The sequence below is a fragment of the Carcharodon carcharias genome, chromosome 1 (genome assembly GCF_017639515.1).
Source record: "Carcharodon carcharias isolate sCarCar2 chromosome 1, sCarCar2.pri, whole genome shotgun sequence".
Taxonomy (NCBI): Eukaryota; Metazoa; Chordata; class Chondrichthyes; order Lamniformes; family Lamnidae; genus Carcharodon; species Carcharodon carcharias.
This window is the reverse complement of record NC_054467.1, coordinates 236,933,517-237,005,605: the sequence shown is the minus strand read 5'-3', so window position 1 is coordinate 237,005,605 and position 72,089 is coordinate 236,933,517. Positions and strand designations below refer to the sequence as shown.

The following is a 72,089-nucleotide window of genomic DNA, read 5'->3' as shown; positions in this document are numbered from 1 at the left end:
GATTTTCTGTAACTAGTCTCAGCCTAAAAGATTGGATCCTCCTCCTGTCACTATTATCATAGGCAGCTGGACTGTCTGTTGCCTGTAAGAAACAAAAAATAAAAAATACCTGGAAAAACTCAGCAGGTCTGGCAGCATCGACAGAGAAGAGCACAGTTGACGTTTCGAGTCCTCAATACCCTTCAACAGTTCTGTACTCTTCTCCGCCGATGCTGCCAGACCTGCTGAGTTTTTCTGGTATTTTTTATTTTTTGTTTTGGATTTCCAGCATCCGCAGGTTTTTGTTTTTATCTATGTTGTCCATAAGACACTGGTACTGTGGTGATGGCCTTTACTTGAATAGATTCTTTAACTTAGCAAAAACAGAATTACCTGGAAAAACTCAGCAGGTCTGGCAGCATCGGCGGAGAAGAAAAGAGTTGACGTTTCGGCTTAGCGGTTGTCCACTCCTTCATTAAGGTGTTTGAAAGTGTGCTCTCCCACCACTGTAACTGAGGCACCCGTATCCACCTCTATTGTTAGCAGCTTCTCATTAACTTGGATTGTGACAGTGATAGGACTGGTTTTTACAGCGGCTATGTCAGTGTTGGCAGCTTCACGTTCTGCTGCATTTTTTAATTGTTATGTTGGTTTGCTGCTTTATGGGCTGTTTCGACTTTGCCCTGCATTGCCTTACTATGTGACCTTTTTTATGGCAGTAAAGGCATTCTGCCTCCTTAAATTTACAGGAGTCCAGTCCATGGGCACCTCCACATCTATAACAAATTAACCTTGGAGTTGCTGCTGAAGTGTTCCTACTAGGCCTTCTCGTGTTTCTAACAGAGGGGGACATTGCATCTCCCTTCGATGCTGTGGCTCTGGTTTTCACACCACGCCTGGTGGTAGGTTCCCAACCCACATGAAGAACGGTGCCATGTTCTATGCATTGCAAAGCCTACGAGTCTCTCGCAGCACTTTCCATGGTGAGGGAGATGTCTAAGGTGCGCTTAAAGTCAATATCAACCTCGGTGAGTAAATGGTGCTGAATGGGGTCGTCCTGAACTCCATAAGCTAATCAGTCCCGCAGCAAATCATTTAATGGGTCCCCAAAGTCACAGTGTTCTGTCAACTGCTTAAAGTTCACTACAGAGGTTGCGATGGACTCTTCCAGGGCCCTAACTGTGGATTATATTTAAAACGCTGCATTATTACAGATGGCTTCAGCTGGGAGTACGTTTTCACGAGGTCCACTAATTCATTATGGGACTTAGAATTGGGCGTGCTCGGAGCTGTCAGGTTGTGAATGAGATTAGGGTCTTACTGTCACACAAACTCAAGAGGATTGCTTTCTGCATTCCCTCCACGGTAATTTAATTCACTACATAATAAAATCTGAGGCGCTCTACATACTGGTTCCAGTCTTCCTTAGTCGCATCAAAAAGATCGATTCTGCTGAAGAGTGGCATGACTGGTGAGTGGTCTTTCTTTTTTCAGAAGATTCGATGCACTCACGTTAACGAGGCAAGGTGCAGCGTGGGAGCTACTTTACCCTTGTCGCCAAGTGTGATGGCTTGACGGAGGGGGTAGGTTTCAGCAAGAAACAGATAAACTTTATTACAGAGAGCTTTTCAGGTGCTACATACTTGATCAGGACTCTCGTCAGGGAGCCTCATCCCCTCCCGGATTCCTTAGGGTTTAGGGCTCATTGGTCAGAGCCTCCTGTGAACTTCCCCATTATCCCTGATGGATAGCAGGAGAGGCTATACCTTCAGTCACTACGCTCCCCTTGTTCAGACCCCTCGTGATTTTGAATACCTCTATCAGATCTCCTCTCACCCTCCTTTTCTCTGAGGAAAACAGCTCCAAGTTCTCCAGTACACCTTCATAACTGAAGTTTCTCATCCCTGAAACCATTCTTGTGAATCTTTTCTGCACCCTCTCCAATGCCTTCACATCCATTTGAAAGTGTGATGCCCGGAACTGAACACAATACTCCAGCTGAGGGCAAACAGAACATAGTGCTCATGTGACCAACGCTAGGCACATGGAGCTCCATAGCAAGCATGGTTGGAATGAGGAACTGGGAAGCCCTTAACCCTTAAATGTTAGTGTTCTCTAATGCAGCTCAGGGTCAAACTGAGGCAAAAAGAGTGGGAGAGACTGGGGACCAGCCGGCCACCTCTGAGGAGGAGGAGGAGGGACTCTCAGAGGGCCCGACGTTACATCATTTCCCCCTGCACCCTCTGCCATTGCAGAAAATCTTGCATAGGTGGGTAAGTGCTCACGATTGGATTCAGGGTCACAACCCAGGAAGCATAGTACAGACCCACCTGAGGAGCTAATGGAGGCCGCTGACAGTCAGAGGCCTGTGGGAGGTCAGGCTCATGCTGAGCCCCAGGCTGATGACATGCCTCTGGAATGATCGGCAACACAGCAACATCTGCATCCGCAGCGTGAGGTAAGGGAACACCTGGAGGAGCTACCAGAGGCTCCCATGGGTGGATGATGGAGGTCCATCTCAGCCATGAGTGCCGCTAGGCCTCTGTTTGGTGTGTACTTGGCTTCCTCCATTGAGACATTAGTGACCCTCATAGAGAGCAAGGTCCAGAAGACCACTCAGTGGATTCGGGAAATGATCAGAGGCTTGCGGGCCATTGCTTTGTCCAGCAGTGACAAAGCAAGAGGGCACAAGGTGCCTGGAGCCTCCACCAAGTTCTTGTCCTTTTCAGGGCAGCAGGGAGGTATTAATGTGCCTTGAGAGGGTGGGGGAGTTGCTGTTTTCCATATCTGGGAACTTTTCTCAGGGCTCCTCAGCCCTTCTGTCAGCGATATTAGAGACCAAAGTTGCCTGATGACAGAGGAAGATCCCACAGTTGTTCAGGAGCCCTTCAGGATGCCAGTGCCCTTGAGGCCTTAAGCAGCTCCAAGGTTGTCCCAGACCCTAGGGCAGTAAGGTCAACATCCTGCCTCCATGTTAGTAGCAAGTGCAGAGATAGCACTCATAGGAGCACTCAGAAGGGAGTTAAGGAGACCATCTTGCTGCACTTGGGGTTCATGATTAATTACGATACGTACATGTTAAATTTCCTTTCAGGTGTATGCCTCATTCTTCCTGCTTCTCATTCTAATTCCTACTGCTGTGAGATGTCATCCATCTTGCTCAATGGGCTAGAAACAATGGTCTAAGCTATGTCAGTTCAGCTTCTCAGCCTTCCCAAGTTGAACCTGGGAACCGAGCACGGTGAACCTGGACTCTGGGCACGGTGAACCTGATCACTGGGCACAGTGAACCTGGACACTGAGCACGGTGAACCTGGGCACTGGACATGGTGAACCTGGGCACTGGGCATGGTGAATCTGAGCACTGAGCACGGTGAACCTGGACACCGAACATGGTGAACTTAGGCACCAGGCACGGTGAACCTGGGCACCGGGCACTGTGAACCTGGGCACTGAGCACGGTAAAGCTGGGCACTGAGCATGGTGAAGCTGGGCACTGGGCATGGTGAACCTGAGCACTGAGCACGGTGAACCTGGACACCGGGCACTGTGAACCTGGGCACTGAGCACGGTAAAGCTGGGCACTGAGCATGGTGAAGCTGGGCACTGGGCATGGTGAACCTGAGCACTGAGCACGGTGAACCTGGACACTGGGCACGGTGAACCTGGACACTGAGCACGGTGAACCTGGACACTGAGCACGGTGAACCTGGACACTGGGCATGGTGAAGCATAGAACCATAGAAAAGTTACAGCACAGAAGGGAGCCATTTGGCCCATCTTGTCCATGCCAGCCCGAGGACACGCCCTTTCTAATCCCACATTCCTGCACCCGGCCCATAGCCCTGCAGTTTACAGCACTTTAGGTGCAGATCCAGGTACTTTTTAAAAGAGTTTAGAGTTTCTGCCTCTACCACCAACTTGGGCAGCGAATTCCAGACACCCACTACCCTCTGCGTAAAAAAATTCTTCCTCATGTCCCCCCTACACCTTCTGCCACTTATCTCGAATCTATGGCAACTGGTTCTAGAATTGTCCATCAAAGGGAAACAATTTTATCCTGTCCACTCTATCTATTCCCCTCATAATTTTGTACACCTCGATCAAGTCACCTCTCAGCTTTCTTTGTTCTAAAGAAAATAACCCCAACCTTTCCAATCTCTCCTCGTAGCTACACTTTTCTAACCCTGGCAACATTCTTGTAAACCTCCTCTGCACTCTCTCCAGAGTTATTATGTCCTTCCTGTAATGTGGCGACCAGAACCGCACACAATACTCCAGTTGGGGCCTCACCAGTGTTTTATACAATTCCAACATTATATCCTTACTTTTATATTCTATACCTCTGCCAATGAAGGAAAGCATTCCATATGCCTTCTTTACAAACTTGTCTACTTGAACTGCTGCCTTCAGGGACCTGTGTACTTGTACGCCAAGATCTCTCACTTCATCGACCCCTCTTAGCATATTCCCATTTATTGTGTAATCCCTGTAACTGTTTGACCTCCCTAAATGTATGACCTCACACTTCTCTATGTTAAAATCCATCTGCCACTTTACCGCCCACTCCACCAACCCATCTATATTGTTTTGGAGATTATGGCTATCCTCTACACTATCCACTACTCGGTCAATCTTTGTGTCATCTGCAAATTTCCCAATCGTGCCCCCCACGTTCACATCCAAATCGTTAATATATAACACAAACAGCAAGGGTCCCAACACCGAGCCCTGTGGAACATTGCTTGAGACAACTTTCCATTCGCAAGGACATCCATCGACCTTTACCCTTTGTTTCCTGTTACAAAGCCAACCTTTTATCCAGTTTGCTACATTACCCTGAATCCCATGGGCTTTTACTTTCCTGACCAATCTTGTCAAATGCCTTGCTAAAGTCCATGTACACAACATCCACTGCACTACCTTCATCAACCCTTCTTGTCACTTCCTCAAAGAATTCAATCAAATTTGTGAGGCAAGACCTTCCTTTAACAAATCCACGCGGACCATCCCTGACTAGTCCATGCCTTTCCACATGACAGTTAATCCTATCTCTCAGGATTGGTTCTACTAATTTGCTCACCACTGATGTAAGACTAACTGGCTTAAAATTGTTTGGCATTTCCTTTGATCCCTTTTTAAACAATGGAACTACGTTTGCATTTCTCCAGTCCTCTAGTACCTCCCCTGTATCTAGTGAAGATTGGAAAATCATCCTCAGACCATCTGCTATCTCCTCCCTGACTACCTTCAGCAGCCGCGGAAACAATCCATCTGGCCCTGGCGACTTATCAACTTTCAGGGATTTCAACCCTTTTAGTACTTCCTCTCTCTTTATGACTATCCCATCCAATATCTCGCAGTATCTACATCCTCCCTTTCCTTTGTAAACACAGTTCTTTGAGCCTGTTGTATGCTTTCTTTTTCTGTTTGATCTTCCCCTATATTCCTCTAGACAACCAGTGAGGTCTAGATTTGGCAGTATCACTCTGACTTTTGTAGGGGACGTGTCTACTTTTTACAATTAGGATCTCGCTTTTTAGTGCTTCCCACTGGTTTTCCACTGTTTTATCCTCCAGCAGTGCTGTCCAGTCCACCTCAGCCAAGTCCCTTCTCATTTCTGCAAAATTTGCTTTCCCCCAGTTCAAGACTTTTACTTCTGCCTTATCTCTGTCCTTTTCCATGGTAATGCTAAATCTAACTGAATTGTGATCACTGTCCCCGATATGGTCACCAACTGTCACTTCACCCACTTGCCCTTCTTCGTTCCCCAAGACTAGGTCTAGAATTGCATCTCCTCTCGTTGGGTTTGTCACTGATTGGTTGAAAAGATTTTACTGGACACACTGCATGAATTTTTCTCCCTCAGTGTCCCTTATATTGTTTGAATCCCAGTTGATATTAGGATAGTTGAAGTCTCCTACTATTATTGCCCTCTTGTTCTTACAAGCAGAAATTTGCCTACATATTTGTTCTTCTATCCCCCTTCCACTATTTGGGGGTCTGTAGTATACTCCAAGTAGTGTGACTGCCCCTTTTTTATTTCTAAGCTCAATCCATAAAGCTTCGTTTGTTGACCCATTTAGTATATCATCCCTTCTCACAACTGGAATTGATTCTTAAACCATTAGTGCTACCCCCCTCCTTTTTTTATCTCCTACTCTATCGTGTCTGAAGACTCTATAACCAGGGATATAAAGCTGCCAGTTTTGTCCCTCCTTTAGCCAGGTCTCCGTTATAGCAATGACATCCTGCTGCCATGTGTCTGCCTGTGCCCTTAACTCATCTACCTTGTTTGTAATACTCCTTGCATTGAAGTATTTGTACAGGTCCCACCTTCCCCAGAACCGGTCCCAGTGCCTCAAGAATCTGAACCCCTTCCAGCTACAACATCTCTCCAGCCACGTGTTCATTTAGTCTATCTTCTTATTCCTGCTCTCGCTAACACGTGGAACTGGGAGTAATCCTGAGCTTACTACATTTGTGGTCCTGCATTTTAACTTATCACCTAACTCCCTGTACTGAGCTTGCAGATCCTCATCCCTTAGTTTACCTGTGCCGTTGGTACCAATGTATACCATGACCACTGACTGTTTACCTTCCCTCCCCAAAATGTCCTGCAGCCGGTCCATGACATCCCAGACCCTGGCACCAGGGAGGCAACATATCATCCTTGATTCACGTTTGCGGCCACAGAAGCGTCTGTTTCTGCCCCTAACTATTGAATCCCCTATCACTATAGCCCTGCCACTTGTTTTCCTCCTGCCCCTCTGAGCAGCAGAGCCACCCACGGTGCCGTGAACTTGGCTGTTGCTGCTTTCCCCTGAGAGGCCATCCCCCACGAACAGTATCCAAAGCGGTATATCTGTTAGAGAGGGGGATGACCACAGGGGACTCCTGCACTACCTTCCTGAGTCATTTACTGTTCCTAATGGTCACCCATTCCCTTTTTGCCTGTGTAATCTTCACCTGCAGTGTGACCACCTCGCTAAATGTGCTAACCATGACTTGCTCAGCATCGTGGATGCTCCACAATGAGTCCACCCACAGCTCCAGCTCCGAAATCCGGTTAGCTAGAAGCTGCATTTGGACACACCTTCCACACACATGGTCACCAGGGATGCTGGAAGGGTCCCTCATTTCCCACATCCTGCAGGAGGAGCATATCATGGGTCTGAGTTCTCCTGCCATGACATCCCTCTCAATTAAACAATTTACTCCCTTAAAAAATAGTCTAGCTCGGGGTCTTATTTATGCTCTTGACTAATTATACTTGTACAGTACTACTCTATACTTTTAGCTCCTAACTCAATAAAAAACTCACCAATCAGCTTCTTTTTTTAAAAGTCCACTTTCAGAAGACTGTGCCTCGCAGGTCTGGTGCAGTCCTTAAGGTACGGCCTCTCTCCCTCTCTTTTTTTTGGTTTGAGAAGGAGGGAAGGATGGATACGCTACAGCAATGTAATGTTTGGGGCTATTCCATTCTTTGACAGTGGGTCCTCCTTGATCCCCTTATGAGTCGCAGTGACTGTGCTGACTTCTCCCAGAATGCTTCAGTCACTTCTCACTACCGCCCTCTGTTGGATGCTCTTCCTCCTGTTGAGTGCAAGGGTCTGTCTCCTCAATCCCCTTCTGAGTCTTGGTGCCTGCGGTGACTTCTCCCAGAATACTTCAATCACTTCTCAGTACAGCCCTCAGCTAGATCTGTTGGACCATGGTGACCCTGGACACTGAGCACGGTGAACCTGGGCACTGAGCACGGTGAACCTGGGCACTGAGCACGGTGAACCTGGACACTGAGCACGGTGAAGCTGGGCACAGGGGTGGTGAATCTGAGCACTGAGCATGGTGAAGCTGGGCACTGAGCACGGTGAACCTGGACACTGAACAGGGTGAACCGGCATTGAGCACAGTGAACCTGGGCACTGAGCATGGTGAACCTGGACACTGAACAGGGTGAACCGGCATTGAGCACAGTGAACCTGAGCACTGAGCATGGTGAACCTAGGCACTAAGCACGGCGAATCTGGGCACAGGGCACGGTGAATCTGAGCACTGAGCACGGTGAACCTGAGCACTGAGCGTGCTGTAGCTGGGCACTGAGCATGGTGAAGCTGGGCACTGAGCATGGTGAATTTGGACACTGAGCATGATGAACGTGGGAACTCACCACGGTGAACCTGAGCACTGAACATAGTGAACCTGAGCACTGAACATGGTGAACCTGAGCACTGAACATGGTGAACCTGAGCACTGAACATGGTGAACCTGAGCACTGAGCATGGTGAACCTGAGCACTGAACATGGTGAACCTGAGCACTGAGCATGGTGAACCTGAGCACTGAACACTGTGAACGTGGGCACTGAGCATGGTGAACCTGAGCACTGAGCATGGTGAACCTGGGCACTGAACATGGTGAACCTGGGCACTGGGTACGGCGAACCTGGGCACTGGGTACGGTGAACTTGAGCAGGGATAGGCTCAGACGGAAGACCACCATGCACCTGTGCCACCTCGAGACCCAGAAAGTTGTCGGGCCTGAGCACGACTGTCCTACGGTCTTGGATGGCATTGGCCGCGAGCTGGACGTCCACGGATGCATGATGCGCCAACTCCTGTGGTAGCACCCAGTCCACTCATCCACCACCCAGCACCTCCCCGATCCTGGTCTCCCCGGCAGCCACAGCCCTCCTCTCCGCCAGTCACTGAAAAGGGCAGAGGTCCTTGACGATAGACGCTACCTCTGATGGCAGAGAGCTGCATCGCGAGGCGACCACATTTCAGGCTTTGATCAGACCCTGGTAAAAGACGGGCAACACCTGCAAGGAGCCGTGAACAGGAGCTGCACGTCATAATTCAGGCCGTGCACCTGGCAGAAGAAATACGTCACCAGGGTACACCATCTCGGAGGGGGCCCAACGTATAGCTATCGCTGCAGGGCCTGAAGGCGGAAAGTCGCCACCTGGGTGCGTAGGCACACCAGCACCTGACCGCCCTCCCTAAGCGGGAGAGTCAGAACCTCAGCAGTGACACAGTGCAGCCTTTTGTCCCAGAAGAAGCCGATGACCATGCTCTGGATTTTTGTGACAAAAGTCCAGGGGAGGGGTCAAAGTGACCAGCTGGTACCACAACATGGCGGCAATCGGCTGGTTTATGACCTGAACTCGACCCCAGTAAGACAGCACTTGGAGCAGTCCTGTCCAGCACCGCAGGCGAGCGGTGACTTTGGCTTCCAGCTCCTGCCAGTTCACCGGCCAGGATTCCTCCGCAGGGCAGAGGTGGACCCCCAGGTAGAGGAGGCTGGTCCTGGTTCCGGTGAAAGGCCTGAGCTCCTCAGGTAGGAGATCTATCTGCTACTGACCGACCAGGAGTCCAGAACACTTACCCCAGTTGATCCTGGCAGAGGACGCGGCAGAGTAGACCTCCTGGCACTCGCACATCCTCCGCAGGTCAGCTAGGTCGGTGAACATAAGGAGCACGTCATCGGCATGGACCACCCCGATGCCCAGCCCGTGCAGGACCAATCCCGACAACCTCCTCCGCAAGAGGCACAGGAGAGGCTCCACACAGGTGGAATACAATTGGCCAGACAGGGGGCAGCCCTGACTCATCTCTCTCCCAAAGCGAAGGGGCACCATCAGGGACCCGTTAACCTTAACTAGACACGCTGCACCTGCATACAGGAATCAGATCCGGGCAACGAAATGCGTCTCAAACCCGAATGCTCGCAGAGTCCCGAATAAATATTAATGATCCACCCTGTCGAGCTCCTTCTCCTGGTCAAGGAACAGGAAGGCGCTCGACAGACCGGTCCTCTGGGAAAAGTGGATAATGTCCCGGAGCTGGTGGATGTATAGGATTGGTCAGGGTGGATCATGTGGTCCAGCATGATGCCAAGGCGTGAAGACATTGTCTTGGCAAAGATTTTGTAATCCCGTGCTGAGGAGGGAGTCAGGGCGCCAGTTTTTGAGGTGGCAGGGATCCCCCTTCTTTGCAACAAAGCGATCACGGTCTTGTGCCACAAGAGGGGCATCTCCCCGGTAGCGATACTCTCCCCCAGGACCCAGAACGCCCTGAAGAACTCCACAGTTGGCCCATCCAGACCTGGGGATTTGCCCCTGGAGAGGCTGTCGAGGGAGCCGGTCAGCTCCCCCAGGCTGAAAAGGGAGTCAAGCTCTCCGGCACCCTTTGGGCCGACCTGCGGCAGCTCCTCCCACAAAACTCTGTGACCATCCCCACTGGGTGGATCCGGAGAACAGGGCAATGGCCCTGATGCCCTCCGGGTCCGATACAAAGGACCCACCGTCGGCCAGCAGCGTAAGGAGCTTCTGACGGACCCCGTGCCTTTTTCCCAGCGAGTAGAAGGTGGAGCCACGGTCCAGGTCCCAGAGGAACCGGATCTGTAACCTCACAAACGCGCCCCGGGACCCGACGAGTTGCAGGTCCCGCAGTGCGCCCTTCTTCTCATCGTACACCAGCCGCAGGGCCGGGTTCATGTTGGGCTGACGGAGACTTGTCTCCAGGCCGAGCACCTCCTTCTCCAACTTCTCAATCCTGGATTCCCGCCTCTTTGTCGACCCCCTCGCGTACTCCTGACAGAAAACGCGGACATGAGCCTTGCCCACGTCCCACCATAGCCTCAAGGAGGAGAAGCCTCCCCGCTTCCTTCTCCAGCCGGTCCACAAACGACGGAACGAGTCCAGGAACCGCTCGTCCTCCAGCAGCGGGTTGTTAAAGTGCCAGTACGCAGACCCCGTCCGAGTGCAGAAAGGAGTGAGGTCCGCCCACACCAGACGGTGGTCAATGCACACCTTCCACACAGAAGCTGACAGAATGCAGGACATGAACGCCTTGGAAACGTAAAGGTGGTCGAGTCTGGACGCTCCGACTCCGGGTGACACAAAAGTGAAAATGCTGGAGTCAGGATGGAGATGTCACCAGACGCCCACCAAGTCGAAGGACCCGACCAGGCCTCTCAACTTATTCACACCGAGTGAGCGGCGCTGGGCACTGAGTCGGTCCCTGGCCCCAAGGGTACAGGTGAAATCTCCCCCGAGGACAATGCACTCACCCGCGTAGATGGAGCCAAGATGAGTGGACACTTCCTCAAAGAGGCTCGCTTGCTGCTGCGCGCCCAGGGTTGCGTACACATTCACAAAGTGAAGTGCTGCGCCCCCTAGGTGTGCAGTAAGGTGCACCAACCGGCCTGGCACCGGCTTCCTGACCCCCAAGATCTCCGGCTGAAAATGTGGGGCCAACAAGATAGCCACCCCGCCAGAATTGGAGGCTAAGTGACTCATGTAGACCCCCCCTCGCCACTCCAGGAGCCACGTGGCTTTGTCTCCCAGAACCATATGGGTTTCCTGCAGGAAGCACACCGCATACTCCCTATCCCTGAGGACCAAGAAGTTCTGGAACCTGTGCTGTGCATCCCTGCTCCCATGGATGTTGATGTTGCTGTGATAGTCTTCATTGTCAGAAGTATCTGCTACCATCACCTAGTGCAAAGAGTAAGGAGGAGGGGACTACTTTAATCCTTTCTCTCGTTCAGGAGTCCAACGAGAAACATGTGAACCCACAGCATTCCGGTCCAGCCCAGGGGTCTTGAGGGCCTCGCAGGCCGACCAGGACATAAGAGGAAAAGAACGCCACCAGCCCAGGGCCGACTTGACCCTGTCTCGGTGACTGCGATTACTCACTAAAAAATCCTGGAGCTCCTGCAAAGGGATGAGGGGAGAATCAGTCGGGGGCACCAGGGGATTCACCACCTCGCCCAACAACAACTCTAAGCCATCCCCGGAGCTCACCACCAAAACTCCATCCTCCTCTAGGTTGCTCCAGCTTCCAGCCCCTCCCCTGTATTGAGTACGGGGGCTGGTTCGGAGCTGCCACTCGGCTCCGCCTCCACCTCAATCCCACGCCCAGGATCAAGGCCAGAGGGTCCTCCCTGGTTTCCTCTTGGGGATATGGGCCAAAGGGTGGCAGAGGCTCAGAGTCCTGCGCCCCCCAGGCACCGGGTCACCCGGATAGTCCGGAAAAAGCTCCGGACCTAACACGGAGGTGCCCGGTGCTAAAGGATGGGAGGGAGTGGGGAGGCCCTTCCTCACCACCGCCACCCGATGACCCAGTGGTCAGGACATGAAGGGACTGCTGCAGTCCCCTGGTGGGCCAGATGGTATCTCAGGCATTCAAGGTGGGTCGGGGTGGGGCACCATCGCAAGGGCGATACCCTCACCCACCCCCGAGGGGCCCTGAGCAGGGCCCCTCGGGGGTTTCTTGAGGTGGGGGTGGGGTTCCACTGTTCCGCTACAGGGGGAGGAGGAGTCTTCATCTGGGCAGCTAGCACCGCCCAGGCACAGTTCAGGAATGATGGTAAATATCTGTAGATGCCGCTGGCTCTGGGCAGTGCTAGCTAACCTAGGCGAGGCAAGGGAGGGCAGAGTAGGTTTCAGGTCTTCTTCCCCTCAAAGTTCAGTCTCTCACAGCCCTCCCTGCTTAGATGTTCTATTCCTCCCCCTGCAGACAACCAGACAGACAAAAGGCAGTTCTTTTCTCCCCTAGGCACCCACCTCTTGCAGCAAAAGTCCTCCCCCTCTGGCTGGAGTTGGGTCCTCTCCCCTCCGGCTCTCCCCAAACTCCCACTCCCAGGCTCCTCAGGCCTTGCTAGGCCATACAAGGCCCCACATGCAATGGCAGGTTGTAATATCAGCAGCAGCAGCAGCTTTGTTGGCTGCAGCCTTCTTGCTCCAGTTGAGGGCTAGAAGGAAATCCCACAGCAGCAGGAACAACCACAGGAAATCCCACAATAGCAGGAACAACCACAGGAAATCCCACAATAGCAGGAACAACCACAGGAAATCCCGCAATAGCAGGAATAGCCACAGGAAATCCCACAATAGCAGGAACAGCCACAGGAAAACAGCAGCAGGAACAGCCACAGGAAATCCCACAGCAGCAGAAACAGCCACAGGAAATCCCACAATAGCAGGAACAACCACAGGAAATCCCACAGCAGCAGAAACAACAACAGGAAATCCCACAATAGCAGGAACAGCCACAGGAAATCCCACAGCAGCAGGAGCAGCCACAGGAAATCCCACAGCAGCAGGAACAGCCACAGGAAATCCCACAGCAGCAGGAACATCCACAGGAAATCCCACAGCAGCAGAAACAACAACAGGAAATCCCACAATAGCAGGAACAGCCACAGGAAATCCCATAGCAGCAGGAACAGCCACTGGAAAACAGCAGCAGGAACAGCCTCAGGAAATCCCACAGCAGCAGGAACAGGCACTGGAAATCCCACAGCAGCAGGAACAGCCACTGGAAATCCTGCAGCAGCAGAAACAGTCACTGGAAATCCCACAGCAGCAGGAACAGCTACAGGAAATCCCACAGCATCAGGAACAGCTACAGGAAATCCCACAGCAGCAGGAACAGCTACAGGAAAACAGCAGCAGAAGCAGCTACTGGAAATTCCACAGCAGCAGGGACAGCCTCAGGAACAGCCACAGGAAATCCCACAGCAGCAGGAATAGCCACAGGAAATCCCACAGCAGCAGAAACAGCCACAGGAAATCCCACAGCAGCAGGAATAGCCACAGGAAATCCCACAGCAGCAGGAACAGCCACAGGAAATCCCACAGCAGCAGGAACAGCCTCAGGAAATCCCACAGCAGCAGGGACAGGCACAGGAAATCCCACAGCAGCAGGAACATCCACAGGAAATCCCACAGCAGCAGGAATAGCCACAGGAAATCCCACAGCAGCAGGAACAGCCACAGGAACAGCACACAGCAGCAGGAATAGCCACAGGAAATCCCACAGCAGCAGGAACAGCCACAGGAACAGCACACAGCTCAGGCAGTAACAGGCTGCAGCTGAGACCGATCAGGAAGTGGTAAGTGCCACTGCCTGGGCAAGGGTGTTAATCACTTGTACATAATGTTCACTATTGTAAATAAACTCCCAAGGATGACTCCTTGCCTATGGCTCCTTGTTATGATGAGCAGTGTTCGTGTCACTTCGATGTGAAACCTTGGTTCCTGCACAAGATAAAGGCAGGCGTCTCAGTCCAGGGCCTCTTCCCTGTGCAGCGTGTGACCTTCAGAGCAAAGTGACGGTTCAGCCTCACCCTCACTGGACTCATTAGGACTTTGAAGGTGCTTGTCATCACTGCCAGAATATCATGGGCAGGTGTCACAGAGGTCCATCATTCTCTCTGTGTGCTCTCAGCACCTTTGAAGTGTGGCTAGCTCCCCATCTCTTCAGTATCTGTGTCTAATGACGCTGTGCTCCTGATGGGGTCAGGTGCTGAAGACAGATAAAAGGTCAGGTGCACTTAAAGTCTCACGGCTGCATCTCTATGATATGACCCTGATCACAGAGATCAAGTGAGCTGCCATCAGCCAGGCAGGAGTCAGACGTTCTCAGAGGCAATGTGCAGATCTATGGAGTGTCCTCACTGCATGTCATCATCATCCTCCTGGAATCTAGTGACTATTAGGGCCCCAGATATATCTCCATGACAGGAGGCTGAGCACTGAGGGTATGTGCACTGCCATCAGCCACACAGGATTGAAATGTTCACAGATACAAGGTGAGGATGTCATGACTGTCCTCACTGCATCTCGTCATCATCCTCTATGAATCTTCTGGCTATGAGGGCCTCACGAGCATGCCTGCCTCGTCTGGCTACTCCAATGGCCTCATCACCTTTATCTTCTGCGAAGGCCTTCTCATTGGAGGAGCTCCTCCATCTCCTCTTCAGCCAGGTCCTCCCCCTTTGCAGTGCCAGGCTGTGTAGTGCACAGCAAACTATAATGATGCACAACACCCTCTGGGTATTGCACCAGACCTGTCGAGGCACTGGAACCTCATTTTCAAAATGCCTATCGTTTGCTCCACCAAAGTCCGGGTTGTAGCCTGAGCCTTGTTATGCTGTCGCTCTGCTGTAGTCTGAGGCTGCCACACGGGCAATGCCAGCCACGTCCTCTGTGGGTAGCCCTTGTGCCCGAGGAGCCAACCCTGCAGTCTCTGTGGACCCTGGAAGATGTCAGGGATCTGTGACCTGCTAAGGATGTAGGAGTCAATCACACTCCCTGGGAATCATGTGCAAACCTGTAGGATGTGTTTGTGGTGGTCGCATACCAGCTGAACATTCAGGGAGTGGAAGCCCTTGCGATTGGTGTAGTTGACTGCTTGTTGCCATGGAGATCTAAGCACCAGGTGAGTGCAGTCAATGCCTCCCTGCACCGGTGGAAAACCAGAGATCTGCACAAATCCCAGCGCTCTTGCTTCCTGGCTTTCCTAATCCCGGATGAAATGCAAAAAATTCTGTTCCTTTGCGAAGATGGTGTCCGTGACCTCATGGGTGCATTTGTGGGTGGAGGCTTGTGAGATCCCACACAGGTCACCTGTGGAGCTCTGAAAGGAGCCACTGGTGTAAAAATTGAGCACCACGGTCACTTTCACGGCCACTTGCAGTGGATGCCCTCCATGTCTCCATGGCGCCAAATTCTACAGCAGGTGGCAGATGTGACCGATCGGTTCCCTAGACATCCGCAGTATTCGGTGACAGTGGTTCTCAGTCATCTGCAGGAATGACAAGCGCTGTTGATAGACCCGGGGTCTTGCAAAACGCCTATGAGTGACGGCTCGCTGTGGATCTTCAGCTGCGTGCGCAGCAGGCCCTGCCACCCCTTCATCTTGAGGGAGGTGCTCCTCCATTTGCCAAGCCAACACCCCTGCTGCACTCTTCTTCTCTGCTCCCTGCATAGCACTGAATCACCAGGCTCCAAGGTCCTGATGCTCTCCTACTGCAGGATTAGCATATGTGCCCCTAACGACCTCTCTTGGTTAAGTCTGAAGGCCCCTTCACACATGCAGGTGGCCACCACTTAGATGGCCGGCCGGTAGTATTCCTCATGGCTGCCCGAAACCCCTCCCACATATGCCCCATTTTGCCTGACCGATTGGCTACAGCTTTGGCCACTGGATTGCATGCTGTGCTCTCAGCTCAGGCACAGGCATTCTCCTAACCCGCACTGCAAGGTTGCACTGTTAGCTTGGACCATGATAGATGCAGGCCTAAGCCTTAATGAAGACATTTCAAGGGGTTCTGAGCACCTCCACCAGTGACTGCTCCATGGACAACTTTCGCAAGGGAATTCTACAGCTTGCCCAGCCGGCCAATTGTTCTGCTGCCCCTTAAAACACACTTTAATTTGCAGCCTGCACCTGAGGGGTGAAAAGTTCTGGAGCATTTGGTGGCACTTTCATGCTTTTGCGTTGCTTCAGTGGTTAGAAAAACTTCAGAGTTGTCAATGGAGCTGCTGCTGAACGGTCTCAGCTGTGGCAGAATTCTCACTTTTGACAAGCTTTCCCAAGTGTGTGGAAGCTCCGAAGATGAAATGTTTGGAAACTGTAAAGTTCCATAGTTCTTCCTGTCCTACTTTCATGGTGGCTGATGTTGCTTTATCCCTGAGACACTAGCACACACATCAAGGTGATCAAGATGAGATCGCAGATATGTAACAACTTGAGCCCTGTGTGGGATGCTAAGGTTTAATTGCAATGAGTGACCCAACCTAGCTCTGTGTTCCAGTCTCTGATGTGGCATATTAATGACAAGTTCATGGTCAATGAGTGGATGCCCTTTGGCCCATTAGGAATGTCACATCCGGTGAACATGCGACAGGCCTTCGTTGATGGAATGCCATATATGACACAACTGTGCCTCCCTCACTATTGCCTGCATTCACAAATTCTACATTGCTATGTGTTACTCTTGAGATGCAGTGACTGTGATGTGAAGCCACTGAATTCTGAATGGTCCTTTAACAGTGCTAATGAAGCCATTGGCTTTCAGTGCCTTTCATTGCAAGGAGGTCTTCCCCCTTTCTTTCTACTCAGTCCGGCAGCAACAAGAGGTTAGAGGGCAATCCCAGAAAGGCCCGTCCTTGTGTTCACCCTTCCCCCTCACCTTTACACTTTCCAAATGTTTCATCTTCTGAGCTTCCACATACTTGGGAAAGATTGTCAAAAGTGAGCATTCTTCCGCAGCTGAGACTGTTCAGCAGCAGCGCCATTGACAGGCTTGGAGTTAGGCCTCTGAAGCTTTTCTGCCCACTCAAGCAACACAAAAACATGAATGTGCCACCAAATGTTCCAGAACTTTTCACCCCTCAGGTGCAGGCTGCAAACTAATATGCATTTTGAGGGGCAGCAGAACAGTTGGCCGACTGGGCAAGCTGTAGAATTCCCTTGCGAAAGGTAACTATGAAGCAGTCACTTGTGGAGGTGCTCAGAGCCCCTTGAAGTGTCTTCATTAAGGCTTGGGCCAGTATCTATCATGGTCCAAGCCCTTCCCTCTGCATTGCCCCTGTCGTGCTCACCCTCCCCTCTCACTGCCATTCCACAGCCTTCCCTCCCCGTTGCCCACTTTGTGCTCATCAGCCCCACCCTCGCCTCACAGCCCACCTCCAGTTGAAGTGCTAGTTTCTGAAAGTGGTGTTCTGCCTGACTAGCGCCGCACAGTGGTGTCTTTGTGAACAACCGTCTCAGCCATTGGGATTAGAAGACCCCTGCACTCCCCAACCCCAACCGCAGTACTGATCACTGCCTGAAAGTGGAGGCCTGGATGAGTACCGCAGCACAGTGGTGTTCTTTGGAACATCATAGGCAAAGAGCAGGAGCAGACCAACCCTGCAGCCCCAGCAATGTGGCGTCCATCTCAATAAGACCAGCACCGCGCTATGACAGATAGGCTTTGTATGTTGCACTCACCTTGAAATTATGAGCGAACTGAGGTCCGACTTGTGCACGCTACCCCTTTGCAAACAGGTTTGAGGCCAATGTAATTTACCGCTGGTGTGATGCAAGATTGGAAGGCCTGACAAGATTCCAGTGAGCAGCTGTTTTAATGAGCATTCATGAGATGTTAATGAATGCAAATAGTGTTCACGCCACTAGTCAGTGGGATAACCAACCCGCCGTTAACCTGCAATCGGGAGAATTGTAAAATGGTTTTACATTGGCGGATTTCAAACGTTTTGCCTGCTGCTGAACTCAGCGTTCCCGCCTGCCACGAAACCTGCTGCCGGCGGGATAAGAAAATTCTGCCCTATGATCTTGGTCTCAAGGCTTCCTTTGCCAATATCACTTGTCTAACCTATATGAAGATTAAAGTCAGCTATGATTACCTTATTTACAAGCCTGCAATATCTCTCGATTTATACTCTGTCCAGTAGCTTAGCGACTATTAGGTGGCCTATAAACTACTATTTCTTATCTCCATCCAAACTGATTCTACATTTTGATCTGCAGGGCCAAGATCATTTTTCACTTTTGTACTGATGCTGCCCAATATTAACAGAACTACCCCACCTCCTTTTTCTTTCCTTCCAATCCTTCTGGAATGTGAAGAACTCTTGGATATTCAGTTTCCAGTTTGACCATCTTGCAACCAGGCCTCTACGCCCATTTATTTCTATTTGTGCCATCAGTTTATCTCTCTATCAAAAGGCCTGTTTCTGTGCTTCAGTGTATTCTGGGGTAACCTGCTGCTAGGATTATTTCTATGTGACCACAGTTAACCCTTCAAGGCACTGCCCTAGCAGGTCAAATGGTCTGGCTGTTCAAGCAATGTGGAGTTTATCCGTGCTTGGTTTGGTTTTGATTTCTCAGTAGCTTGTTCTAGAAATTCTTAAACACGATAATGAGTTTCTGCACATGTCCAATTCTCAGCAGATCAAAGACCTTTTTGACTTTAATGTCCACGTCTTTGGCACTGCAAGTTTTCTTCTTTTTCTCAAACTTTTCATCTCATCTTGTTCCTGATCTATTCACTTCATATTCAGATTATTGAAATTGCTCATGATTATCACATTATAATTCTCTGCAACCCCTCCGACTTGCTTTTATAACCCATTACGTACTTGCTCACCTTCAGCTGACAGTTATTAGCAAATGCCAATTATTACTTTGCTGCCCTTATCAAGACTAATTTCTCCATAAATTGCTTCCACATGACAGTTTGTCAAAGAATCCTTCTGTTTCTGTGTTAACTTTCAGCTTTTGGCGCCCAGGTTGGGTCTGATGTTTAGCATTGAGGGTGGGACAAGGAACTGCCCCAGTCTCCAGAGGTCAGCTCCATTGTCTTTCTAATCCCTAAACTGGTGCAATTCCAGCTTTTAGATGCAGCTTCCTGCCAACCTGGCTCTCAATCAGGAATTAAGCAATTAGCTGAAGGTGGTTAACTTAATATTATTTCGTTATTATGATCTGGAATGGACTGACGTGGTAGATGAGCTTTGATGCAGAGAAGTGTGAAGTGATACATTTTGGTAGGAAGAATAAGGAGAGGCGAGTTAAAATGTCTGGTACAATTCTAAAAGGGGCGCCTGGGGGTATATGTGCACAAATTGTTGAAGGTGGCAGTGCAGATTGAGAAAGTGGTTAATAAGACATACAGGATCCTGGGTTTCATAAGTAGGGCATAGTGTACATAAGCAAGGATGTTATAATGAACATTTGGAAAACACTGGTTTGGATTCACCTGGAGTATTATGGCTAATTCTGGGCACCACACTTTAGGAAGGATGTGAAGGCTTTAGAAAGCATTTAGAAAGATTTACAAGAAAGATTCCGGGATTGAGGGGCTTCAGTTACATAAGGAGATTGTCGAAGCTGGCACTGTTCTCCTGAGAGAAGGGAAGGTTGAGAGGAGATTTGACAGAGGTGTTCAAAATGATGAGGAGTCCAGACAGAGTAGATAGGGAGAAACTGTTCCCATTGGCAGGAAGGTTGAGAAACAGTGGATACCGGTTAAATATGAGTGATAAAAGAGCCAACCGTGACATGAGGAAAAGCATTCTTACTCAGTGAGTGGTTAGGATCTGGAATGCACTGCCCATGGAGGCAGATTCAAACATGACTTTCAGAAGAGAATTGGGTAAGCACCTAAAGGGAAAATATTTGGGGGAGAAAATATTAGAGAAAAGAATGGGGAAAGGGCAGAGGAGTGGGATGAGCTGAGTTGGTCCTGCAGAGAGTCAGTATGGACAGGAAAGACCAAATGGCCTCCCACTGTGCTGTAACCATTCTCTGATTCTATGATCTGGAATACAATGCCTGAAAAGGTGGAAGAACAATTTCAATAGCAACTTTCAAAACAGCATTGGATAAATATTTGAAAACAGGAACATTCAGGGCTATGAAGAGAGAGCAAGGAAATAAGACTAATTGGAATAGCTCATTCAGAGAGCTGGCACAGGCACGATGGGCAGAATGGCCTCTTTCTGTGCTACATTAGTCTATCTTTAGAAAGACCTCAGACCAGACTTATGCAGGATTTGGGTGCAGGGTAAGGTTTGATGTCAGCAGATATTTTCCTTTGTATTGCAGCAGGGTAATGACTCAGATCTTCTAGCCTCTGTCCCAAGGTGCACATTAGGACCCTACAGAAGTCCTGACGCGTAGACCTCCGTGGGAATTGCCCAGGAATTTTGAACTTCTGATTGGCAATTCCCCTGCCTCTGGGATCCTCCGCAAATATCTCTGACTGAGTTAGAGTTGGAGACTTTGCATAGTTATGTGGGAATTATCTGAATAGTCACCCAGGAAATGTTAGACTGAAAAAGCCCAAGCCCTGTGTGACTATGGAACTGAATCCCCAATCACTCACACTGACACCCCCGTCTTCCCTCTCGAACACTGCCCCCCATTGCCATCTGATCTAGACTACCCCCCGATCCGACTAACCCCCGACACCCCGACTGCTCCTGACATGACCCATCCTGACTACCACCCTGACTTCTTGACTAACCGCCTGACCTGAACTAACTAGCCCCCAATCTGACTACCCCTCCCAGCCCGACCCGAGTAACCCTCAACCCATCTACAACCTCACCCACCTTACCCACCTATCACCCTTCCCACCTATCACCCTACCCACCAGCCACCCTAACCCCTACTGCCTCATTCGCATGTCACCCTACCCACCTACCACCCTACAGAATCACAGAATCGCACAGTGCAGAAGAGGCCCTTCGGCCCATCGAGTCTGCACTGACACATGAGAAACACCTGACCTACCTACCTAATCCCATTTACCAGCACTTGGCCCATAGCCTTGAATGTTATGGTGTGCCAAGTGCTCATCCAGGTACTTTTTAAAGGATGTGAGACCACCCACCTCCACCACCCTCCCAGGCAGCGCATTCCAGACCGTCACCACCCTCTGGGTAAAAAAGTTTTTCCTCACATCCCCCCTAAACCTCCTGCCCCCTCACCTTGAACTTATGTCCCCTTGTGACTGACCCTTTAACTAAGGGGAACAGCCAACTTAACCAATTACCTCACCCAACCTAAGCACTTACTCACTTTCCTCACACCTACCCACCCTACTGCCTCACCCATGACTCATTCATCCACTCACCCATTCACTAACTTTCATATTGGACATTTAAACTTACCATAGGGCGGCTAGTGCAGTAAAAAGGGGACATGTCCTGTTTTCCCCCCTCAATGCTACTGCACTGTGATAGAGTTCTCCAAGGGATGCTGTGTTCTACATTTCTGGAGAATCCATACTCAGAAGACCTGGCAAGAAATGCAGAGCAGTGTGGAGGCATGGAAAAGTTTGAGCGGAGCGGCAATCCCACAATGATTTCCGCTCCACGGAAGTTCCGGGCCAATGTTTCAGATACACTATTAGTTGAACACTTTTGACTGAAACTTGATGTTGTTTCTCTCAAATAATTGTGAATTTCTTAATGACCTCAAGCCAATCTGTTGCTTTTGAGCCATCTACTGTTACAATTATTACATCAGCTAGTGCCCATTATTCTGTCAGCTGGCATTGTTAAAGTATCATTGAGACACATTACGGTATTTCCACAATTTATATCATTTACAAGCAGCTTTATATCCTTCATTATTTCATCAATTGTACTATAAAACCTTCCAAATTTTAGTTGAGACTAAACGTTCCTTCAACAAATCGGTCCTTCTGGATGGTACAGGATTCTGTTGATTGGAGATAGATAATTGAAGAATTTGTGGGGAATTATTAACTTAAACATTAATCTCAGATTCTGATTAATGAACTATATGGGAATTGACACTAGTTATTTCATGATTGATGCAACCCTTGAATTCTGTGTTTCTGTGCCGCATGCTCACTGATGCAACTCAACTACTATGCATCCTTCCCTATGTCACATTCAATCTTCCTTCCTGTCCCTCTGGGCATACACTGACTTACTGCCTCCCCCCACCAACACGGTGGGGAAGAAATTTGTTCACATCACACCACTTAATTCAACAGGGCAGGCAGCACTGCAGTCTGCACCTGTGCAGCCCACACACCTTTATTCATTGATATCATAGTGACGCTATGTGAACAAATTTCTCCCCCCGTTAACTTTGATTTTTGGATCTTTTCACGGTCTCATCTCAACGCGACTAGGCGACGTCCTCCAGACTCACATCCCGTCCCTTACTTGCCAACTCTGACCTAGTGGGCAGGATATTCTTGCTCAGCATGTGGGCGCGCGCCCAACACGCCTCAGCGTGAAATAGCGTGCGTTGGCATCGGGCGAGCGTCCCAACGTCATCGCACGCTTGCACGATATTTCGGTTGGCGGACGCGTGCCAGAGTTGGCCGCATACCCGCCAACAATTAAGAGGTCTATTGAGGCCATTAACACAATAATTGACCTGGATTTTTCACTTCCCGTCCAACGTTACGGTTGGCAGGTGGGCTAATCGACCAGGCAGCCTCTGGATTTTTAAGGAAACCTCATCCGCAAGCGGGATGAGCTTTTCAATGTTAATTTTTTAAAAATTAAAATGCTTGGGCAGAATTTTTATCATCAATATGTTTAGGTGAGTGATTCATATGGGTGGAATTTTTATTTGGAATTTCATAATGTTTAATTTTTGGCTTTAAAATTCTTCAGCTCCCTGACACGGACATGGCAGGCGGGAGGCCGAGTCGGCGGGGCATTTCAGACGAGTGGCAGCTAGGAACCACTCGTCCCCAGGGATGGGAGGAGGAGGAGGCACCCCACCTCACCGAAAAGGCCTGGGAGGATGTGGCATCCAGGGTCAGCAGCCATGATGTGGTGAGGCGCACATGGGTGCAGTGCCGGAAATGCTTCAATGATCTCCTGTGATTGGGAAAGGTGAGCACTGTGTTGGCATTGGTCACTTTGTAGGAGAGGTAAGAGCTACCCATCACCTCGACCCCCTCACCCCCCCCCCACCCCACCACTATCCCTCCCTCCCACCCCCACTCCTCACCTCCACCGCCCCCCCCCCCCCGCACTGTGGACCTCAGAGTGAGTGGCAAATGTCAATGAGGCAGGATCTGGCCAAGAGGGTGAGCCCTGGCTGCTTGGCAGCTCCAGGGTCATGAATGCGCTGTGCCCTGCGAGGTGTTCCTCAAGTGGGATTGGCCAGGTTGCAATGGCGCTGCAGGTGGAGGGCGGACTGATCAATTCTCCTCTAGCCTTCCAGGAGAAAACATCCCATAACAATGCAGAGAGGCCGTGGACTGGTGTGAGATCCCCACACCTCCTCATCCTCTCGCAATACGAGCAAGAGGCCCTGGAGCTGGAGAGACATTATGCACCTCAGTCAAGTGGCTGCGGTGAGGTTGGGGTGCCAGAGGGAGGTAAGAGTGCAGTGCACTGAGGTGAGAATGTGGCTTTTTGCAACCATTGCAGTGTAATCTGTATACTGATGTGAGCCTCGAACCTGGAATGCCCATTGATAATGGTAAGATGAGAACACTATAATGCATATCTCTGTCTTATCAGGGTGCCAGGCATGCACACTGACAGTCTCATGACTTAAACTAAAGACATGTCCTTCTTCTTCCTTTCAGGCTCACCAGCAGCCACTTGTTGTGAGGACCCTGAAGGCCCACCCCTGACCCCTGAGGTCCAGCATGCTGAGCACACACCTGCGTCACACCCTCTCTGTCAAGCAGGCACCAGCGCAGATACCAGCATCTTGGTGGGCATAAGATCAGCATCTAGCATCTTGGTGCACATTGGGGAGGGCACTTCACACTCACTTGAGATGCAGGCAAAGGCAGAGAGTGCCCAGGGCGTTGGCAGTTGGAGGACAGCTGGAGACCGGGATGATGCTCAGTTGATGGTTGATGGGCCTCTGGAGTCGCCCATGAGGCAGCAGATGCTGGATGTCCAGCAGGGTGTGCAGGAGGGCCTGGCTGAGATACATGAGGGAATGCGTGGCATGGTGTCCGTTGTGGAGGAGTCCATATGGAGCATGAGCACTGTGTTGACCCTCATGGCCGAGCACGATGCCTCCTCCATGGAGAGAGTGGAGACTCTCATGGAGAGGTTCCTTCAGGGATTCAATCACGGGTTTCTGGGGATGTGCTCGGACCTCAGTGGTCAGCCTCAGTGTGGGAGATGGGTTGGGCACCTAATATCCCAGCTAGGTGCTCATCCATCAATGGTAAGCATGAAGGTCCAGAGCAACCTGACGTTGGTGCAGCAGCTGCCTGTCATCTCTGCGGGCTCCTCTCAGGCCGCTCTGCATCATGGCAGCAACTCCTCCACCCCTCTGCCAGTGACTGTGGCATCTGATGTGGCTGCGACGACTGTGGAGATGCCAGCTATGGCACTGGCTGCTCCCTCCTAGGCAGGGCCAGCACAGGCTCCACCAGCCAGAGGATGCCCGCCAAGGTTATCAAGGCCAACAAGACAGCAGAGTGAACAGGCTGGCTCCAATGCTGGTGCCAGCGAGATCCTCGCACGGGCTATGTAAACTTGAAGTCAATTGGTATCTCAAGGGCCTTAACTGGCCACTTAATTAATGGTGGGCGCACCTCCGTCTCCATCAAGCGCCCGCCTAGCGAAATATCGCGAGACTGCGTGTTGACTTTGGGACGCTTGTCCGACATCAACATGCCTTATTTCACAGACAGGCGCGTTGGGCACTCGCCTGCACACCAAGGATAAAATTTTGCCCAATGTAATACAAATTTTGCATTGTCTGTATCAGCCCAGAGGAATGATAACTAGAATGAATAGAGCCTTTCGTGGCTGCTGGCAGGTGTCCTATCACCTCAAGTTCTGATTAAAATAGGCGAACAACTAACATGACATGGTCTGAGCCAACCAACAAGGTGGTCTGATTTTTTTTCTTTATTCAGTCAGGGGATGTGGGCATCACTGGCCAGGACAGCATTTATTGCCCATCCATAATTGCCCTTGTTCAGAGGGCATTTTAAGAGTCAACCACATTGCTGCGGGTCTGGAGCCACATGTACACCAGAGCAGGTAAGGACGGCAGATTTCCTTCCCTAAAGGACATTAGTGAACCAGATGGGTTTTTACAATAATTGGCATTGGTTTCATGGCCATCATTAGACTTTTAATTCGAGATTTTTATTGAATTCAAATTCCACCATCTGCCGTGGTGGGATCTGAACTGGGTCCCCAAGATCATTACCCTGGGTGCCTGGAATACTAGTCAAGCGACAATACCACTATGCCATTGCCTCAGAAAAAGTTAAAAAGACAGAGTACGCAGGGTCTCATGCACAGAAATAAAGAGCTTCAGAGTTGGAAACCCTAGACGTAGTAAATAGAGAGGCTCCAACAGGGTACGTGGTGAAAGAAAGAAGCCACCAGAGCAGAGAAAAGTGTCCAGAGTCAAGTGCATTGACTGCACACAAAGCTCGGATGGAAAGTAAAAGCTAAATGAGTGGTCAAGTCACTGTCTTGGTTTGTTAAGTATAACCCTTGTTTCTTAATCAATTATCCTGATTTGTTACATTAGAATATCGCAGTGTCATGCAGGAAAACTCAAAGGTGATAATAAAGGCAAAATACTGTGGATGCTAGAAATCTGCAGTAAAAGCAGAAATTGCTAGAAAAGCTCAGCAGGTCTGACAGCATTTGTGGAGAGAAAAACAGAGTTGACGCTGAAAGGCTCTTCATCTACAATTTCAATCTCTGTCTCAGTTGCCAATCCCCTGTCTCTTCTGAGTTCATCATCCTCCTGCCCTCCCTGAACCTCTCCCTCCAATATAAACATTCCTATGCATGTTCTACTAGTTGTTCATAATAGGCAGGGTACAGGCTGAACTCAACCAGCCCGTGTTTGCAAAAACCAAAACATAACATCTACTGTTAGATGTGAGTCCACTTGCTGGACAATTGTGAGTTCGCTAATAGCTACACTAACAACCTATTTGAGATAATCAGTCAAGCTTATGCTTGGCTTATTTCCATTTGCTGGGAGTGACATACATTCACACCCAGGGACCTGTTTTGTTTAAACAAAAGGAATATGTTCAAGCCTTCCACCTTTACAGAATTACCCAGGAGATTGGGGAGCCTGTCTGTTGCTTTCTCCATGCCAATGCCTTGGTGAAACTGAGTCATCTTGGTAACTAATCTGCATCCTTTTCTCCTGTAGTATAAGTTGTTGTGATTGTTTGAAATTTGACATTCTTGCATTTGTCCTGATGAGTGCAAGATGAAAAGTTTTGGCAATATGTCTCTCTTTTCATCAAAACTCCTCTGTGAGATGGGGGTAAAATAATTATTTCATATTCCTGTCAATCACTCTCTACTACACGCTTGTCTCTTACATCTTTTAGCCACTCTAGCACTTCCTTGTCTTTCCTATTGCTCCTTTGGTATCCATAGAAAGCCTTCAATATTGCTCTTTCTGTTTTTCCTCATTCTCGCTCCTACCTTTCTCAGCCATTTCAAAATCGCTGTTTTTTTTTATATAACTTTCTTATATTTATGTCGGTCCTGACTTTTTTTAAAAAATTACCTCCGTTGCTAGCACTGAATGCTTTGATCCGATAAACTCTTGGAAATGCAAATTTAAATACTGTTTCCCCTCACTGGAGCTGTTATTCCTTACTGGAACATATATTTTTGTACCCTTTCCGCCTCTTGCTTAATTGTTACTGACCAATTAGATCACAAGTAGCCAACGTTGACTGGGTGGACTAACCACATAGCCAGCAAAAGAAAAAAGACTAATGCATTTAATAATAACAATAATTTGTATTTATCTAGCAACTTTAACGTACAAAACATCCCAAGGTACTTCAAGGGGCATTATCAAAAAAAATTTCACACCAAGCCACATTAAGGGCAAATTGGGACTGGTGACCAATAACTTGGACAAAGATGTAGGTTTTAATGAGCGTCTTAAAAATAATATACATAGATTTGCAAGAAAGGCAATTGCGAAAGTATTACTTCAGTTAAAGACACAAGGATTGCTAAAGAAAAGTTAGCAAAAATAAATATAGAATTTCTGAGTAAGCTGGGGCTTCAGAGAGCAGCAGTGAATAGTTGTAAATGCATTACTTAATAAGTCCACAACCTTCTGTGTCACAGCAAATCAGATCAATTAGTGTGTAATAAGTTAATGTTAATTCAATAACGTCATAAACTTTGCAGATGGTCCTGAGCAAAAATTCATATCTTTCATTAAAGGCAATCACACTGTGTCGTTAACCAAGCAATAAGCAGACAATTAACAGGAGCATATGAAATAACACATATAATTAGAAAGATGGCTCAACTTCCCTTTCAGATTGCTGCAAGTTAACTAGGCTGCAGGACGTTCTGTTAAAGTGCAGTCTGGCATCAGAAACACAAGAGTGGGAGAGTGGACCTAACTAATAGCTCATTCAGAGACCTGACACAGGCACAATGGGCTGACTGACTTCCTTCTTTGCTTTATGGTGATTCCGTGAAAAAATAAGTGCTAATGCTGGAAACCATCACCTAAAAGAAAATGCTGGAAATACACGGATAAGTTAACACCTGTAATGTCTCTACAGGGAAGAAGATGCCACCAAAGTCATACTCCAAGAGAGAGCAGTTAAGGTACTGGTTGGGTTAAAAATTGATAGAGAGGAGTTACAAGAAAGATTCACTGTGCTTAGTAGCTGCTGCGTTCTAAAATTACAATGGTGACCACACTTCAAAAGAAGTTCATTGGCTGTAAAAAAACTTTGGGGTGTCTGGTGGTTATGAAAGATGCTACAGAAATGCAAGTCTTACTTTTCTTTTTACAAGTTACCAAGGCCGGATGGGAGATATCCAAGGACGATCAGGAAGTAAGGTTGGAAATTGTGGAGGTCCTGGTCTTAATCTTCCAATCATCCTTAGATACGGGATAAGTGCCAGAGGACTGGAGAAGTGCAAATGTTACACCTTTGTTACAAAAGGGTGTAAGGTTAAACCCAGCAACTACACATCAGTCAGTTTAACCTTGGTGGTGGCAAAGCTTTTAGATATGAGAATTCAGGCAATATTAATAGTCACTTAGACAGGTGATAATTCATTAAGGAAAACCAATGCAAATTTGTTAAAATCATATATAACTAACTTGATTGAGTGGTCTGGTGAGGTAACAGAAAGGGTTGATGAGGGTAATGTGGTTGATGTGGTGTACACATGGACTTCCAAAAGGCATTTGATTAAGTACCCACATAATGGGCTTGCCAGCAGAATTTGACACCAAGGAGTAAAGGGGGCTGTGGCTGCATGGTTGTGCTAGAGCCACTCAGCACCAGGCCACATCACAGCCTTGGTCCAAGCATGGAAAAAAGAGCTGAATTCCAGAGATGAGGTGAGAATGACAACCTGTGATGTCAAGCCAGCATTTGACCGAATGTGTCATCAAGCATCCTGAGCAAAATGGAATTCAAGAGGGAATCAGGAGGAAAACTCTCCACTGGGTTGGAGTCATACGTAGCACAAAAGAAGATGGTTGTGGTTGTTGGAGGTCAATAATTTCATTCCCAGGATATCATTGCAGGAGTTCCTCAGGGTAGTGTCCTTGGCCCAACCATCTTCAGCTGCTTCATCATTGACCTTTCTTCCAACATAAGGTCAGAAGTGGGGATGTTCGCTGATGATTACGCAATGTGCAGCACCATTCATGACTCCTCAAAAACTGAAGCAGCCCGTTCCCATATACAACAAGACCTGCACAATATTCAGGTTTGGGCTTATAAGAAGCAAGTAAGATGTGTGCCACACAGGCATTAGACCATGGCCATTTCCAAAAAGCGAGACCCTAACCATTTCCCCATGACATTTAAAGGCATTAACACTGCTGAATCGCCCACCATCAACTTCCAGGGGGTTACCCCAGAAACTTAACCAGGCAGCTACAAAAATACTTGTGGCTGCAAGAACATGTCAGACACTGGGAATTCTGCGGCAGATAACTCACCTCCCAAAACCATGTCATTTATAAGGCTGGTCCAATTCAGTTTTATGGTTAATGATGATCCATATTATGTGAACGGTGGTGGACTTGGCAATGTCAATGCCATTGAATGTCAAGGGGAAGTGGTTATGCTCTCTCTTGTTGGAGTTGATCATTGCCTGGCACGTATGTGATGCAGATGCTACTTAATTGCCACCTATCAATCCAAGGCTGGATGATGTCCAGGTTTTGCTGCATGCAGACATAGACTGACTTATTATCTGTACAACTGCAAAAGGATCTGGACACGGTCAATTCATCAGTCAACATCCCCAATTCTGGCCTGACAATGAAGAGAAGGTCATTGATGAAGCAGCTGAATTGAGCCTAGGACACTACCCCGAGGAACTGCCTGAATTTATTCCCATTCTAAGGCCAGGATTTTCTGTGCCCGCTGGCATCGGGTGTGTTTGGTGACCTGAGTGGACAATATGGCGAGAAGGCCAAAAACTGGTTTCACAACATCGTGAAATCAGTTTGGATTCGTTCGCTCAGCCCCGTTGATGGTGGGCCACGTTCCCCACCATCGGATGTCATCAGCAGATCATTATAAGGCCAGCCCGCCGGGCTCATTCCGCCCTACCCCCATCCCCCCACCCCCCTGGCGATCGTCCGCCTATGTTCACAGGAAAACACACCAGTGCAGAACACGTCTTGACAAGTGTGACACGCAGAAGTCGGGTCTCACTGCCAGGGAACATCATGGACATCCAAGGAGCAGAAGATGCTGGAGCCCGACAGCAACGGGATCCTAGAGGAACGTCCATGGCATGCTGGGTAGATTCTCATGGACATGGCTCTGCCATGAAGAAGCTCACGAAAGTTGGAAAGTCACTGTTGATGCTCACAACAGATGATGGTTGAGGGGGCGGGAGAGAAAGGTTTAGGATGGACTGAGGGAGGAAGAGGTATTGGGATGTTGAGTTTGAAGGGGGGGAATGAAGGTGTCGGAGGTTGAGATTGGGAGGGGGAGATGAAGGTGCTGGGGATGCGGTTGGGAGGGTGGTGAATGAAGGTGTCAAGGGGGTGAGGTTGTGGGAGAGGGAGTATGAGGTGGAGGAGGGGGTTAAGGGGGGATAAGATGGCAACTGGAGAGGTAGCTGTGAGGGGGGAGGAATGTGTAAGGAAAGGAGTTCAGAGAGGGAAAGGAATATGGAGAGATGATGGAGTCCAGGAGGAGGAAGGAGTGCAGAGAGGAGAGGGAATTTGGGAGGAGGTAGGAGTATGGAGAGAGGGGGGAGTAAGGGTGGAGGAAGAAGTAAGGGTGGTGGGAAGAGTCGTGAAGGGGGAAGAAGTAAAGCTGGAGGAAGAAGTGAGGCTGGAAGAAGAAGTGAGGCCGGAGGAAGGAGTCGAGAGGGAGGAAGGACTAAGGATGGTGGAAGAAGTAAGGGTGCCTGAGGGATTCAGGAAGGGGGAGGGACTAAGTGGGGGACAGTCTTCGGGGGGGCATGGCAGGAGGACTAAGGGGGGAAAGGTGTTCTGCAGAAGGGAAGGGGCTCTGGAGGGGGGAGGGGACCGGAGGGGGAGATGTCCAGGTGAATGTGCAAGGGAGGGGTCTGATGGGTCCATGACTGTCTCCTTGGGAGTGAGCTGAGGATAGGCATAGTATGAGGGAATGGTGAGAATGACCAGGGGCAGAGTGAGGTGGTGGGGTAGGAGGATGGGGATCTGACGGTAGCAATAGAAAGGACGGTGAGGGTGGTTGGTGGGGACTTGGAGGCAGACATGGACCTTGGGGGTGGGAAAGAGGAGGTCAGGGAGCTGAATATGGGCGGAGATGGGATTTTTGGGAAGGAAAGGAACGTGCATGTTCACCTGGACATTCCTTAAAGATAAGGGTTGTGGCTGGTAGGTCATGGAGGGGAGGTGGAAGGTGATGCCAGGGGGGTTAACAGTGATGGGGGAAAGGGAATGGGGGACTTGGGGAGGGGAAAAGATGGGGGAGTTGACGAAAAAGTGAGTCCAGGCCAGTCTGTTAAAACGAAAGTGAAATGATAGTTGTGGTGGGCGAGATCAGGTGCTGCATGGGAGTGTGATCAGTGGGTGGGTGCTGGTCAGCTCAGATGGACAACTGAAAGAGAACCCCAGCTGGCAGCATTGAAAATGCTCAGGACATTGAGGTGAGTATGATACGTGAAGGATCCGCGTGTGTGAGACATGACTGCATGAGGCTCCGAAAGGCTCTGCCACACACACACTTCTCACTCCAGCTGCTCCCTCTGCTGTGACAGAGGACGAGGTTAAAGGCTCACAGGCAAAGGGGTTTCGGAGGGAGAGGACAGCCTCTGAAACTCCTGAGTGGATGACCCAGGAGTGTCCAACTCCTCCCTTCGGGTATCCTGGCCTGACTCCTTGAGGGAAGGAGCATTGCTACTGCAGGAACTCACCCATGGCTCCCGTGATGGAGTGCAGGTCTGCGCGCATCTCTGTGTTCTGCTGGACCAGTGTCTCCATGGTGCCTGCCATCCTTCCCAAGGAGACCTCCATACGCGCACATGTGGGCACCACTTCATCAGACAGCAGGCGGGCGCACTCCTCCAACTCACTTGCCATTCTGTTGAGGGCTTCCAACAGGTCTGCGTGATGTTCCTCCGCCTTCTGCTGACTCTCCACAATGAGTTGGAAGGCCAAATCCAGAGAGTCATCACCCGACTCTGAACCCAAGCCTGCTCTAGATCAAGGTCCCACCGAGATGTGTGTCTCTGCGCTGGTGGAGGGTGTGGGTAGGCGCTGTGATGTGTCTTCCAGGTTGCTTATTTCCAGGCCTTCAATGGAGGAGGTGTCCTCTTGGCTGGAGGTGAGGACCTGGATGGAGCTGAGGGACTGGCTGGCTGAGGGTGTCAGTCACTTGGCAGAGCTCCCTGTGAACCGAAATAGAGATAAGTAGTGCACGGCAGCAGAGTCAAAAGCAGGAGAGAGACACTCACAGTTGCATTGAGAGAGGGATGATGTGGCGCAGGCTCCTTAGGAGGATGTTCATCGCCGACCTCACTTTCACCGCAGGCGCAGTCCATGTCCTCACCAGTCAGCGCGATGGCACACTCCTCAAAGTGAGTGAGGGGCCTATTGTGGGCCACTTCACCCCCAGTCTGGAACCTTTTCCTGCTGATGTGAGCCAGCTTCTACATGAAAACAGGTGGAGAGAGTGAGAGCAGGACACATGGCACTGCACGGAATGTTTGTGTGGTGAGCGAAGCCATGGACCAGATGAGGACACAAACTCAAGAGTTTATGAGCCTGATGGAGATGTGAGAGTGTGTGTGAGAGTTAGTGGTGTTGTCCCTTGAGGTGTGAGATTGCTGTGAACATGTGATGGGTTTGTGAGTGTATGGGTTGAGAGTGATGAGAAGAGTGTATTACCCTGGTGGAATGGATGAGATCATTCATCCTGTAGTGGCACTGGGTGGCTACCCTCTTTTGCAGGGCACTGATGCTGACCACTGCCTCCCATGTTGTATTGGTGAGGTTGCTGCTGTGGCCAGACCAGGGGTAGAGGACATCATGGTGAGCCTCCACTGCATCCGGAAGGCACTCAAGGGGTGTGGTTATGACATGGCAAGCGATGTGTGCCAGACAGATCAAGTCCACAAGGGAACCTTGGCCATGTTATCACAACAGTTTTGCAATTTATATTTATTTTGAGAAAATGTAATGAGAAAGAAAAATTCCAATGGGAGGGCTCACCATCCATGGTTAACTAAAAAGTTAAAGACAGTATCAAATTTAAAGAAAAAGCATATAATTATGCAAAGACGAATGGCAGGGCAGAAGATTGGAAAGAATATAAAGAATAGCAAAGAATGACAAAAAGATTAACAAGGAAGGAAAAAAATTACAGTATGAGAGAAAGCTAACTGGTAATATTATTATGGATAGTAAGAGCTTCTATAGATACTTAAATAAGAAAAGAGATAACAAAGTGACCGTGGCCCTATAGAGAGTGCATCTTGGGAATTGATAATGGAAAGTAGAGAGATGGCAGATGAAGTAAACAGTTACTTTGCTTTGGTCTTCACTCCAGACAACACAAGTTACATCCTGGAAACAGCTGTAAGTCAGGAAATAGAAGGGAGGGGAGAACTCAGAAAATTACAATCACAAAAAAGTGGTATTGAGAAAATTGTTGGGGCTGCAGGCTGACAAATCCCCAGGTCCAGATGGACTTCACCCCTAAGATCTTGAAAGAAGCGGCTTGTGAGACAGTTGATGCATTGGTTTTGATTTTCCAAAATTCCCTAGATTCGGGGAAGGTTCCTTTAGATTGGAAAATAGCAAATATAACTCCTTTATTCAAAAAAGGGAGGGAGACAGAAACCAGGAAACTACAGGCCAGTTAGCCTAACATCTGTCATAGGGAAAATGTTAGAAGCTATTGTTAAATATGTTATAGCAGGACACTTAGAAAAACTCAAGGAAATCAGTCGGAGTCAACATGGTTTTATAAAAGGGAAATCATGTTTAACCAATTTATTGAAGTCCTTTGAAGGAATCATATGTGCTGTGGGTAAAGGGGAACTGGCGGATGTTCTGTACTTAGATTTCCAGAAGGCATTTGATAAAGTGCCACATCAAAGGTTATTGTAGAAAAGAAAAGCTCATGGTGTAGGGAGTAACATATTGGCATAGATAGAAGATAGGTTAGGTAACAGGAAGAAGAGAGTTGGCATAAATGGGTCTCTTTCTGGTTAGCAGGATGTGAGGGTGGTGTGCCACAGGGATCAGTGCTGGGGCTTCAACCTTTTACAATTAAATAAGTGACTTGGATGAAGGGATCCAAAGGAGTGGTGACTAAATCTGCGGATGACATAAAGATAAGTATGAAAGTAAATTGTGAAGAGGACGTAAGGAGGCTACAAAGTGTCATGGATAGCTTAAGTGAGTGGGCAAAGATCTGGCAAATTGAATATAATGTGGGCAAATGTGAAATTGTTCAATTTTGCAGGAAGAATAAAAAGGAAGCTTATTATCTAAATAGCGAGAGATAGTAGAGCTCTGAGATTCAGAGGGATCTGGGTGTCATGGTGGACGAATCATGAAAGGTTAGTATGCAGGTAATTAGGAAAGCTAATAGAATGTTATCATTTATTGTGAGGGGAATTGATTACAAAAGTAGGAAGGTTATGCTTCAGTTATACAGGGCATTGGTGAGATCACTGGAGCATTGGGTACAGTACTGGTCTCCTTTTTAAAGAAAGATGTAAATGCATTGGAAGCATTTACTAGAATGTTTACTAGACTAATACCAGGGATGGTTGGGCTGCCTTATGAGGAAAGGCTGGACAGGTTAGTCTTGTATCCACTGGAATTTAGGAGAGTAAGAGGCGACTTAATTGAAACCTTTAAGATCCTGAGGGGTCTTGACAGGGTGGATGTGGAGAGGATGTTTCCTCCTGTGGGAGAATCTAGAACTAGGGGTCAAAAATAAGAGGTTGCTCATTTAAGACAGAGATGAAAAGAAATTTTTTCTCTCAGAGGGTAGTGAGTCTTTGGAACTCTTCCTTAAAATGCAGTGGAAGAAGAGCCTTTGAATATTTTTAAGGCAGAGATATATAGATGCTTGATTAACAAGGAGGTGAAAGGTTATCAGGGGTAGGCAGGAATGTGAGGTTGAGGTTACATTCAGATCAGCCATGATCTTATTGAATGGTGGAGCAGGTTTGAGGGGGCGAGTGGCCTGCTCCTGCTCCTAATTCGTATGTTTGTACATGTGCATTGAATTCAGAAGTAATGAGTCCACCAAGACCATTAGAGATTTTAAAAATTAAATTAAAATATCTATTAACAAAAGGAAATATTTCAAGTACATACATACGATTTATAGTTACTTAACATGATAACAAGTTCTAAAATTCTTAATTAACCTAACTCCCAACTTGTCTTGAAGCTATAAATGTATATAATGCTATTGGAAAAGATTTTTCTTTTAAAATAGAGGTTTAGTCTGTGGGTGTTTCTTAACTAGATTAAAACCAGCTAGTCTGGGTGCTTTGATATGTACTAGTTTTGAGATTTAAACAGAGAGATGGAGTGCATTTGCGTTTTTTGAATAGACCATTCAAGAGGTGGGGTGAAAACTGATGCCTATTTAGCAGACACCAAGCAATATGTTTATATTACTAATGAAGGTGGTACTATAAAAGGGGTTTTATTGTTAGAGAGGTTTGGTTCAGAGGTTGGTGATACAATGAGAATTTACATTCAATGTGGGTGGTAGGTATAACTTCAGCAGTTTTGTGTGTGCAGAGCAGAGGCAATATGAGATCAAAAGGCAGCTGTAAGCCTCCAACTGTTTCCACAGGAACCAAAATGAAAAGAACTTCATTTTGAATTCGTAAGGTGAAAATGCTTTTGTCTGTTGTCCGGTGAAGTCTATGGGTTGCTGTTGCCTTAATGGAGATTAGTTTGGCAATTTGTTAAAAGTTATGATAATAGTAATTTGTAGCCTTGTGTATAAAATGTTTCATTTTGTTTAATGTAAAACCTTGAGAACTGGTGGTCTGATTCCTGAATTTAGAGTCGCATCTCAAGCATAACACTTAAAATTATAGTTTATGACAGCTGTTTAAAATTTCCTTCTGGGATTTTTAAATAACTCAACTGTACCAACTGCATTGGTCATAACACAACTACACATCCCTTTTAAGGCAACGGTCCAAAATAGATTTTAAATTTAAAAAGCAAGCCAGAAAGTTACCACAGCACCACTCAACAATGGAATTCCAAAGGCCTTTTTCCAAATTTATTGACTGGACACAGCAGACTTTTGGAAATATGGCTGGATGCTTCTTCAAGGCTGTTTCACACGCTCCTGTTAGATCTTACATGGCCTCCCAACATGGTCTTTCATTCCCGTTTATATATGTTTCTCTCTCTTTAATCAGTAACTTCCATTGTTCCATATGTCTTTGCAAATTTACTTTTCCCATAATATAAAAATCTTTCATGTTGCCAATATGACCTCTTTCCTTTTGGGAAAAATAAACACACTGCTTGGCCTTGCTTATCTTAGCAGTTGTAAACATCCTACCATCCCTTTGAAATCCAAACAACTCCTTCACCTATCTAAAAATGCAAATTTCCTTCATGCTCTGTATGCTAAGACTTCATCCATGTTTTACTCATTAGCATTTCAAGTACTCTTCTACACCTCACTCCTTCTGATAATTTCAAGCTTGCAGTCTAGATGGCTCTAATTCAATTAAATCACACACAGGCAAGTCATCCATACACACCCCTACTTTACAATAAATCACAATAATATAATGTAAAATATATCATTTTCATGACAACGTGTCATTCAGCCTAGGGGCTGCAGTCTTTTTGCCATTCAGGGCCATGTCATCTTTGCAGTAGTCGTGGGCTGGTAGCACTGAGAGGTGCGCATGCGGCTGGACTTTAAATATGGCGCCCGGCGTGATGAAGCAGCGAGGTGATGGCATGGCGGGCGAATGAAAATGGCGTGTTTCCCGTGAATGCATAATTAATGCTGTGGACTTGGGATGATACGGTGTGAAAAGCCGCCATTGCAGTCAGCGGGTAAAACGTCATTTACAGAGCTGAAACTATGCAAAGAAATAGCTCTCATGTTTAATTGGCAACCAACAAATTGGACAGCTACAAATCATCTTGGGATTTCATGGTCATGCTCTTATAGTTATCAAAGAACTACTGATCCAAGAGACTCGCCCATCCCAAGATCCGGAAACAGGACATTGCACATCTGAGGATCTGCACCAGCATTATTCCCGACACCCAAGCAGTGCCGGCTGAAGGAGCAGTGGCCACCTGTGTTAAAATGGAGTTCTGTGCTATATGCTACTTTGCATATTTTCCAAGGGCAGAATTTTTCACTTGGCAGGTGGACGCGAACCTGACTCGCTCCAGCGTGAAATGACGCGTGAAATGGCCGAGCGGTCCAGCGTCAGCACAGTCACGCGCCAGTGTCGGCAGTGTGCCGCCGACAATTAAAAGGCCTGTTAAGGCCATCAAATAGTCAATTAACTTAAATTTTTCGCTGCCCGTCCAACCTAACGGTTGCCGATCAGACGAAAAGGCCAAGAGGCCTTTGTATTTTTTTGGAAACCTTGTCCATGGGCTGGTGAGGTTTCCAAAAGCAAATAAAAAATAAAATAAACATTTTAAAATTTAATTAATAATACGTCCCTGCTCATGTGTCAGAGCCAGGGGCTAGTTCTGGGACCCTTGCTTTTCCTGATATATATTTATCATCTAGGTCTTGGTGTTCAGGGGACAATTTCAAAGTTTGCAGATGATATGAAGCTTGGGAGTATAAACTGTAAGGAGGACAGTGTGGAACTTCAAAAGGACATAGACAAGTTGGTGGAGTGGGCAGATAGGTGGCAGATGAAGTTCAATGTGGAGAAGTGAGAGGTGATGCGTTTTGGTAGGAAGAACAAGGACAGACAATATAAAATAAGGGGTGAAATTTTGAAGAGATGCAGGAGCCGAAAGACCTGGGTGTAAAAAGTGTTTGGATCATTGAAGGTAGCAGGAGAGGTGGAGAGAGCATATAGGATCCTGGGCTTTATTAATAAGGGCAGAGAGTACAAGAGCAGGGAGGTTATGCTGAATTCATATAACACATTCGTTAGACCTCAGCTGGAATATTGTGTACAGTTCTGGGCGCCACATTATAGGAAGGATGTGAACACATTGGAGAGAGTGCAGAACAGGTTTACAAGAATGGTTCCAGGGATGAGAAACTTCCATTACGAAGATAGATTGGGACTGTTCTCCTTGGAGAAAGGAAGGCTAAGAGGAGATTTGATAGAGATGTTCAAAATCATGAGGGAGCTGGAGTGAGTAGATAGGGAGAAGCTGTTCCTGCTCGTAAAAGGATCAAGGGTGAAAGGGCACAGATGTAAAGTGATTTTCAAAAGAAGTAAATATGATGTGAGAGAAAACCTTTTTCACACAATGAATGGTTCGGGTCTGGAATGCACTGACTGGAAGTGTGGTGGAGGCAGGTTCAATCAAGGCATTCAAGAGGGCATTAGATGATTATTTGAATAGAAACAATGTGCAGGGGTACGGAGAAAAGGCAGGGCAATGGCACTAAGGTCATAATGCTCATTTGGAGAGCTGGTGCAGACATGATGGGCTGAATGGTCTTCTTCGGTGTTGTTAACATTCTGTGATTCTGTGACAGCGAGTGCAATATGGTTCTAGCACAAGTCAGCTGAGAAGTATTGGTGCCTACTGGTGACTGCTCAGAAACTATGAGCCACTACTGGATTTTCAATGAGCCCAGTAGAGTTGCCAATTCGCTTGCAATAAAATCCAGTTGAGATGTCTTCTAAACCAGTTTTGTCAGTTCAGGTCAGTTCAGTCTTGAACTGATTCAAACTGTTTTTTCCTTCTGGGTCGTAGGACAAAGGACACAGTGTCTTTACACTTTAATTTGGGGAGTTTCCTTCTCATCTCCACAAAACGTGCTTCTGTTTCCAACTTAATGGCCGATGTTTTTGAGAGGTGTGTCCCTGGGTCCGAAGTGAGGGGCTGGCCATTACTTTGGTGGGTGGTGGGATTGTGGGCCACAACCAACAGGTGAAAGCGGGCACTATTAAGTATAATGATAATGATTATAATTACGAAAAGCGGGTTGGCAGCTCAGGAACCTCAACTGCGTCACCAGGAGTGGTGGCCACTTCTGGGGCTGCGATTGGAGGAGGTGGGCGCGGCGATGGACATGCACCCCCACAACCAAGTAAGTGGCGTCTGGCAGTGGCAAAACCATTCAGGCAGACGCAGGCTAGGGGTGAGGGGACGCTGAACTCAGGCAGCTCTGATGTTGTGAGAGTGGCCATAGCCGATGGGAGCCCCCTCTTCAGGTCAAAGGGTGCCCAAAAATGAAGCCACCTACCCCCCCCCCCCCAATCTCCGAAACCCACTGGGAGGCCGCCAGGGAAACCCTGACAGTCTCCCCATGCAGCAGAGGGTCTACCACTGGTAAAATGCCAGTGGAGGCAGAAAGAGGCCCTTAATTTGCCTCCTTAATGCTTAATTTGGCCCCAGGTGGGCAGAAGAGCCATCTGCCACCTTTCCTGCTGCTGGTAAAATGCTGGCAGGTACATGCCAGGCTTTGCCCTGTTGCCTTATGGCACCATTTCCCCTGCTTTCCCATTTCGGAACCCATCCTGAGTGTCCTGCGAAATTCAGCTCGGTGGGTTCTTTTTCTTACAGAAACTTTAGATAAAAACTATGGCTGAGGAAAGGGAACTCTTTTCTTAGTAAGACTAAAAAAATTGTCATAAGAATTCAAACTACATCCTGGATTTAAGCACAAATTGGAATTGCTTTAAGAACACAACCTTCTGAATGCCTAAAACGAGCAACGTCTTGGAAATCAAAGGCAGAGGTTTTGATTTGTGTCAAAGGTGGGAGGTCTGGAAAACTTCACCAGAGAGCGATGTGCTGGTTTGCTGGTATGTTCCTATCTCAGGGCCATTTTAATAATGGTTAGTTGGGGTTGGGGATAGGGGTGACCTCACAGGGTCACTGGGGAGACACTGACTGGAATTTTCCAGTTGGCAGTTGAACCCCTTGTGTTGGCCAAATCCCAACTGATGCATGGAGAGGGCCTCCCAGTGGGAGATGGATAGTACCAGTTCTCCAAATAACTTTTGTAGCCCACCACCCCACCCCTGAGTGACAGCTTCTCTGAGGTTATCATAACTGGTTTCACAAGCCGCCCTCCAAAGTTACAGCCAGTATAAATTTCAGGTGTTTTAACCAGTTTTTAGAGGCCACCTCCATCTTGAGAGACCCCCCCCCCCCCCCCTCCCCACCTACCCACCCATTTCTCTGTGAGAAATTGGGGTCTTGAATAAATAGATATTTTCTGCATAATATAACATCCCCTAAAAAGCTTTCTAAAAAGACAACAATTTTTAAACAGTCTGGAAACAGGCAAGGTCACTTAGTTCATATTGTCATTCCTAAGTTAAGATGGTGTCTTCTATATCCCCTTATCTATGCAATTGTTTAGAAAGGCCCAGGATATGACCCTCAGCAAGATGTAAACTAAAAAGCTGACCTCGAGCAAGGTGACGCACAAGATGGGTGGTAGCCACCCTGATGTTTTGAGCGCCTGTCCTGTGCCCATTGTTCAGAATAGTTAGATAGATGATTGACACTGTGTAAGCTACCAGCACCCCCCAAAAAAAGGTATATAGATTGGTGTCAAACTGGTAAGGGGCTGAAGTACTGGTGAGGTGCCCATGCTCGTTGGGCAGCTGCGTCCTTCAGATAGAAGATGGACCAGAGGAGAAGGAGGAAATTCAAGATCGAGGGAAGAGTTTCCTAACACTTTGACTAGAGAGTGGAATATGTTATCACAAGCTGTTACTGGTGGTACATAATTTTTTTCTGCCTTATTAGCTATACCATATCTAACCTGCTGTTTCTTAGTCAACTTAATAAACCATCTTAAAATTACTTATGACTAGTCGACTCCTATTTAGCTGTAGAAGAGTGTGACGGAGATTACAAGAGTATCCTTGATAGGCTTTTAAAGAGGTTCAGAAAGGAAACAGTGAGTTGGAGAAAGTCTGGAATAAATTGGCCCTATGGTGCACAACTGTGTGTCTTACAGCTGAATAAAAAGCACAAGGACATAAGGGAACTGGTAGATAAGTTGCAAAAGGGTACTGATGGCTAGAGAGGAGCATGACTGCCCTGAACAATCAGTTACACTGGGAACAGGAGGCACAAGGCATGTTGTGCTAAGAATAAACTGCTGCTAGACCAAACGCTGGAACAAGTTCCCAAACTTTGCTGGAATAATATAGTAGAAATAACTTGCCCCTCTCCTATGTGATAAGGGATAGCTGATGTGTGGGGTTACCCAATCCAGGGCAAGGACAGAGGTGGAAAGAAATGTTAAAGAACCACCTGCCATGGCAGGAGAAGAGGTCACTGCCTTGCACCTTTCCCCGGGTGAGGTTAGAGCACTAAGGGTAGACAGCATTGATGTTCATAAGGTCCTTGCTAGTGTCAGACAGGTCCCCACCAAAAGTCAAGTGTATTCACTTTTTTTTTGTTCATGGGATGTGGGCATCATTGAGCATTTATTGCCCATCCCTAATTCAGAGGACATTTAAGAGTGAACCACATTACTGTGGGTCTGGCGTCACATGTAGGCCAGAGCAGGTAGGAACAGCAGATTTCCTTCCCTAAAGGACATTAGTGAACCAGTTGGGTTTTTACAACAATCAGCAATAATTACATGGTCATCATTAGACTCTTAATTCTAGCTTTTTTTATTAAATTGAATTCAAATTTTGCCAGCTGCTATGTTGGGATTTGAACCTAGGTCCCTGGAACATTACCCTGGGTCTCTGCATTACCAGTCTAGTGATAATACCACTACTCCACCTCCACCTCCCTCTCCCAGAGAGAGTTGACTCCTGCACTCTCATCCTTCATGATCCTTACGCCAAGCCAAGGGAGTACTTGTGCTCAGCTGGGAGTATACCGTACATTTGAGTCGAGTTATTGCTAAAGCAGGGTGTTGTCCACAAACATCAAAGATTCAAAAAATTGGGTTCGAGGAAGAAGCTAAAATGTTTAAAATTCAAACGGCATGTTTTACTGAATTTAAACTGCTTAGTGGCTCTCCAAAAAAAAAATTCAAACTATACTAATATACACCTGTGAAGGCCGGGTGGTTCCCAAAATATAAAGATAAGTCTGCAGTTTGGCAGTAATCCAATTTGAACTTTTCAAAATCAGTTAACGGAACTGCTGAAATTCAAACCAGAAACTCGTTTTACTGACTATTTCTTTCCAATTTGGCTAAGTAGCAAACTTCGAAATTTGAAATTTGTTCCTTTACTACAGCCTGTGAGGCTGTTGCGTTGACTTTTATTTTAGAAGCTGCTGTCTCTTACAAAATGCTAACAAGCTTTCAAAATAATTGGAATTTAACCTAAAATTTGGAGGAAATTGGAGACAACAAAGGGATTTAATGAAACAAGTTTAAAATGAAGTTTGGTTTCTGATCAGAGAAGTTTTTTTTAACTTAAGAAAAGAGATGCAATAGGTTGCCAGGTTTTCTCTACCTACCCCATCATCCAAGACTAGCCACGGAGTTAACTCTTTCTGCTGGCAGATGCTTCTTCCAGTTAAAAAAAATATCATCACACAACCTTCAGTTTGCTAAATGTATATTGGACATTATTAGGTTTTAAGTTTCTAAATTTATAGATGTGATTGGATATATTCAAGACTATGGGCCAAGTGCTGGTAAATGGGACTAGGTAGGTAGGTCAGGTGTTTCTCACGTGTTGGTGAAGACTCGATGGGCTGAAGGGCCTCTTCTGCACTGTGTAATTCTGTGAGTCAGTGATTCTGTGATATTAACCCATTGGTCTCCCTGCCAGAGCCACAATGGATTGTTTGTGTTTTTTTTTCAAACAGGTGAAGATGGTCTCCAGCTCCAAGTGAACCCAGCAGTTTTGAAAATTAAAGTACAGCAAAAAGATTTGACCTTTCTGAGACTTGACCTTCACCGTTCAGGCTGTTTGTTACTATTTATTATCTTTTGTGACAAAGTGTTTGGATATGGGTGGCATGGAAATCGCTTCTAAACTGATTGCAAATGCTTTTGTCTCTGAGGCAAAACCATTTAAGACCTGTTTGTGAAATTGGAGTTGATAAATAACTGGACATGTGTCGCTATTTCATCCATGCAAAGGGAAATTTACCTGACATTAAAGGGGATAAACGAATTCTAATTATCCCCCCCCCTCAAAAAAAGCTAATGGAGAAACAGCTGAGGTGGTTTCTCAGTATCAAAAATAAAGTTTGTTTTTGAAAGAAATACATCGAACACTTAAAAAAAACCCTGTCAGCCAACAACACTGCTATTTGAATTTGGGATGATTTTAAAATAAAAAAATTCAGGCACAATCTAGCACAGGCTTGTCAAAACTATTCACATGGTTGGGGGGGCACATTTCAAATTTTCTCTCTTCTGTGGGGGCCAATAGACACATTTGTGGGTAGAAAGGGAAACAGGCTCAGAGAAATAGAAACTTAGCTCACTATCACTCCAAACAACACACATCTGCATCTCTGTGAATAAGCTGCAGATGAGAAGACTAATTTATTGCCTTATCTTCACAGCCTGACTGAACACTGAGTGAGACATCTGCCCTTATTTTCGTCAGCCGCAAAAAAATCAATGCCTGCCCATGTACTTGATGTAACTCCATGGTGCATCCCAGGTCTCCCAGGTCCAATGCCCATTTGTCAGCCCCTGGAGAGCCCTTCCCCCTAGATGCTATATCAGGGCTTTGCCACATCTGCCTCGTGGGCCAGCCCAAATTAATTTGGTTACAAAAGACAATGCAGGAGAAGATATATCACCATGGCATCAAGAACAGGTCTAGGCTGACTGAAGGCTATTTGAACACCTGCAAATGGTACTTTGTGGACACGGAGAGAAAACAAGTCTAGAACACCTGCACGCATGTTGTTCCCTTTGAAATTTGGTATTCTTGTGACTCTCCTGATGAGTGCAAGATGATAAGCTTTGACAGCATGTCTCTTTTTTCAGCTCAAGTCAAGATTCAGTCAATCTTGACTTGTATTTGCTGGAACCCACTGCAGAAGAACCACTGTCCCAGAGATGTGGTTCTTCATTAAAGAGGCCTTTTAAAGCTAGGCAGAATTCAGTGTGTAAAGAGACACAACTCTACCATGGCTGCTCCATTCCCCTTTCACTTCCTGGCAGTGCCATTGTGCATGATGCCTGCTCATACCCCCACAGCTTCACGCCTCAATGCAAGCTTACAGATTGCCTGTGAAGCACATAACAAGGCAAACAGCACCACAAATGTATCCATCAAAATACTTGGAATCTTCCCAACAAACATGAGCCCACTATAATCATTCACTATGGAGCTAACCTCAGGTCGACACTGGGGGGCAGGATCTTTGTTTTGGGGTTGGGACCCCACACTGGGTCCATTTCCAGGCCTGGATCCCCATACCATGTCAGCCCAACAAGATTTTTGAAGGGCTGGTCAACCAGTGGCCAGGATGCAGGCTCATCATCCACTCAAAATCAGCTGACAAGTCAATAGGAGGCACTCCAGCACTGAGAGAGCAGCAGCCTTACCATTTGTCGACTGCTCTCCATTTTTTGCTGTGGTTGTTAATTATTAGCATGGAAGTGCATAAGGACTAGGAGTAGGAATAGCCCATAAGGCTGCTTGAGCTTGCTCCTCCTATTCAATACGATCATGGCTGATCATCTACCTTAACTCCACTTTCCCACCCCCTCCCTACATCCCTTAATTCCCTGAGAGACCAAAATTCTATTGATCTCAGCCTTGATTATACTCAAAGATGAAGCATCCACATCCCTTGGGGGTAGACAATCCCAAAGATTCACAACTGATTCTCCTCATCTTAGTTCTAAATGATCGCCCCCTTATCCTGACATGCTGCTTTGTTCTAGATTCCCCAACCAGGGGAATCAATCTTTCAGTGTCTACCCTGTCAAGCCCCTTCAGAGTCTTGTATGCTTCAACGAGATCACTCCTCATTCTTCCAAAATCCAGAGGACATAGATCCAATTTACTTGGCCTCTCATTGTCGGACAACCCCTTCATCCCAGGAACCATAGGGTGGTCTTTGAACTATTCCTGTTTCTTAATGACAGACCATATAATAAAGCCTTTAAGATTAATTTATCTTCTATTATACAATGAAGTCCCATTTGCTTCATAATCATCCCTAAAATTTTTCTTCCTGCCTTAAATCTTTGTTTCCTGGATTCTAGAACTTATGCACTGTTAATTCTAATCTTAGTCTTCAGTATAAGGATCTCTTTGCATTAGTTTTTAGAAGTAACATTTAATTGGAAAATGATATTCAGATTGGAATCATGTAGCCTGCATTCACCTGCACGCATGTTATTGAATAAATTAAGTTCTATTATAAAAATAAAGCATTGGTTCAGGTTATGATGGACCTTAGGTGAATCGTGAGTGGCACTGCGCCTGTGCTCATTACAATAGTTTAGAGAATATATTCAGCCTGTGCTAAATTAGCAAAATGACTCCATATCCGTACTCTGAATGTTTGTCCAAAGCTATAAATAAGGGGAGGATTCATAGATTCTCAGTGCAGTTTGGAAAGTTTCCTGGATCCAGATTCACTGGTAGAACATCATGCAGTCTGCCTGCCTCGCAGTTTGCCTCCTCTGCCTCATCTCTTTCTCTGCAGCTTGTTACATTAACAACTGCCCCGTAGGAGGCAAAAGATCCATCATGGACATGGAGATCAGACAGGTAAGGAGCACCTTCCTTTGTCAACTCATTTGCAGTCTAACAGTAACAGTCATTTGAAATAACTAAACACTGGCTGTTCCTTAAATGATTCTCTTACATTGCAAACGAGTGCAACAAATAAATATGCAAAATCTCACAGAGTTTTGTTTTTACAAGCAATATTGGGAAGCTCCACGCTGATAGCCTTCAGCATGGCTCATAATGGAAGTTGAGGTCAGCTGACTAGATTGACCCTTGTTTAGGAATCAGTGACCTCATTCCCTTGCAGAACAAGCATGTCGACAACAAAAGCACATTTCTTTCTGATACTCCAATATGTGACCCCATCTCATCCTAAACCCTGAGACTGTGACCATGAGGTGATGTGCGATGCGTTACTCTCAGTGAAGCTGCTGTGCAGGATATTAGCATTTGCAGTTTAAATGTTTTAACCAGACTGCTCAGATTTAAAGTCTTTTACTTTCAGGTAAGAAGGATAAAGTGCATAGAAGGACAGACTATCAGACTTATTTTAAAGGGATATTTAATGGAGAATAATTGGTTTTTTTTAGTATGATCACCTCAAACCTCAAAACATTGTGTAAAAATTCTCACCTCGCATGTGCCTGACAAGGTAGTGTCTCTGGTACTGGCAATATTCCAGACCAACAAAGGTTATTGTAGTAACTGGAAATTCAATTGATAAAAGGAAAAATTAAAGAAGTTGGCCTTGTATTTTGGAAGAATGGGAGAATGTGAGGATTTGAATTGAAAGTTTCAAATTATGGAAAAAGTAATTCAGGCAAATTATTCCTAGGGCTGAATTGTCCTAGATTTGCATTAAGTGCAATAGTGGGAGGGAGAAATGACGTTTGACCCACTGGCCGCAATGGTGGCTTCTCATGCTGTACCAATCCCGCATCAGTAATCATGCATTCTGGGAAACACACCATCTCGATGGAGGGCGGGCTCTGTCACCTCGCTGCTTCATCACGCTGGGTGCCATATTTAAAGTGCAGCCGCGTGCACACCTCTCAGTGCTTCCAGCCCAGTAATGCTGCAAAGAAGAGATGGCCCTGAAAGGCAAGAAGACTGCAGCCCCCTGGTTTAGTGACGCATCTCTCGAGCGCCTATTGGACGCTGTGGAGTCCCGCCATGATGCCCTCTACCCCAGCTCTGGCTGCAGGAGGAGCAGCAACATTACCACTCCGGCTTGGCGGGCAATGGCAGTGGTGATCAGTGCCAACGCTGCACAGGGATTGGCCATCCAATCCAGACAGAGGATGAATGATCTCATCCATGCAGCCAGGGTAAGGCAAACATCTCATCACTCTAAATTCACACACTCAAGCCCATCACACATTCATTGGCATCTCACTCACTGCCAGTTCAAGGGACATTACCACCCACTCTCATACATATACCGTCACATGTCCATCTGGCCTGACCTCCTCTGGGGACTGCCTCCTCAGTCCTCACCACCTTGAGGTCACTTGCACAGATCAACTTGTGCCCCCACACACACCCTGGGATACCCCCTTCCCCAGTGCAACTCTCAACCTGCAGCCTCTTCCCTTGCCTGAGGCCACTTTACTCCCTTCCCCAAGCAAGCCCTAGCCCTGCAGTCATTGAGAAGCCACCATCACCTTATGGCTGGCCTAGTAGGTACAGACTGGCCCAAGAGCCCCACCAGGAGTGATTTGGTGCTGTTTGTGAAGCCTGGTTCTGATGACTGCAAGTACTGCCCGAAGCAAAGTAGGCAAACAAACCTCGAAGTACCGAGCGAAGTGCAGCTCGCCATGTGCACGTCGCTTATGTACAGATGTGAAACATGTTGGCATGCAATTACACTGATGCGGGCGGATGATCCAGTTGTGGGGGGCGTGGGGGCTGATTCCAGTGGGCTTGTCTTTTAATGATATGCAGATGTATTACGGCCCATGCCCCCCACCACCACCCCCCCACCCCCCCAACCATTCCCCCCACCCCCACTACCCCCCCGCCCCACCCACAATTGATGGGCAGAGTGTGGACGATTGCAAACTGGTCTCATGATTTCGTTTTGGCCCTCTTGCCATATTGTCCACTTATGCTGCCGACCTCACCCAATGTGCCAATGAGCATGAATAATTACACCCTTAATGTTTAAAGATTTGGAGTGCAACTCTTTGTACTTAAGCATGTGGAACAGGTTATGATGGAAGGCAGGGACTGAATGGATTGAAGAAGCAGTTTTATGTGTTGCTGAAAACTGGTAGTTTTGAGAGGATAAATGGGGCAGTCATTGAAATGGAACAGAATTTATGAACCTAATGGATTTATTGTGTTCTTAAAGGTTCTTAAAAGGCATGAGATCGTATTAAGAATTGTATCATGTTATCTCAACAATGGATTTGATTTTGAAGGGACTTAGAAGTTTATGTTGATATATCCTGGGTTTAGGACATTTGTGAGGCCTTATTATTTCTGGCTGACAAAAGGTCTTATTATCATTGCTCATATATTTCCACAAGATGGATCCTGTGATATACGATGATGAGGTGCCCATTACAGCTAAGCAGCATAATAAAATTTGCTGAGGTTTCAATAGAATTGCAAAGTAAATCACCACATGAAATTTTAATGAATAAGTAGAGTCAAGTTGTACATTTAACATATTTTCTTTGGCTGATCAGTGACATTGTAAGAATTATTTCGCTCTATTTGGATATGGAGCTTTACTCACATCACTGATACAACCTCTTTTCCAATCCTACACAGTGTATGTCATGTGGTCCTGGAAATAGGGGCTCTGCTATGGAGCCAGCATTTGCTGTGGGGAGGAGATTGGCTGCTACATCGGAACCCCTGAGACACTGAGGTGTCAGCAGGAAGACCACCTGCCCTCCCCTTGTGAACCCACTGGCAGAGCCTGCGGTAGAAATGGCGGGAAATGTGCGTCGTCAGGAATCTGCTGCACCGAGGGTGAGTAACTGGCTCATCCATTCACGTGGTTTCAAAGAAATGACACCTATCTCACTAAAAACCCAAACCAGCAAATTCAGATGTTTAAAAGTTAAATTTTGTGAGCTTTTGTTGTATGAGAGTGGGTTGTTTGGAGAAAAGCTTGGGTCCGTGCTTGCTGATAGTGATCAACCTTCCAGATTGGACATGCCTGTTCCCATCAACACATCAATTTGCAAACTATTCCATGTTGTATGTTGCCATTACTCTGGCTGGGAGTTTGCTGAATATGCTTTGTGTGCATCCTGACATTGGCTTTTCTCTAGTTTGGACTCTCTTGTCTTATGTCCATGATTTAATTTGAAGTATCACTCTGGATTAATTTATATTGTATTGTTTACTGTCTTAAATAGCAGTGAGGCCAAGAAATTAACCCCTTATAGCTCATCCCAAATAAAAGTGGGCTAGACTTTCTCACTGACCACCTGGGTGTAAGGAGGAAAGTCAGGTGAGGAGGGCAATTAGGGAGCCCTCGGTGGTACAGTCCTCCAATCCAGAATGATGCTCCATGCCCAGACCGTAAAGCTGTCTATAAATCTATTCCGGTACATAAGGACTAATTTCAACTTTCAGTGGAGACAGAAAACAGACAGTCCAGCAACAACACTGGCAGCTACCCATGAATGTGGTATGTCCTGTGCTCGAAAAGCAGGCCAAATCCAACCCAGCCAATTACCGCCCCATCAGTCTACTCTATCATCAGTAATGTGTTGGAATGGGTCATCAACAGCATTATCAAGAAGTACTTCCTGATCAATAACCTTTTCACTGACACTCAGTTTGAGTTCAACCAGGGCCATTCAGCTCCTGACCTCATTACAGCCTTGGTTCAAACATAGACAAAAGAGCAGAACTCCAGAGGTGAGGTGAAAGTGACTGCCCTTGACATTAAGGTAGCATTTTACAGAGTGTGGCACCAAGGAGCCCTAGAAAAATTGGAGTCAATGGGAATCAGAGGGGAAACTCTCCACTGGGTAAAGCCATTCCTAGCACAAAGAAAGATGGTTGTGGTTGTTGGAGGTCAGTCATCTCAGCTCCAGGATATCACTACAGGAGTTCCTCAGGGTAGTGTCCTCGGCCCAACCAACTTCAGCTGCTTCATCAATGATCTTCCTTCCATCATGCTCACTTTGGACACAAGTTCAAGATGAGGGGCAGAAGATTCAGGGGGGATGTGAGGAAAAACTTTTTTACCCAGAGGGTGGTGACGGTCTGGAATGCGCTGCCTGGGAGGGTGGTGGAGGCGGGTTGCCTCACATCCTTTAAAAAGTACCTGGATGAGCACTTGGCACATCATAACATTCAAGGCTATGGGCCAAGGGCTGGTAAATGGGATTAGGTAGGTAGGTCAGGTGTTTCTCATGTGTTGGTGCAGACTCGATGGGCTGAAGGGTCTCTTCTGCACTGTGTGATTCTGTGATTCTGTGATAAGGTCAGAAGTGAGGATGTTCATTGGTGATTGCACAATGTTCAGCACAATTTGTGACTCCTCAGATATTGAAACAGTCCATGTCCAAATGCAGCAAGATCTGGAAAATATTCAGGCTTGGGTTGATAATTAGCAAGTAACGTTCACGCCACACAAGTGCCAAGCAATAACCATCTCCAACAAGAGAGAACCATTGCCCCATGATGTTCAATGGCATTACCATCACTGAATCCCCCATTATCAACATCCGGGGGGTGGCCATTGACTAGGAACTGAACTGGACTAGGCGAGTTACTCACCTCCTGACTCCTCAAAACCTGCCCACCATCTACAAGGCACAAGTCCAGAGTGCAATGTTATACCTTCCACTTGCTTGGATGAGTGCAGCTCCCACAACAGTCAAGAAGCTCGACACCATCCAGGACAAAACAGTCCACTTGATTGGCACCCCATTCACAAACATTCACTCTCTCCAGCACCGATGCACAGTGGCAGCAGTGTGTACCATATACAAGATGCACTGAAGGAACTCACCAAGCCTCCTTAGATAGCACCTCCCAAAGGCACGACCACTACCATCTAGAAGGACATGGGCAGCAGATAGATGGGAACACCACCACCTGCAAGTTCCCTTCCAAGCCACTCACCATCCTGACTTGGAAATATATCCCTGTTCCTTCACTATCGCTGGGTCAAAACCCCGGAACTCCCTCCCTAACAGCACTGTGGGTGTACCTACACCATATGGACTGCAGCGGTTCAAGAAGGCAGCTCACCACCACCTTCTCAGGAGCAATTAAGAATGGGCAATAAATGCTGGCCCAGCCAGTGAAGCCCACACCCCATAAATGAATATTTTAAAAAATCGGTAGCCCTCCTGTTCTATGCCCTTTCTTTTATTCATTCCTTTGCTGTTACGAATAATTTACCTGAATCAGCTTTTTCTTAACTTGAAATTTTCACTCTGAGGGAGTGGACGATCAGGCAGCTTATCCATTACTGTCTGGCTCCTGCCTCTGCCAAAAGTTAAAGTTTTACTCAGATTGAATTCTCAATCTAGTAGCATACTTCATTCCTATTTTTGGACTATTTATTCATTAACTATTTGCAAGGGATTCATTTAAGCTAGTTAAGTTAGGTTATGTTGTTTCCTGGCACATGGAGTTTAGATTAGTGTCCCTTTTCGATCCCCGAATACATTGATACTCTAGTCAGAAACATAATAAGGAAACATTTTTTTGGTGAATAGTCAAAATGTGTAGCTTGTTACCATTGTGCCATATAATTTAGAAACTTTCAAAAGAAAACTAGATGGGTACGTGAGGGAACAGGAATGAAATGCTGAAAGGTAGGTAGACAAAATGGAGGGAGACTCATGTTGAGCTAAAACACCAGCACACATTTATTGGCCTGAAGGGCCTGTTTCAATGCTGTATATTCTATATAATCCTATCTTGTATTCTCATGTTACAGAGACCTGTGCCATGGATCCCACATGTGACACCAGGATTGTCTTCTCTTCAGATTAATCTGTGCCTCTGGGGTATGCTAATCACCAGCACAAGATCCAGAGTCCTGAATTCTTGCCTGAAGCTTCATGCCTATAGACATTGAATACAATCATATTTTAATGCTAAATAGATAGAAATTATAACTTATAACAATTTTCAGACATGTATAGGTGTTTTAAGCTTAATGTGAAAAAATGTCAAAAGTTGGAATAACAGTTAAAAATAAATAAAACACACCAACTATTAACCCCTTTTCTTGAATATTTCTCATGTTCAAACAAAGACGTTACATATATTTTATATATATACACACATTAATTTCAAAGTTTGCAGATGACTTGAAACTTGGGGGGAGGATTTTCGGCTCGGCGAGCGGGGGTGGGGCATTTTCACTGAGGTGTAAAATGATGCGGGGTGATGTCAGGCTTGTGTCCTGACGTCACTGTGCGTCATTTAGATTTTCAGTTTGGCAGGCGTGCAGCCGAGTCAGCTGCGCGCCCACCGAACTGTCAAAGGCCTGTTAAGGACACTAATTAATTAATTACATAGAAACATAGTAAATAGGAGCAGGAGTAGGCCATTCGGCCCTTCGAGCCTGCTCCGCCATTCATTACGATCATGGCTGATCATCCAACACAATAGCCTGCTCCTGCTTTCTCCCGACATCCTTTGATCTCTTTCACCCCAAGAGCTATAACTAACTCCTTCTTGAAAACATACGATGTTTTGGCCTCAACTACTTTCTGTGGTAGCGAATTCCAAAGGCTCACCACTCTCTGGGTGAAGAAATTTCTCCTCATCTCAGTCCTAAATGGTCTACCCCATATCCTCAGACTGTGAACCTGGTTCTGGACTCCCCCACCATCAGGAACATCCTTCCTGCATCTACCCTGTCTAGTCCTGTTAAAATTTTATAGCTTTCTATGAGATCCCCCCTCATTCTTCTGAACTCCAGCGAATATAATCCTAACCGACTCAATCTCTCCTCATATGTCCATCCCACCATCTCAGGAATCAGTCTGGTAAATCTTCGCTGCACTCCATCTGTAGCAAGAACATCCTTCCTCAGATAAGGAGACCAAAACTGCACACAATATTCCAGGTGTTGTCTCACCAAGGCCCTGTATAATTGCAGCAAGACATCCCTGCTCCTGTTCTCGAATCCTCTGGCTATGAAGGCCAACATATCATTTGCCTTCTTTACTGCCTGCTGCACCTGCATGCTTACCTTCAGCGACTGGTGTACGAGGACACCCAGGTCTCGTTGCACATTCCCCTCTCTCAATTTATAGCCATTGAGATAGTAATCTGCCTTCCTGTTTTTGCTACCGAAGTGGATAACCTCACATTTATCCACATTATACTGCATCTGCCATGCATTTGCCCACCCACTCAGCTTGTCTAAATCACACTGAAGCATCTCTGCATCCTCCTCACAGCTCACCCTCCCACCCAGCTTTTTGTCATCTGCAAATTTGGAGATATTACATTTAGTTCCCTCATCTAAATCATTAATATATATTGTGAGTAGCTGGGGTCCCAGCACCGATCCCTGCAGTACCCCACTATTCACTGCCTGCCATTCAGAAAAAGACCCATTTATTCCTACTCTTTGTTTCCTGTCCAGTTTTCTATCCATTTCAATACACTACCCCCAATCCCATGCGCTTTAATTTTACACGCCAATCTCTTATGTGGGACTTTGTCAAAAGCCTTCTGAAAGTCCAAATGAATCACATCCACAGGCTCCCCCTCATCAACTCTATTAGTTACATCCTCAAAAAATTCCAGTAGATTTGTCAAGCATGATTTCCCTTTCGTAAGTACTCAGCTATTAAATCTTTTATAATGGACTCTAGAATTTTCCCCACTACCAACGTCAGGCTGACTGGTCTATAATTCCCTGTTTGCTCTCTACCTCCCTTTTTAAATAGTGGGGTTACATTAGCTACCCTCCAATCTGTTCCAGGGCCTATAGAATCTCGGAAGATGACCACAAATGCATCCACTATTTCTAGGGCCACATCCTTAAGTACCATGGGATGTAGATTATCAGACCCCGGGGATTTATCCCATCAATTTCTCCAACACCATTTCCCTACTAATACTGATTTCTTTCAGTTCCTCCCTATCACTAAACCCTGTATTCTCCAACATTTCCAGTACGTTATTTGTGTCTTCCTTTGTGAAGACAGAACCAAAGTATGTATTTAGTTGGTCAGCTATTTCTTTGTTCCCATTATAAATTCCCCTGTTTCTGACTGTAAGGGACCTACATTTGTCTTCACCAATATTTTTCTCTTCACATACCTACAGAAACCTTTACAGTCAGTTTTTATGTTCCCTGAAAGTTTACTCTTGTACTCCATTTTCCCCTTCTTAATCAATCCCTTGGTCCACCATTGCTGAATTCTAAACTGCTCCCAATCCTCAGATCTGTTGTTTTTTTCTGGCCAATTTGTATGCCTCTTCCTTGCATCTAATACTATCTGTAATTGTTCTTGCAAGCCGTGGTTTGGCTACCTTTCCTGTTTTATTTTTGCGCCAGACAGGAATAAATAATTGTTGCAGTTCACCCATGCGCTCTTTGAATGTTTGCCTTTGCCTATCCACCGTCATCCCTTTAAATAACGTTTCCCAATCCATCATAGCCAACTCGCGCTTCATACCATCGTATTTTCCTTTATTAAGATTCAGGACCCTAGTCTCAGAATCAACTCAGTCACTCTCCATCTTGATGAAGAATTCTATCATATTATGGTCGCTCACCCCCAAGGGGCCTCGCACAACTAGATTGCCAATTATTCCTTTCTCATTTCACAATACCCAGTCTAGGACTGCCTGTTCTCTGGTTGGGTCATCAATCTATTGGTCCAGAAAAACATCCCGTATACACTCCAGGAATTCTTCCTTTACGGTATTGTTACTAATTTGATTTGCCCAATCTATATGCAGATTAAAGTCAACCATAATTACAGATGTTCCTTTATTGCATGCGTCTCTAATTTCCTGTTGAATGCCATTCCCAACATCACCACTGCAGTTTGGGGGTCTATATACAACCCCAACTGACTATTTTTTGCCCCTTAGTGTTTCTCAGCTCTACCCATACAAATTCCACATTGTCGGAGCTAAGATCTTTCCTCACTATTACGTTAATTTCCTCTTTAACCAGCAATGCAACTCCACCGCCTTTTCCTTCTTGTCTGCCGTCCCTAAATACTGAATACCCCTGGATGTTCAGTTCCCATCCCTGGTCACCCTGCAGCCATGTCTCCGTAATCCCAATTATATCATACCTGTTTACATCTTTTTGCGCAGTTAATTCATCCACTTTATTGCGAATGCTCCTCGCGTTAATGCGCAAAGCTTTAAGGCTTGTCTTTTTAATATTACTTATCTCGTTCCCACCATTTTTCACTGAGGCCCTGTTTGATTCTTGCCCTTGATTTCTCTGACTATCACTTTTCTTATTCCCCTTTCTTGTCTTTTGCTCTTGTCCTTGAATCCCCCTCCTCTGACTCCTTGCAGAGGTTTCCACCCCCCTGCCATTTTAGTTTAAACCCTCCCCAACCACTCTAGCAAATATTCCCCCTAGGACATCAGTCCTGGTCCTGCCCAGGTGTAACCTGTCCAGCTTGTACTGGTTCCACCTCCCCCAGAACCGGTCCCAATGTCCCAGGAATCTGAAACCCTCCCCCTCACACTATCTCTTCAGCCACGTATTCAGCCGATATATCCTGCTGTTTCTACTCTGACTAATTAAGGCTAGTGAGAAAGCTGCCCGTCCAACCTTAAAGTTGATGGGCAGGCGAAGAGCGCAGACAGCCTTTGCATTTTTTATGGAACCTCATCCAAAGGCGGGATGAGGTTTCATGAAGGGTTTATAAATTAAATAAATGTTTTCATTAAAATTCATTGAAATGTCCCAGCTCATGTGACACTGTCACATAAGGGGACATGTCTTAAATATTTTTCTTTATTAAAATTTTTAAAACTTAAAACTTATCTCCCTAAGGCACCTTAATTGGCCTGCCGAAGTAAAATGGCGGCGCGGACCCGATCGGGGGCGCCGATCAGGTCTGCGCCCGCCCATGCCCGCCCCCACCCCTACCCCCACGTGACCACCACGCCCCCCCCCCCAATGGGGGGAGATTCTCTCCTTATAAATATAGGAAATAGGAGGATGGCAACAGACTTCATGGGGACATAGAAAACATTTTAACGAAGACAGAGCCGGGAGTGATTGTATACAAATTGTATACAAATAGGTGGCAAGAATAGTTTAAAAGGCTGTTAAAAAGCACACATGATCATTGGGTTTAAAAATAGGGGCGTAAAGGACAAAACGAATGAAGTTACATCAGACCTTTATAAATCACTGGTTAGGCTGCAGTTGAGGTATTGAGTTCAATCCACACATTCGGGTGGATGTTAAGGTTTTGAAGAAAATGCAAAAGAGACTAACTAGAATGGTACCAGGTACGAGGGTCTTTAGTTATGTGGAGGGACCAGAGAAACTGGGATTGTTCTTCTCACAACAAAAGGTTAATGGGGGATTTAATAGATTTAATAAATCAAAATCATGAGGGGTTTTGATAGAGCAAATAATAGCTAGGGAATCAGCAACGGGGGTCTTAGAATGGATAATCGGCAAGGGACTAGAGGGGAGATGAGGAGAATTATTTACACAGCAAGTTTCCATGATCTGGAATGATCTGGAATGAACTGCCCGATGGTTGAAGCAGATTCAATAATGTTATGACTTCTAGCTCTCGAAAGTTCAAAATAATTACACATTTAGGCTCAAAATGCCAGAACTTCATCGAGTGTATTTTTGCTGCTCTCTGTGTGGCCAGTGGGCTGATATATTTTTGCTCTAGCATGGCACAATGGTTCACCAGGTTTTACTTGACAGCTTGGTAACTAGTGTTACAGACAGCAAGGGGTTTAATTTAGACAGCCCTGATTTCCCCTCTCACCGCCAGTCCGTAAACAGAAAGGTGTTTTCTCATTTTTGATTTCCCCTTTATAAGTGGTGACATATTTTCCCAACCCCTCAGTTTTGGTGTGATCCAATTCTCTATTAATGACCCCCAGCAAACCTGAGATAGGATGAACTAAAAGGGTTAGTTTATTTCAAAACAAAGTTAGTTAAATGCTTTCTTCAACAGTGTTGGGCTTTTATCCTGGGATCTTATTTGCACCATGAGAGGCCCATGCCTGATATCTGGGGACTAAGACTTATCCTGGCTAATCTATAAAATTATTCTTTTTTTAATACTTATGTCTGGCAAAGGCAGCTGAGTTCATACGAATATACGAAATAGGAGTAGAAGTAGGCCCCTTGAATCTGTTGCCCCATTCAAGAAGATCATGGTTGATCTGTTTGTGTTTCTCAATAATGAATGCAGCTTGATTACTTGAAATATCATGTCTCAGTGTTTCTGTAATGAAGGCAATTTTGTTTGTAAGAGCATTTTTTTCACCTTTTCATGGGGTGCAGGCATTACTGATTTGTTGCCCATCCTTAATTGCCCTTGAGAAGGCAGTGGTGAGCTGCCTTCTTAAACCCAGAAGCCTGTTCTGTAGTAGATTGGTACAACTGAGTGACCAGACCATTTGTTAAGGCTTATTGCTGTGGGCCTGGTTTCAAGACTGGACCTGACCAGGTAAGGATGGCAGATTTCCTTCCCACAAGGGAGAACATTAGTGAAACAAATGGGTTTAGACAGCAATCGATGATAGTTGCATGGTCCCCATTGCTGAGACTGGCACTCAATTCCAGGTTTATTTGTTTATTTAAATTTAATTGCCAACAGCTGCTGCAGTGGGATTGAACTTGGGTTCCCAGGGCATCAGCCCGGGCTTTGGGATACTAATCCAGTGCCACCACTGTCTGCCCAGTGAGTGAACTTTGACCTGAAGTATGCTGAATTCCATGACAAGCTGTTGAAAGACGAGCGGGCCCTTCAAAAAAATGTCATCAAACAAGAAATGCAGTGAAAAGAAATGTCGCACTGTGGAGGGCGTCAAGATTAAGACAGGGCAGGCACTTCTAAACAGCAGTAACCACTTAATTGTAAACATAAACTTACAGTTTTTTTTTAAACCTCTAATCAATGTTATTGCATTTCTTTTTTTATTTATTCTTTCACAGGATGTGGGTATCGCTGGCTGGGCCAGCATTTGTTACCCGTCCCTTACTGCCCTTGAGAAGGTGGTGGTGAGCTGCTTTCTTGAACAGCTGCAGACCCTGTGGTGTAGGTACACCCACAGTGCTGTTAGGGAGGGAGTTCCAGGATTTTGACCCAGCGACAGTGAAGGAACGGCGATATATTTCCAAGTCAGGATGGTGAGTGGCTTGGAGGGGAACTTCCAGGTGGTGGTGTTCCCATCTATCTCAGGCATTTTCACCCCTCAGCACTGGAAAATGGACAGGAAAATATTCCATCAAAAGAGTGGGAGGAATGATGTGACAGAGTGCTGGCAGCCTCTTTAAATATAACGTCAATACTTCCTGCTGCCTAAGAAGATGGCTCCTCCAGGTCCCAGCAGTTAATTGACTAGCTGCCAGTGAATCCCCACATTCCCATCCGAGTGGCAACAGCTCCTGTTCCCAATCCCTGCGGCTGGACTTGATTGGAACTTGCCACAAAGTCTCCTTATGATTTTTTCTTCTTCCATGAGATGTGAGAGCTGCTGACAAGACCAACATTTGCTGCCAATTCCTAACTGGAGGGAGGAGGCGGTGGTGTAGTGGTATTGTCACTGGACTGGTAATCCACAGATCCAGGGTAATGATCTGGGTTTGAATCCCACCATGGCAGATGGTGGAATTTGAATTCAATAAAGATCTGAGATTAAGGGCAGAATTTTGCCCTCGGATGGCGGACGGGCCCCACCGGCTCGGTGGTGGGCAGGCAGCCAAACTCCGCCTCCGAAACGGGGCCCGCCGCCATTTTGAATGCTATGCGCTTCCTGTGTGGGGGGTGTGGGAGGGATTCCCCATCTGTCAAAGTGCGCTCTGTCACGCATGCACACGAAAGAACGCACTGCTCCCTGAGGCAAAGTCCTGTCTCAGGGAGTTTACTGACAGGTAAGAAAAGTCAAAAAATAGAGAAATATTAAAATTATTAAAATGTCCCCCTCATGTGACAATGTCACACAAGATGGGACATGTTATTAAGAAACACATAAACTTTATTAAATTTTTAAAAACGGACATGAAACTTCATCCTGGCCTGCCCGCCAGCCTTAAGGTTGGATGGGCAGGGTCTTTAATTACCTTAATTAGCCCGTCAATGGCCTCAATTGGCCATTGACAGGTCGGCCGGCGGACAGCTGATTTCGCTGTCCCCCTGCCTCCCTGAAGATTTAAATGGACCGGGATGACGTCGGGGATTATTCCCGGCATCATCCCGGATCATTTTCCCCTCGGCGAGCAGGATCCGCCCCCAAACCGCCGAGGGGAAAATCCTGGCCTAAAAGTCTAATCATGGCCGTTGCTGTAAAAACCCCAGGTGGTTCACCGCCCTTCAGGGAAGGAAATCTGCTGCCCCCCTCTGGCCTGGCCTACATGTGCCCCCAGGCCCACAGCAATATGTTGTTCACTCTTAAAGAAATGCTCTGTGAACAAGGGCATTTAGGGATGGGCAATAAATGGTGGCCCAGCCAGCGATGACCAAATTCCACAAACAAATTTTTTTTTTTAAATTGCCCTTGAATTGAGTGGCTTGCTGAGTTGTTTCAGAGGGCAGTTCAGAGACAAACACATTGCTGTGGGCCTGGAGTCACATGTAGGCCAGACCAGGTAAGGATGGCAGATTTGTTCTGAACGAGACGGATTTTTACAACAATCAATGGTCACCATTACTGAGACTGGCTTTATATTCCAGATTCATTATTTGAAATTAAGTTCCACCAGCTGCCAGGGTGGGATTTCAATTCATGTCCCCAGGGTATTAGCCTGGGCTTCTGGTTTACTGATCCAATGAAAATTACCACCACTCCACCATCTCGCTGTGGTTCAGTGCCAAATTTTGTCTGACAGTGCTCCTGTGAAGCATTTTAGAACACTAAGGGTGCTACATAAATACAGATTGTTGTTGTTGTTGCCCTCATTGGCTTGCACTTCAACTTCGTGGACAAAATGTTTTTAAAAACTAAACTAATGCCTAGTGAGATGTTTGCTGCTGTCCTTTGTTTAAGGAACCTGTCACCTGGACCAAGTTTGGCCTGCCTGTGACTCCTGTCCCATACTTCATACCTGCTTCTCGATGCCCTCAGGGTAATGTGGAATGGGAAATGCTTGCCAATGTTGGCCATAACCCAACATAAAGGAAAAAATGGTAGCAGAATGTTGTGATTGTAAACCAAGGCCAAGGGACTTGGTGACACTGAACAGTCCAAAATTAAACTCTGAGACTCTGTAGTGGAATAAAATGGAATTATCGTGGTCAGTTTGGAAGATCCAAGCATCACTATCCAATTGGATGTCTGTAGTGGAGAGGGGCCCAATCCATCAGCCAATTGAAGAACAAGGTGTTGAACCATGCTCTGGGAGGCTTCTTAGACAAAACAAAACAAAACTTTATTTATGCGAGAGCTTCCAAGGCTGCTTGTATCCAGCCAGCCCCTCATACAACCATTTTTTTCCTGTGAAACTACTCCCTAGAATTTATTCCCCCATTCTAGCCACACATTGGTTGAACAAATCACGTGACCCCCTATTCAGTTGAACTGGTTTCAAAGTGACAGTCATCACACAGAGCATCATCAGAAATGTTGGCAGTGAAGATTTTCTAGTGGATTAAAAAATTAAGGAAGCAAGTGATTATTTACTCCCAGTTAGAAATTAGTTAATTGCAAGAGTTTTTTTTTAATACTCTTTCTTCTTTGGCCAAGAGTATTTTAAATCAGAAGTGTCTTCTTTACAAACTTGTTCACTTTATAGCATCCAGAGTGATAGGCAGTTGTTTTCTCTTCTGCAGTAACTTCAGTTACTCAGGCAGGGGTAAAAAAATGCATTCAGACATTAGACTTGGAAAGGCATGATTACCATCAAACGTGCAGTAACACTAAAAGCTCAAATTAGATTTTTATTGACTACATTAGTTATTCTTTTGCATTTGCATTAGCCAGTGCTGTTTACATATGAATATCAGTCCTGATCAACAAAGAGAAACAGCCATTAGATCCAAAGGAAATAAATTAATAGAGCCTCAAGTCATCTCCAAAATGCTGATTCTTGTCTTCAAATTCTATTCCAATTCACATGCCATTATGTATAGGAGATCTTACAGATAAAACAAGTTTGTTAAATTTCTATTTCATGAGGACTCTGCACTGTAATAACATAATAAAAAGATGAATTGATGAGACTTTTTTAACTGTAAAAGGCCACTGCTGGGTTTGTGAATGACCTGACTTAGTTGCAATGCCTCCTTAGTTAAACAGCTCAGCACAGAATGAGCAGATGCAGAGCATTCTGAGCTGGGAGGGTGAACAGCCAGGGGACATTGTCCATAATGGCATTAATGAGGACCAGCAAGCAGATTTTAGGGAGTTAGGGAAGAGATTTATGAGCAAAACCTCAAAGGGGGTAATCTCTGGATTGCTACTGAGGTCAAGTACTAGTAGGTACAGAAATAGGATATTACACATGTATACATGGCTGGGGCAGTGGTGCAGGAAGGAATGCTTTAGGTTCCTGGCATATTGGAAACAGTTCTGAGGGCAATGGAGCTGGCAATGGATGGGTTGCACCTCAACAGAACTGAGGCTATTATTGTCGTGGGGTGTTTTTCTATTGCCGTTGGGGATTGTTTAAATTAATCTTAACCACCACAGCACAAATCATTGTCATATGAGGTGGAAGGCTGCCACAATTTAATCTGGTAGAGGGATAGAAATATGGATGTCGCAGTAGAAAGGAGAAACAAGGTGCACAAAGGATTAGGTGAGACAAATAGCACCAGAGTAAGAAACAATAAGCTGTTTAGTGAGGTCAGGCTAAAAGAGAATATAACAAGGTCTAAAATTGGTTTACAGTACTTGTATGTGAACACACACCGTGTGATAAGTAGGTTTAGTGAGTTGCAAATGCAAAGAGCCACAAGGGAATATGGTCTGATGATAATGGAGACCTGGCTCAAAAAATAGTAGAACTGGGAGTTGAATATTCTTGGATACAAAGTGTTTAAGAAAGATAGAAAGAAGAAAAGAGGAGGGGTGGCAGTATTGACTAAAGAGAATATTACAGTGCTGGAGTAAGAAGATGTCCTGGAGGGATCAAGGACAGGATCTATATGGTTAAGAAATAATAGATGTACTGTTATACTGCTAGGTATATTCTACATGCCACCAACTACTAGGTAAGATGTGGAGGAACACGTTTTCAGGAAAATTACAGAGAGGTGCAAGAGCTATTATTATGACACAGCAGGTGGTATTTGCCAGGCTGACCAAATCTACAAGGGAAACTTGGCCATGCTATCACAATGGTTTTGCAGTTTGTATTTATTACGAGAATGTTTATGCATTGAATTCAGAAGTAATGAGTCCACTAACACCTTTAGAGATTTTAAAAATTAAATTAAAACATTTATGAGCAAAGGAAAAGAATTAAACTACATACACAAGGTTACAATAACGCTGTTTCTTGATATTATAACAAATCTCCAAATTCCTAATTAGTCTGATTCCCAACTATACACCCCCCCACCCCCCCCAACCCCCCACACCTTAAGGCAACCGTCCAAAATAGATCTTAAATGTAAAGAGGAAATCCAGCAAGATTACCACAGCACCCACTCGACAGTGGAATCCCAAAGGCTTTTTAACACAACTTTGATTGCTGGAGCAGCAGACCTCAGCAAAGTGGCTGTTTCACATTGTGTATCTTTTAGATCTTACATGGCTAGCCTGATACAACCTTCCATCCTTCTTTAAATATATTTCTTCTTTAATCTGTAAATCCCATTGTTTCCATGTGTCTTTGGAATTTACTTTTCTCATACTACAAAAATCTTTCTGTCAATATGCCCTATTTATCCAGTCAGTTATAAAACTTTATCATGTTTCTTTGAAAACCAAACACCTCTCCACTTAGCTTAAAATTCAATTTTCATTCACACCCTATCTACTGACTTTATCCTAGCTCGCTCATTAGCATTTCACCCTTTTTATATCTAACTCTTTTGTTAATTTCAACCTTGCAGTCTATCTGACTCTAATTCAATTAAATCAGCCACACAGACAGAACCATCCACACACACAAACATAAGCCTACTTTCAATACCCCACAATAATATTATGAAAAATATGGTAGTTTTGTGACACTATAGAGAAATGATAATGAGCAACTTCAATCATGCTAATATAGACTGGGGTCATAATAGTGTAAAGAGAAGAAAAGAGGCATAATTTCTGAATTGTATTATGAAGAACATTATTGATCAGTATGTTTCCAGCCAATGAGAAAGGAGGCATTGCTGAATGTGATTCTTGGAAATGGGGCGGGTTAAGCTGATCAGTTCTCGGTAGGGGGACAGTTATGGGGAAATGGTCATTTTATCAAAAGGTTTAGATTAACTGTGGAAAAGAGCAAGGGCAATCTAAAGTAAAAATAATTAATTGAAGGCAGGCCAATTGCACTGGGTTATGAGAACATGTCTGACTCGGTTATACTAGAATCAAAGATCGTCGGGCAAAACTGTAATTGAACAATGACCTGCCTTTAAAGAGGAGATAGTTTGGCTGCAGTTGAGGTATATTCCTATGAATGGGAAAGGTAGGGCAAATAAATCCAGAGGTCCATGGATGGGGAAAGAGACAAAGATGAAGCAGGAAAAGGAACATATGACAGCCTTCAGTGAGAACCAGGCTGAATCCAAATGTCTTCTACAGGAATATAAACAGTAAAAGAGTATTAAGAAGAAAGGTGGCACATAGGGGCCAAAAGGAAACCTACACAACGAGACAGAGGGCATTGCTGAAGTTCCAAATGTGTAATTTGCATCACAAAATTACAAAAATTACAAAAAGTTAGCACGTGGGTACAGCAACTAATTTAGAAGAGAAATGGAATGTTGGCCTTTATTACAAGGGGGTTGGAATATAGAAGTAGGGATTTTTTGCGACAACTGGACAGGTCATTGGTGAGACTGTACCTAGAGTACTGTGTACAGTTTCAGTCTCCATACTTAAGGACGGATATACTCGCATTGGAAACAATTCAAAGAAGGTTCACTAGGCTGATTCCTGGGGTGAAAGGTTAGAATCTGGAATGCACTGCCTGAGAGAATGGTGGAGGCAGGTTCAATCGTGGTGTTTGAAAGGAAATTAGATAATCCAATGAAGAAAAAAAAAACATTTGCAGGGCTATGGGGGCGGGGGCTGGAGCGGAGACAGCTGGACCTGCGAGGGACACCTCTACTTGGGCAGCGAATAGATAAAGGGCGAGGTTTGGGGCTTTCACTCACCTTCCAGGAGCAGAGACAGCCGGACTTGCGAGGGTCACCTCTACTTGGGCAGCGGGTTGAGTTTGATAAAAAATCCAAGAGTGACGTCACAGGAACCCTGTAAGTTCATTGGTTGGTGAGAAGCTGCTATTACGGGGTGTGTTTAAATAGCTTAAAACTAAAAAAACATATCATTTATAAAGAAGTAGCTACTTGGATTTTAATAAGGAACACTAGCAATAGAGAAGTAAAGTTAAATCAAGTCAAAGTGAAATAAAGTAATAAAGTAAAACAAAGTAAGATGAAGTTAATGTAAGTGTAGTAAAAATTAAGTTACTAGTAATTTATTCTACTTATTCTACCTACTCTAAGTTAAAAAAAACAATTTTTAGAGTTATGGGATAGCAGGTCAGCTCGGCCAAGTGGAGTGTGCATCCTGCGGTATGTGTGAAGCTGTGGATGTACCACGTGTCCCTGACAAACACATCTGTAGGAAGCATCACCAGCTGCACCAGTTGAGCTCCAGGTTTCGGAACTTGAGCGGCATCTGGAGTCACTTTTGTGCATCCGCGAGGCATAGAGCTACGTGGATAGCATGTTTAGGGAGGTGGTCACACCGCAGGTCAGAAGTGTACAGCCAGAGAGGGAATGAGTGACCTCCAGGAAGCCTAAGAGAACCAGGCAGATAGTGCAGGAGTTCCCTGAGTTTATCCTGCTTGCTAATCAGTTTTCTATTTTGGATGCTGATGAGGGTAAAGGTTCCTCAGGGGAGCGCAGCCAGAACCAAGCCTGTGGCACCATGGATGGCTCAGCTGTACAGGGGGGAGGAAGAAGAATAGATGGGCAATAGTAATAGGGGATTCCATTGTCAGGGGATTGGACAGGTGTTTCTGTGACAGTAAACGTGACTCCAGGATGGTGTGCTGCCTCCCTGGTGCCACGGCCAAGGATGTCACAGAGCAGCTGCAGGACATCCTTCGGGGGGAGGGAGATCAGCCAGAAGTCGTGTCCACATTGGTACCAGCGACATAGGTGGGAAGAGGGATGAGGTCCTGAAAGCAGATTTCAGGGAGTTAGGAAGGAATTTAAAAAGCAGGACTTCAAGAGCAGTCATCTCAGGATTACTCCAAATGCCACATGCTATTGAGCATAGGAATGGGAGGATTGATCGATTAAATATGTGGTTGGAGAACTGGTGTAGGAAGGAGGGCATCAGATTTCTGAGGCATTGGGACCGGTTCTGGGGAAGATGGGACTTGCACAAGCGAGACTGGTTACATCATAATAGGACAGGAATTGATTTTTTTTTATTCATTCACAGGATGTGGGCTTTGTTGGCTGGGCCAGCATTTATTGCCCATTGCTAGTTGCCCTTGAGAAGGTGGCAGCAAGCTGCCTTCTTGAACTGCTGCAGTCCATATGGTGTAGGTGCACCCACAGTGCTGTTAGGGAAGGAGTTCCAGGACTTTGACCCAGTGACAGTGAAGGAACAGTGATATATTTCCAAGTCAGGATGGTGAGTGATTTGGAGAGGGACTTCCAGGTGGTGGTGTTCCCATCTATCTGCTGCCCTTGTCCTTCTAGGTGGTAGAGCTTGTGGGTTTGGAAGGTGTTGTCTAAGGAGCCTTGGTGAATTCCTGCAGTGCATCTTGTAGATGGTACACACTGCTGCTACTGTGTGTCGGTGGTGGAGGGAGTGAATGTTTGTGGATGTGGTGCCAATCAAGCGGGCTGCTTTGTCCTGTCCTATACTCAGAGAGATTTGCTAGTGCTGCTGGGGGTGGGGTTTAACCTAGCTTGTCAGGGGGGATGGGAACCTGAGGGGTGATCCAAGTTGGAAGGAAGTAAAGTTGGTAACAGGAAGTAGTAGTGAGACTAGAAGGCAGGAGAAACAAAGCAGAGCACTGAGTATGCTTCGAATGTGGAATGATGTGAAAAAGACAAAATTAACCTGAATGCACACAGCATTTGCAATAAGGTGGATGATCTAAAGGCAGAAATGGAGGTTAATGGGTGTAATATAATTGCCATTATGGAAACATGGCTGCATGGTGACCAAGACTGGGAACTGAATATTCAAGTATATTCGTTGTTTAGGAAGGACAGACAAGAAGGGAAAGGAGGTGGAGTTACGCTGATAATAAAGGATGCGATCAGTGCATCAGTAAGGGAGAATCTCAGATCGGAATCTGTTTGGGTGGAGCTAAGAAACAGCAGACATTGGTTGGAGCTGTTTATAGGCCACCAAACAGTAGTGGTAATGTGGGGCATGGTGGTAATCAGGAGATGGGAGAAGTATGTAGCATGGGCAGTACAGTAATCATGGGTGACTTCAATCTGCATAAGACTGGGTAAACCAATTGAGGACTAATGCTGTGGAAGATGAGTTTCCGGAGTATGTTAGGGATGGTTTTCTATATGTTGAGGAGCCGATGAGAGGACAGGCTATTACAGATCTAGTATTATGTAATGAAAAAGGGCTAATTAATAATCTTGCTGTAAAATAACCTTTAGGGATGAGTGAACAGAATATGATAGAATTTTTACATTATGTTTGAAAGTGAGGTAGTTCACTCTGAAGCAAGGGTGTTAAAGTTGAATAAAGGAAATTATGAAGGTATGAGGGACAAATTGGTTGAGGTGGATTGGGAAAATACATTAAAATATATGAATGTACTTAGGCAATGGATAGTCTTCAAAGAACTATTACATAGCTTACAGCACCTACACATTCCTTCAAGGTGCAAAAACCCCAAAAAAGTCAAACAACTGTGGCTGACAAAGGAAGTTAAGGACTGTATAAGATTAAAAGAAAAAGCTTATAAAGTTGTCAGAAGTAGTAGTAAACCTAAAGATTGGGAGGCTTTTAGAATACAGCAAGGGAAAACCAAGAAACTGGTAAAGAAAGAGAGAATAGAATATGAATGCAATCTAGCAAAAATATGAAAATGGAGTGTTAAAGTTTCTATAGCTATGTAAAAAGGAAGCCTTTGGCTAAGACAAATGTGGGTCCATTACAGGCAGAGTCAGGGGAATTCATAATGGGGAATAGAGAAATGGCAGAGAAGCTAAATGATTAGTTTGTGTCTGTTTTCACTGAGGGAGATACAGGAAATCTCCCAGATTTAGAGATCCAAGGGACTAGGGAGAATGAGGAATTGAAGGGAATAAGTGTAAGTAAGAACGTTGTATTGGAGAAATTAATGGGACTGAAAGTTGGTAAGTCCCTGGGATCTGATATTCTGCACCCCAGAATGTTGAAAGAGGTGGCTATATGGATAGCGGATGCATTGGTGATCATTTTCTAAAATTCCATAGATTCTGAAATGGTTCCTGAAAATTGGGAGGCAGCAAATGTCACCCCACGATTTAAGAAGGGAGGGAGAGAGAAAACAGGGAACTACAGACCTGTTAGCCTTACATCATAAGTAGGGAAAATGCTACAATCTGTTTTAAAAGATGTGATAAATGGATACTTGGATAAACATGATCTGATTGGGCATAGTCAGCATGGATTTGCAACTGGGAAATCATGTTTGATGAACTTGGAGTTTTTTGAGGATGTTACTAAAAGAATTGATAAAGGAGAATCGATGGACATAGTATATTTGGATTTTCAGAAGGCTTTTGATAAACTCCTTCACAGGAGGTTGATCAGTAAAATAAAAGCACATGGGATAGGAAGCAATATACTGACATGGATTAGGGATTGGTTAACAGGCTGAAAACAGGGAGTAGGAATAAAGGGGTCATTCTCGCATTGGCAGGCTGTGACTAGTGAGGTACCACAAGGATCAGCACTTGAGCCCCAGGTGTTCACAACATATATCAGTGATTTGGATGTGGGGACCAAACTTAATACTTCCAAGTTTGCAGATGATACAAAGCTAGGCAGGAATGTCTATTGTGAGGAAGACGTAAAGCGGCTACAGGAGGATATGGACTGAATGGTCTCTTTATTTGCTGTAACCATACTAAGATTCTACGGCCTGGATTTTACAAGGTCCCTGGGAGGCACGGGCAGCATAAAATATTGGTGGCATGGTGAGGCACAGCATGCCCATCCCTTTCCCACTGCTTCTAACATTTTACCAGACTCAGGGAAGGGGGCGGATGGCCCAACTCCCTTAGGCTCATTGAGGCCCTAAAATGATGAGCTAAGGCCATTTAAAGATCTCTTCCTGGCGCCACTAATATTTTGCCCAATGTGGGTGGGCACTTTGACCTGTTGGGAGCCGGCTTGTAATACCTTGGTGACCTCCCTGTAGGCTCTGAATGGAAGCCTCCTGATCGGGCATCCTGCAGCCCAGTAGAGGCCATCCCAGCTGCAAAAGGCCTTCCTTCACTGAAAGACACCATGCTGCTCTCATGATCAACCCTCCTCTTCCCTCAAGAACAAAAGCGCAAAAAATAGGAGCAGGAATAGACCATATGGCTTGTCGAGCCTGCACCACCATTCAATACGATCGTAACTGATCTTGGGCTTCAACTCCGTTTTCCCACCCGCTCCCCATATCCCTTAATTCCCTGAGAGACCAAAAATTTGTCTATCCCAACCTTAAATGTATTCAATGATGGACCATCCACAACCCTCTATGGTAGAGAATTCCAAAGACTCACAACCCTTTGAGTGAAGTAATTTCTTCCCATCTCAGTCCTAAATAATTGACCCTTTATCCAGAGACTGTGCACTGTGTTTTAGATTCCCCAACCAATGGAAACAATCTTGCAGCATCCACCCTATCAAGTCCCTTCAGAATTTTGTAGGTTTCAATGAGATCACCTCATTCTTCTAAACTCCAGAGAATATAAACCTAATTTACTCAGCCTCTCGTTATAGGACAACTCTCTCATCTCAGGGCCCAATTTAGTGAGCCTTTGCTGTACTGCCTCCAATGCAAGTATATCCTTTCTTAAATGTGGAGACCAAAACTGCACACAATACTCCAGATGCAGCCTCACAAAACCCTGTTAAACTGCAGCAAGACTTCTTTAGTCTTGTACTCCAAGACCCTTGCAGTAATGGTCAACATGCTGTTTGCCTTCCTAATTGCTTGCTGTACCAGCATGCTAACTTTCTACGTTCCTTGAACAAGCACCCCCAAGTCTCTCTGAATGTCAACATTTACAAATTTCATACCTTTTAAAAAATATTCTGCTTTTTTATTCTTTTGACCAAAGTGCATAACCCCACACTTCCCTACATTATACTCCATCTGCCATCTTGTTGCCCGCTCACCTAACCTGTCTATATCTCTTCGCAGCCTTTCTGTGTCCTCCCCACTGCTTACCTTCCCATCAAATTTGATATCATTAACAAACCTAGATACATTACTCTCTGCCTCTTCATTTGAGTCATTAATATAGACTGTAAGTAGCTGAATGCTCAGCACTGATCTTTGTGGCACTCCACTATTCACTGCCTGCCAACTTGAAAAAGCCTCCTCTATGCTCACTCTCTTCTTTCTATTGATCAACCAACCCTCTATCCGTAATAAAATATTGCCCCCAACTCCATGAGCCCTTATCTTGCCTAGCAACCTATGGTGTGGCATCTTAACGAATTCCTTTTGGAAATCCAAGTTTCCCTTAATCTACCCTACTAGTTACATTCTCAAAAAACTCTAATAAATTTGTCAAACAGGATTTTCCTTTAGTAAACCCACACTGACTTTTTAAAAATTCATTCATGGGATGTGGGCATCACTGGCTAGGCCAGTATTTATTGCCCATCCATAATTACCCTTGTTCAGAGGGCATTTAAGAGTCAACCACATTGCTGTGGGTCTGGGGTCACATGTAGGCCAGACAAGGACAGTAGATTTCCTTCCCTAGAGGACATTAACGGGTTCTTATAACAATTGGCAATGATTTTATGGTCATCATCAGACTTTTAATTCCAGGTTTTTATTGAATTCAAATTTCACCATCAGCTATGGTGGGATTCAAACCCAGGTTCCCGAGAGTGTTACCCTCGGTCTCTAGAATACTAGTCCAGTGACAATACCGCTATACCACCACCTCCTTGTTCCAATCATACAATGCTTTTCTAAGTACATTGTTAAGGCTTCCTTAATAATAGATTCCAGCATTTTCCCAACAACTGATGTTAGGCTAACTGGCCTGCAGTTCACTTTTCTCTTTCTTTCTACTTTCTCGAAAAGTGGTGTAACATTTACCAACTCCCAATCAAATGGAACTGTTCCCGAATTTAAGGAATTTTGGAAACTCACAGCCAGAACTTCCACTATCTCTGCAGCCATCTCTTTTAGAACTCCAGGGTGTAGGCCAATAGATCCTGGGGATTTGTTGGATTTTATTTTCTCAACTTTCACCAACACTTTAACTCTGCTGATATTAATTTCCTTCATTTCCTCACTTTTTAGCCCCTAGATGACTATCTTTTTCTAGTATGAAACTTGTGTCTTCTTTTTTGCCTCTGCCATTTCCTCACTCCCCATGATAATTTCTTCTGTCTCTGCTTCTAAGTGGCCAACATCTCTTTAACTACTCGCTTCTTCTTTATGTCACTACAATCTGTTTCAATATTTCAATATTTAAACTCATATTCCATTTTTTTCCCTTTTTATCAACTTTTTGCTGGCCCTCCTCTCTAGGGCTTGTTTGATTGGCACTGGTGTGCCCCACAAACTTGCCTGTTGTTTGGAACCTCCTCCATGCTGCTGGTCTGGTCCTGCTGCAGTACCAGCAGTGGCCACCACTCCCAGTGGCACTGCTGGGACTGAAGATTTGCCAGTCTCTGATTGGCTGGCAGTTCTTGGAGGCAGGATCTTGTCCCATAAAGGGCCGAAGCCCTCACTGCACGCAGTTAACTGCCTGAGGAATGTAAAATCTAGATGGGGGCTTTCATTGCTGGCTGAGACGGGGTTGCCTCCCAATTTTCTAGTTGAGGGACTTATAGGGTCGCTCCGCCACCCCAAAAAATCCCTTGCCTGTTGTTCTAATACTCCTTCATTTTCACTTTGGTCTTTGTTATCTGATCAGGGTGGCTGCTACTGCTTCATCTGTTCAAATGTTGGCTTCTTGGTGACAAAGATGCAATGAACCACTTTTTGTGTGTATCATTGTAATGTGCCCTTCAGACCTGTCCGTACATCTGAATCTTAACCGTTGGCTGAAATGGGTCAATTTGGGACTGGGGACTAACCTGAGAGCTGCCTGTTCCATATGCATTACACCGCACAGTGTCTATCCAGTCAGCCTTCAGCTCTGAATGATGGCGATATAACAGAAGAGCTCAAATAAGTTAATCATAGATCCAATGTATCTTTATTTTTGTGAGCAGACTTGCTGATTCACATTTTTTGAGTACCATTATTTGTTTTCCAGATCATAATGTTCCTTCAGCTGAGGCAAAACAACCCTGATTATTGTCTTCACAGTGACTCATGACTGAATGTTTTCTCTGAAAGCTGAAGTTTGTGTGCAAGTATTTTAAATGGTGAAGAACTTAAAACCATGACTAAAATTTTCTCATCATAGGGTGGGAGAGGGGTGCACATTTTTCAGAAAAATAATTGTACTCGATTGATGGTAACTGAGGTTTTATCTCTGTGAGGAGGGTTCATTTTATTGGGCTGCAGTAATAAGTGACCATGAACATGTCAGGATGCTGTAAAAACCTGAACTGGTTCATTATCTCCTTTTAGGAAGAAGCATATAGGCCTGGCTGATATGTGACTCCAGTCCCACACACTAACATGGTTGGCTCTCAATTGCCCTCAAAACTAGTGTGGCAAGCCATTCAGTTGCATCTAACTGCCACCAATGGTTTAACAAGACCTACCAGTTTCTCAGGGGAGAGCAATCAAAGTCAGCCTTGCCAGTGATACCCACAAACAGGAAGCATTTGGAAGATTTGTGTTGGACTAGAATTGACAGTGGGGATTCTAATTGAAGGCTGTGCTCCTGATATCAGAATGATCATGCTCATTTATCAGACTCTGCCAAGCCTGCAATAGATCAAAGGCACCAGGAATTTTGCGATTGTCTAATTTGTTCATGTTGTGTTTTCTGCCATTTTGGTTTCTATTTATTTGCCAGTGGGCTTCATGCTTCTTTGGAACCATTTCTTTTAACAGATTA

At 45.9% G+C, this 72,089-nt stretch overlaps 1 pseudogene; it reads left to right on the top strand.

The window, feature by feature from the left end:
- Positions 1-45,477: 45,477 nt before the first annotated feature.
- Positions 45,478-51,537, top strand: LOC121279873 (annotated as a pseudogene).
- The last annotated feature ends 20,552 nt before the right edge of the window (positions 51,538-72,089 follow it).